At 37.5% G+C, this 72,089-nt stretch overlaps 1 protein-coding gene and 1 non-coding gene across 2 annotated transcripts; one reads left to right on the top strand and one right to left on the bottom strand.

Moving 5' to 3' along the window:
• Positions 1-40,350: 40,350 nt before the first annotated feature.
• On the bottom strand, positions 40,351-40,934 carry LOC145050914 (uncharacterized). Its single transcript, XM_078999095.1, has 2 exons — positions 40,673-40,934; positions 40,351-40,622 (listed from the first exon to the last, which is right to left on the bottom strand). Exons 1-2 carry the CDS (start codon positions 40,932-40,934, stop codon positions 40,351-40,353), a joined length of 534 nt encoding a protein of 177 aa, XP_078855221.1.
• A 1,119-nt stretch (positions 40,935-42,053) lies between these two features.
• Positions 42,054-42,160, top strand: LOC145056107 (small nucleolar RNA R71). Its single transcript, XR_013685643.1, has one exon. It is a non-coding gene; the product is annotated as a small nucleolar RNA R71 (small nucleolar RNA).
• Positions 42,161-72,089: the final 29,929 nt, after the last annotated feature.

Raw genomic sequence — 72,089 nt, 5'->3', positions numbered from 1 at the left:
TAGGCCACAAAATACGCGTCCCCAACCCGTTGCTACTTGGCGAGTAGGACAACCAACTCGTCGAGTAGACCACAAAATCAAAGAAATTCATATTTAAACAATACCTGAGAATCGATGCATTACAATTCTCCCCCACTTGAACTAGACTTCGCCCTCGAAGTCTGCTGGAATAAACAACGTTGGGTAATGCTCTCGCATTTCCGCCTCCGGCTCCCATGTCGACTCGGATCCCCTCCAATGTTCCCACTGCACTTTCACCAATGGTATTTCTTTGTTCCGCAAGATATTCTTCTTCCCAATGTTGTAAAACTCGCCGAGTTGTCCGATTACTCCTCCGAGTCCTCGCTACTCGCCCCCTTGCCGAGGCGAGTTGTAGAATCCCGAGTACTCCCTGATCGGCCCCTTATTAAACTGAGCGGTATTGTAAAACCCGGTCAACTCGGTTATTAATATGTATAATATACTTAATGATTTATTATTGAACACACATACATGTGATTATTACTACATATATATCTTAAATTTTCAACAATTATTCACGAAGTGAGACCGTTATGCGTTTTTTTGTTTTTGTGTATTCATATGTATCTAATTTTGTTATATATTTCAATCAACTTTTGATTTTAACTTATGATTTTAACATATATAATTTTCCTAAAAATATTTCTACATGAATTACCGAATCCGAGTACTCCCCGAGTACTCGCTACTCGGTAGTCGGTCGAACAGGTACCGAATAACAAGTTTTACAACCTTGCTTCTTCCTTTGCAAGATGGCTATTAAGATAAGATAATCACCTCAAAAGATGGATTTTGAAGATCCTTTGTGAAAACTAAAATTTGCCCCCTTTAAATTAGAAGATGAGTTAAATTATGAAAATGAGAGTACAAATAGGTGGCTAAAACTGTAACCTGGAGTTATGATTTAAATGAAGTTGAATTAAATGCATCCCATGTTCAAAAAATTATCAACAAATAGGCTTGAAAATAGGTACATCGGAGGTAGATGCGATGCTTCTACCAGTTGAGCTAAAGAACTTTTATGTTTATAATTGCAGAAAATGATGTATATGAACTAATGCCAAAAAAATGAGAATTTGAGGGTGGCCCTGGGGCCACCCTGGCTCTCATGTGGCTACGCCCATGTATATGTGTGTGTGTCTATATATATATATATATATATATATATATATATATATATATATATATATATATATATATATGTGTGTGTGTGTGTGTGTGTGTGTGTGTGTGTGAATAAAAGTTTTTTTTTCCTACTTGTCACATTCTCATTCAATTTGTCAAATGTCATTTTATGGTTACTTTGGATTAATTTTTTTTCTTTATGTCATTTTATGAGTTTTCATGTTTTATTAAATTCAATTTTAATATAATAATTGCAATAAATGTAGTAATAAATTGATATCAATTTCATTAATGAACTTACATTTTAATTTTAAAATTCCCAAAATTAAAATTTTATTAGTTTATTTTATTTATTTATTTAAGTAATTTGTTTAAATTTAAAAGATAAAAAACATTTTCATTTTAATAATTCCATTATTTTTCTTATTTTCTTTTCAATTCAAAATTCTCAAATATTTTGACTTTTATATTTATTTATTTTTTTAAATTAACCCATATAATATATAAGTCTCACAACTAGTATATATATATATATATATATATATATATATATATATATATATATATATATATATATATATATATATATATATATATATGCTACGATACAAACATGTTATTTAAAATTATGTACTGTTACCTGCCAAAATTCCATAATTAGTACAGTATTACTATTGCCAACCAATCAAATTGGCTACCATACATATTGGCTACCAACTTCATTGGTTCGGTTGTTGGTATGATCATAATTGGTTTTTATTTACACATATTTGGCAACCCTACTTTTGACCCGTGATATTTACCCTTTTTTGGAAACACCAAGAATATCTCAAATAACCAAGATATCATATATTGTCACGAGATTTTGATAATAAGTTCAATTAAATTTCGCCACTTATTTATTATATTTTATGGTCGAGATTTATCATCAGAATTCTTATGATAGAAATTATGATATTCTAGTTTTTATTTGATCACGCAGAGCAATATTTTATTATTTCATTCATCTATTTGAACATCAGACAAGACTTTTTATATCAAATATTTTACAGTCTATTTTTAGCGCATTAACTATTAAATATTCAAACATAAAAAAAAAATAATAATAATGTCGACCAGATAACTTATTTACTATATTTGAATTATATTGAAACTTTTTGTGTAAACGTTAAAGTTAACGTTTATATTTTAGTGCATTTTTATAATGTTAATTTTTTTATTTATTTATTTTTATAATAGTTTTTTTAATTATATTTATTATATATTTTTTTAATTAATAATTATGTTATAAAACTATATTTTGATTAAAAAAAGTATAATAATAATAATACAAAATTATTTTCTTGTTGAACTATTATATGCTCTAATGAATGATTATCAGGGGGGGACATGTTTAAACTTAAAAAAGTGATCTTTTGTGTTTTTTTTTAATGTTACGCTATAGAAAATATATTAATTCAATGCGAAATAGACATTATTGGGCCCACAGGTTACACAGCTGACAGATGTAGACAGCCCGTCACTTTGTAGGCATGTCGTTTGATAGTGATCAGCAGTGGCCCAAAGCAAGACTTGGCCCACTTCTATCCCAATGGGCCTCTTATGTCCTCTATTGATTTGATGCCAATATTTATGAACCATTTAAGATTCTTAGGTTATATTTATAAGCAATTGGTGAACTACAATATGATTATCGAAATTTTTTATTTTAAAATAGTGATACAACAGTACTACTATTTTAGATCAACTTCATACTCAATGAAAGAAAGCTAAAGCTATAAAACAGAAGGAATTGAAATCTGAAGGAATTATAATATGTCAAGGGATTTGTTGGGAGTTTGGTTGGAAAAATATTGAATGCAATCCAAGAAACTAAAATTATATAAATGTAAAACTTAATTTATTTTTTAAATACTGCTTTTAAAATAATTAAATTTTTTATTTATCATCTATTTAATTATAAGTATAATGAGGGTATTTTGGGTTTTAAATAAAGATTTATCATAATGCAAGTATGCAACCGTGCACTTAAAGAGTTAAGTGTGATTATCAAAACCGTTTTCAATAGAATATTTTACATAACTCACAATATTTATATATGGAGCTATGTATTACGTTTGTTTATCTATGTGTTGTATAAATGGAAACTAGCAACATTGATCCAAAATGGGTTTGGCTCGTAAGAATGGTCTAATAGTTTCGTTTTGTTGCAAGTTTAGTCCAAAATTTTTAAAACTTTTTATAATGACAGATTTGCCCTTAATATTTTCCCTTTTTTAATTTTTTTATAACAAAAATCAAATAAAGAAAAAGAAAAAAAGATAATCTCTCTCTCTCTCTCTCTCTCTCTCTCACCAGTTTATAGAACGCCACCACCCTCAGTCCCTCCCCCAACCTTCACTCCCAATGGGAATCCTAAACACCACTGTCGAAAAAAGATAAACGACACCAAATCGAAGCTTTGGCAGTGAAACCCTAACCCTAAAAGTTTTCAAGCAACGGTATATAGATCGAAACTAAGGTTTCTAGCGACGGCGGCCTCTGAAAACCCTAAGATTTCAGGAAACGAGAATAACGGTAACCTGTGAAAACCATAGGGTATCCTTCTTTCCATCTTCAAACTCGATTGAAGCTCACCTTAGGGTCATTTGACCGAGCTAGGAGGTTCGATAGACGATGGAGACAGTTACAAACGGTGGTGAAGAGGGGTGGCAGTCGGTGTTTCCAGTGGCCTTTCCTCTGTTGCAGTGGCCTCGTTAGGGTCTGTAATGGCGTCGAGAGGCAGTAATAGACCAAGGAAACGATAGGGGTTTCCGGCGGTTTGGTCGTCATCGTTGTGTTTTGGTCTGTAAAGACGAAGCTCGTCGATTCTCAGGAGGCGGCGGATCCGAAACCCCCATTTACAAACCCTTGTTTCGTAACCGGAGTAACAATTAGGGTTCTCCCCTCTTACACTTAGAAGCTCGTCTGAAAACCATTTGATCTTGTTGAGATACAGATTAATGGGGGTCGGAAATGAAGATTAGAGTTAGGGTTTCTTTTTTCTACATATCATTAAGAGGAGGAATACAATGAAGATGTGGGGGCGACAATGAAGAGAGAGAGAGAGAGAGAGAGAGCGATTTTATTGTTGTTTTATTTTTAATTGTTTTTTAATTGTTGTAATAAAAGAAAATTGGAAAATAAAATAATAAGGGGCAAATTCGTCATTATAAAAAAGTTCATAGGAAATTGGACTAAACTCGCAATAAAACGAAACTATTGGACCAACTTTGCAAGCCAAACCCATTTTGAACCAAAGTAGCTAGTTTTAACATACCACAGGGACTATTCTTGCAATTTTGTCAAAAATATATATTCATTTCTTAATAGAAAATCTTTACAACAAAGCTCCATCCTGAAATCCTTGGATACATGGGGGAAAGAGGGTGGTATCACGAAGTTAGTTCAAAATATGTTAGACAACCCTGAGGTTGGAGCTATGAGACAGGGTGGAGGTATCCTTCAGAAGGAGGCTACATCAAGTAACACCAACATCAGACAGTGCCTCCGAAAGGTTACAGATGGTCATTTTACCGCAGCAGTGAAAGTGTTATGCTCATCGGGTGTTGCACCATATAATTGTGATACTATTAAAGCTTTGGAGGACAAACACCCTTTCAGACCACCCCCATCCATGTCGAGCCCTATAATTTCTGAACCTCCCCTTGTAGCAGACTTTGATTGTGTATTTAGTTGCATCAAATCCTTCCCTAAAGGAACTTCTTGCGGGAGAGATGGCTTGAGGGCTCAACACTTGCTAGACGCCCTTTGTGGAGAAGGGTCTGCTATTGCCACAAATCTCATACATGCTATCACTTCAGTTGTTAATTTATGGTTAGCGGGAAGATGTCCAACCATTTTGGCAGAGTTTGTTGCATCCGCTCCTCTCACGCCTCTTCTTAAACCTGACAACAGGATCCGTCCGATTGCAGTAGGCACTATATGGAGACGTCTGGTTTCCAAGGTTGCCATGAAAGGTGTGGGTAAAGAAATGGCCAAGTACCTTAATGATTTTCAGTTCGGGGTTGGTGTATTTGGTGGTGCTAAGGCTGTGTTACACAGTGCCAATAGGGTGTTGAGTGAACACCATGCTGATGGGTCTCTTGTAATGCTGACTGTGGATTTTTCGAATGCCTTTAACTTGGTTGATCGTTCAACATTGCTCTACGAGGTTAAAAAGATGTGCCCTTCCATTTCTTTGTGGGTGGATTTCTTGTACGGTCAAGCAGCGAGACTTTATATCGGAGACCAACATATATGGTCTGCCACTGGGATGTAGCAAGGTGACCCCTTGGGCCCTCTTCTTTTTGCCCTTGTTTTGCACCCGCTTGTGCACAAGATTAGAGACAATTGTAAGCTCCTTCTCCATGCTTGGTACCTAGATGATGGGACTGTCATTGGGGATTCAGAGGAGGTGGCTAGAGTGCTGAACATAATTCGGTTGCATGGTCCAGGTTTGGGTCTTGAGTTGAACATCAAGAAAACAGAGATTTTTTGGCCCTCATGTGATGGTAGGAGGCTTCGTGCTGATTTATTCCCTACGGAGATAGGGAGACCTTCTTTGGGGGTGAAACTCCTTGGGGGTGCTGTTAGCAGAGACGCGGGGTTTATTAGCAGGTTGGCCATGAAGAGAGCGGTCAATGCTGTTGATTTGATGGGCCTTCTTCCACAACTATGTGACCCGCAGAGTGAGCTCCTTTTGCTTCGATCGTGTATGGGCATTGCAAAACTTTTCTTTGGTTTAAGGACATGTCAGCCGATACACATAGAAGAGGCAGCGTTATTCTTTGACAAGGGACTGCGCAGGTCTATCGAGGATATGGTGGTATGTGGAGGCACCTTCTTTGGAGACATTCAGTGGCGCTTGGCTTCCTTACCTATTCATTTCGATGGTTTGGGTTTGTAATCGGCCTACGAGGTTTCCTCCTACGCATTTGTAGCCTCGAGGGCCCAATCTTGGGCATTACAAGACCACATCTTACGTGACAGTGGCATATGTGGTATGGACTCGGATTACCTGTGTGCTATGACTCGTCTCCGTGATATGATTCCGGGATTTGACTGTAGCGGTTTCACTAATAAGGACACCGCCCCCTCCCCTAAATCCCCAAAAGCTTTGGCGTGTGCCCTTTTTAGCAAAATCGTCCAAGATATGGAAGTCAACTTCGACATGACTGTCAGACAGAAAGCAGTCTTTGAGTGTCTGCAGGCGCCTCATGCTCAGGATTTTCTGCTAACTACCCCTATTGATGGTCTTGGCCAGCATATGTCTCATGTGGAGTACCGAACTATCCGTCGTTACCGCCTCATGATTCCCATATTCCCAATTGACAAGATATGCCCAGTCTGTCACAAGGCATGTTTGGATACCTTTGGGGAACACGCGGTTCATTGTTGAGAGCTCCCTGGTTTCAGGTATAGACATGATGTGGTTCGAGATGTTCTCTTTGATTCTTGTCGGCGTGCTGGTATTTTGTGATGAAAGAAGCGCCAGTGAACTTTTTGACGGACCTGCAGGATGGCAGGTCCACACTTAGACCGGCTGACATTTTGGTCTTTGGATGGATAGGAGGGAAGCATGCGTGCGTGGATCTTACTGGTGTCTCTCCTCTCGTTGGTTTGGGGAGCGGAGGTTTCGCAGCTGGGCATGCCGCTTTGAAAGCCGCTGCGTGCAAAGTGGTAAAGCACGAGAATGCATGTAGAGAAAATCAACATGTGTTTGTTCCTTTTGCATTCGATACATTTGGTTTTCTCGCACCAGAGGCGGTAGAGCTCCTTAATAGAGTCCAACGGGTCATGCATTCTAATGTCATATCTCCTAGATCCACAAATGTTGTTTTCAAAAGCATTGGTTTTGTCATCCAAAAAGGGCTAGCGGCGCAGCTTGTTGCCCGTTTGCCTTCAATCGATATGTATTGAACTTTCGTATGAAAATAGTTAGTTGTTTTTTAAGAGAAAAAAAATTCTTAATCAGTAGGACTTTAACATGAGTATTTTTTCTTGTTCTAAATTCAATGCTTTAATCTTACAAAAGTTATGGTTTTCTTTAAGTTGTGTGTTCTCATTTAGCTAAGAGCTCCTTTAATATACCTCTTAATTAACATACAAAATGACGAACCTATTAAATTCTTAACCCATCACATATTTTTGAAAGGTTAAATAACTATGTTTAGAGAAATTATAAATTTAGGCATTTTTCTTAAAAGGAAACTAAGTCATATACGATTTTAAGAGTTGATATGTGAAGGTACAAGTGTTTAAAGCGTATGTGTATTATATGTTGTACGTTCGCAAATGGACAAGGTCCATCTGCGACCACCTGCGATTTGGGCTTTTCCAGAATATAAATTCCTACTTTTTTTTGGAACCCCCATTTTTATTGTTTTTTCTTTGGGAAAAATCTCTCAAATAGCTTTGCATCACAAATCAAGTTCTAACTATACAAAAAACATCTTGTGAAAGATACTTATACAACCTGAAGATGCATCAAAAATCATTTTTATAACATAAATCATATTTATACAATTGTCTAACATATTTATTTTATTCCAAGTATCTTGAAGATCATCGAAGGTGAACTCCCACAAGTAACTACCCTATGGATTCGTCAAACGTATCATTTGCGTAGTAAAAATTAATAAAGAAAATCACCACCACAAAATCGCAGATAAAGAGAAAATTGCAGATGAACTTACTTTATTTGCAAACGTGTGGAAGGGAGAGGTATTTATACCCGAAAAAACCATAAAAAAATTAACTGTGAACGCAGAAGTCAACAGTGCACGACTATGCTTTACAATGTTGTGCCTTCGCATATCAACAGTCAAAATTGCAGATGGCTCTAATCCATCTGTGATTTTGATGGCTATTTTTGTAATGTTGGATTTTTTGGCTTTATTTTGCAAAGAGATTAAGTAAAATGACTAAATTTATAATTTTCTATTATGTCTATCGGAGGCAAGCAATGTGGATTAATGATTTGTTGATCATATAGGGGACAATAAATTTTTTGGAAACGAAAAATATATTAAAAGACCTCATGACTGGCAAGGAACCAGACGGGGGAGAATAAAAAGCAAGGCTACAAGTATAGGTTACGAGCAAAGAAAATGAAAACAACATCAATCCGTCCATCTACAGTTATTATTTTTCCCCTTATGTTTATACCATGTGTAAACCAATGGAATTACATCATCTGCCACTATAGTAGAAGATTGTACCACCTTGTTATAAACTTTCTCATTTCTCGCCTTGTATGTTCGTCAAACAAATCCACAAAAGATAGCTAAGAAAATCTTGTGTTTTTTGGGCAATTTCCCCAACCTACAACAAAGTTTAGAAAGTCAACCACAATCATGAATTGTCTCCGTGAAATCCCACACCATTGGAGAATCCAATCCAATGTTGTTTTTACAACCACACACCTAATAAGAATAATAAGAACATGGTCCACTACTAGTCAGACTAATGTGGATTCCAATTTTTAGCAACGTCTCTGAGACATGAATTCTTCCAAGCCTAGCTCTCCATATGAAGCATGACACATTTAGAGAGACAATTTTTGACCAGAAAACTGATTCTCCGCCCATCACCATTGTTTTTACATCAACTTCATACTCCACCTTATCGATCTTTTTTGGTTTCTGCAACTTTGTTGGATATGTATTGTTTCATGCTTCTTGATATCAACTTATTTTATTTTTGGTTCATTGTTTGGAATTTCTTTCATTGCGGTTATGAAAAAGTGAAAGAATTGGCTCCCAAAAAGATTTTATTCGAGTATACTTGAGATGTTTGTGGACAACAAAGAAAAAAAGACATTATTTTATTATCTACTTAGTTATTAGGTTGGAGAGTGTGATGCCATTATTACCACACTTTTTCTTTGCCCAATAGGCGCCACCTCACCGTCACTTAATTTTTACCACAAAATCAAAATTTATTGCCACACACTAGGTGTAATTACCATGACAAACATATTAACTTTCTAAATTTTATAAAAAAAATCATTTTAATTAAAAAAACTTAGATTTTATTACTTTTATATATATATATATATATATATATATATATATATATATATATATATATATATATATATATATATATATATATAACATGACATTGAAAAACTCCTAAAAACTTAGAAAATAAAAATAACTTGAAATTTTAAAGCCTACAACATAAAAAAAACACACAAAAAACAATTAAAAGAACTAATTAACATAACATTTTCTAAGGTCGACTTTGATTGTCAAAACAATTTGAAGCTCCTCCCCGGTTAGGTGACTTGTGTCTCGCGATAGTATTTTCATGTCACTATCTCTTTGTTTCCTACAATCTCTTTCGGAAGCAATTTGCAAAATTTTGTCAATTCTTTCATTTATACCATTCACCTCGTCCTCCATCACTTTCAATGCATCTGAATCTACCGCTTTGCCTTTGTCTTTGCGTTTTGCTTCGTCTCTTCCCATTAGTCGGGATGGTGGTGTAACTTGAACAGTTTCATCATCGTTGAGGTCGATTCCAATATGAGCATCCGATGTTATGTATTCAGATTCAAATGTTCTTGAGCGTTTTGAACCACTAACGATATGCTCATCGGATATTTTGCTCTTTTTCAAATTTTGGTTATCTTTCACATAATTCCAAAACTCAATAAACTTGAAAGCATTCTTGTTTTCTTTTTGGTACACTCTTAGAGATTTCTGTAAATCACATCATCATTTTCTCCACTTTGCAATTGACGTTTCATGTTGTTATACAAATCATTAAACAACATGACTTCCTTGTTTGTCTTCTCCTATTTGGAATACACTTGGTCTTTTGAATGATACTCTCCTAGCTTCAATCCTTTGTGGAACCTTTTTGTAACTCACCTTCAAAAATGGTCATGTTTTTTTGTCTTTTCCAACTTTCATGTAACAGCCCATATTTTCTACACATACATCTATAGGGACATATGAGAGTTTTCTAACAAATGCATAATTCTATGAAAATTAAAACACTTTACATCCCAAGTTTAATCATAGGTTGACAATAAAATCTTTTTATTATTGAAGAAACATGGAAAATACAAAGAAATAAAAATTATTCTTCTATTCTAACTCTTTGTGCTCCTATCTTCTCACATACCACAGTTGTTACATGAAGCTTCAAAACATGAGACACATTTACTACATCAGATCATAGGTCTAGTTTCATGTTATCATACTTTATTTGTCTTATTTCCCATACTTTTCAATCTAATCTCTTCATCTTTATCTTTCTCTACCTTCACATACTCTACATTTTGTCATATTATGTCATACTCTACTCTATTCTCCATCTTTTTCATCTCATCGATCTTTTACTCTATCTTCTACTCTTATTCTCTAATATTTTCTCTTCATCTCATACTCTTTCTTAGACTCTTCTCAGGCTTATCTCATACTCTTTCTTAATCTCTTCTCAAGCTCATCTTATACTCCATACATACTTTATTTTCTCTTTCTTTATCTCTATCATACTATTCTTTTTTACATTTCTTTTTCTTGTCCCTTACTCTTATCACATCTCATACTCTGTCTATTCTTCTCATAATTCATGCATTTTCTTCTCATATTATTACTTTTCTCTTCACAGATCTCTTACTCTTAGCATTAGGGGTGTTCATGGTCCGATTTTTTCGGTTTTTATGTCAAGCGGAAGCCAAACCGTTACTAATGATTTTTGTCAATCGAAAACTGAAGTTGAACCATTGAAAATTAAAGCCGAACCAAAATGAATCGTTACTAAAGGTTTAATTATGATTTGGTTTCATGGTTTGGGCTTTATATGACCATTTGAATTGAACATTTTCTATAAAAAAATGTCAAACGATGGATAGGCTTCACTCACAACACACAGATTGGGCAACTACTTTTGTTTATAAGACTCAAGATGATGAATATATAAGTTAAGTGAGTTTTAAAAGTTTATTTTACATATATTGGTGGTTGTCGAGGCCAATAAAATTAATAACCCTAAATCTAACACACAAAATAGTGTATAATGGTAAAGGGGTCGAATCCACAGAGATTGGTTCAGTTTTACAACTCTATGAAAATCTCTTTGGAAAAATGCTTGTAAAATGATAATAAAAGTAAAGATGGGGGTTTTGGTCTTTTGAAATACTTGAAATAAAACTAGAGTTAGACTAAGATTTAAATAGACAATTCAACAAAAGCAAGAGTTTGATTCAAAATCAATGAAGGGAAGTTCGTTGATTTTTGGAATACACCACATGGATTTCTTAATTAACTTATCATTAGACAAAATGGAACAACACTTGTGATTTAATTTAACTTGGCTATAGCAATTCATAAGCACAAATCACCTCAACTCTTCTTTATTATTAAAATGGTTAGAGGAGCTCAAAACACATTTTCTTAATCAAAGTCACAAAACCAATGAAGCATGTAATTTTATGAAAGTCAATTAGCATTAAGTTTTAAGAGTCACCTAGTCCAAAAGATAATCAAATGCTTACATTATCGTTATGGAGGAAACATTTTCATGGTTTAAATAAAATGAAAACAAACATATAAACCATTTGTTTCTTACTAATTTGAGGGTCTATTACTTAACCAAAATATTAGCCAACAAAATAAACATTCATCTACCCAAGCTCATGATCAAAGATAAATAAACATAAGAAGATGTTTGAATAGAAAACATTCCCATAAATTTCAAACACAAGATAATATGAAGTCTTCAAAACAACTAATCATCCATGGGTTAAACCATAATCAACCAAACATAAATCTAGCCTAGCATGGCCAAGATTAAAGAAATACAAAGTATTTTAGAGATACCAAACATTGTTTAAGATTGAAAGATGAAAGAAATCCACCAAGCTTTAATTCTTCCTAGAGAGCAAAATGTCTTATATCCTCCAAGACTTATCCATTCTTTTTCTTCAAAACTCTAGTAAAAAGTGGTCAAAACTCGGATGCAAAAGTTACCCAAAAGGATCCCACCAACTTTACCCAAATAGAGCCTTAATGCAAAAATTCGGGTCCTTCATAGCGCAATCCACGCATACTGTGGATCCACACAGACTACATGGGTACTGCTGAATAGGCTATTTGGAAAATTTAATTGGCCTTCTAGATTGATCCTTTGATTCTTGGTCCAGCCCATATGTATAAGTTCTTGATAGCCCAATTGTGTCTTCGTAAGTCTCTCAAGATGGCCCACTGCTTCCTTGATCTACTATGGCTCAAAATCCTCTTCACATCATCATCATTCTTCATATAAAATTAAGACAAACTTGATCCTTTGATTATGTTGACAACAAGCTCAATCGCATCACTTCAAGTCCACAAGCAAACTGCAAGCTTCCAAAGGTCCCGTACTCCTTCCATTCCTCCATGTCGAATAGTCTTCGGTAAATCCTGCAATTAAGCTCAGAAGACTAGAAAGTACCTGATAAAGGTGAAAAATAACAAAAAGAGAAAATATGCATGAAGATTAACTAAAATGAGATGGATTGAACTAAAATAAACGAGGAAAAGAAGTAATAAAATGAAGCTATCATATATATATATATATATATATATATATATATATATATATATATATATATATCCTGCGGTCTGGTATGGTTTTATACGACTTGAAATTTTGGAAACTGTAAGCCAAACCGTTCATTATGGTTTCGAAAGTTTGAAGCTAAATCCAAACAGTAACGAAAAATACAAATCGGAAAATCAAACAGATGCCAGGTTTGGCCAGTTTCATGGTTTCAAACCGAACTCTGAAGACCCCTACTTAACATGCATGTCTCGTTATTTGTTTACTCTTCACCTGTCTATTCTAAAATCTAATGCCTTAACATTCTATTTTCATATAGACCTATAATCTCACATCATACTATACTCTCATCTATCCTCTAAGGGAAACAACATCCTGCTAACATTATCGAGTACACTCATTCGGACTTACTCCCATCTCATATGATCCTTTGTGGATTCTTAATTGCTCTTATTCTCTTGAATCTTACATGGATTCCTTGCTCTTAATCCCTCACAAATATTATCTAAGTTCTTAAAAGAACTCTCTTGTCTTGTTCCGCTCATGGAACCTTTTCTCTATCTTTTTAACCATAAACAATCTCATTCCTGCAGGAATCATCTTTCTACATCACCAAATGGACCATACTCTTATTCTCATAGGAACCATACTCTCTATTCCCGAAGGAATCATACTCTTTATTTTTTAAGGAACCTCTATCTTATACCCGAAGGAACCATCTTTCTACTATCCTCTAACTCTTTTATGTGACTCATCACATAACACATCTCCTATGGATATTCTTGTTGGATTGGGTGTCTAAGCGCATAACTATAATTTGTATGTACTTGAACCGATAATAGCATGGTCCATTTGGGTTGTGACACTCTGGAGCAATTTGATAGGATGAATATTTGAGGAAGTGGTTATTGTGATTTATTAATATATGATAAACATAATATATTAATTGAGAAATCACATTATTTAATTAGTATTGGTCAAGAATTAATTTGGAATTAATTCAATGATCAAAAGAAACTAATTAAAGTTACGGGGACTGATTAGGTAAATCAGTAATACTTATAGTTGGACCCATGATCCATGTTGACTAGGGTTGGACTAAACCTACATGAAAGTCCATGAAAGGTTTATCCTAAAAGGCCTATGTAATATTGATATTGCCATATTTATACATGTTTTTGGGCAATATTTACTTATATTTTTATTAATATTTTGGTTATTTGCATTGAATAATGATACTTATAAGCTTTAATTGTACTTTGCAACCAAATAGAAGCATTCCTGAAGAATAGGGACTAAAAATGACAAATCATGGAACTTTGGAGGCATGGAGAGTAAAAGAGAAGGAAACCCACGTAATCAATTACATTCACAACGTGAGGCTTTTAGATTCACGACGTGAGTGAGACTATTTCAGAAGATAAACATCGCGGAGGAGAAATCCTTGTAGAACACGGATATCTACTGTATTCACGTCGTGAGACATACTCATTCACGACGTGAGAGCGAATTTCATAATAACTATATATTCTCTTGAACATTACGACTTGGGAGACTTTTGGCTAACTTGGAGGGTTCTTGGAGACGAAATTCAGAGGGAGAAGAGGTATGGAATTGGCTTTCAACACCAAGGAAGAAGGAAAAGTTTATTATTAGCTTTATAGTTTGGTACATTTAGCAAGCTTTTAAATATGACTTGTGCTTGTTTATTTGCTAGGATGTCCTGCTAAATCTAGTTGCTTTTGTTAGCTAAATGAAGCTGGAACTCATGGTTTTAATACTTTAGCATTGATTTACTTGTTGGTTATGACTTGTGTTTGATTGATTGAACCTAACATGTTGATTTAATATTTGATTGCTTTAAATACTTGTTATGTGTAGTTAGTGAATATGAATCTGCATGAATTTGAATACCTAATAATTCAGTGAACACTAGTTTATTAGAGCTAAGATCAAACCAATCTTAGATAAGTAATTGAACTATTGAATTAAGTTGTGCTAGAGAACTCATATTATGACCGTAAGTGTGTTTCTCAAATCAATCTTACATGGCTCAAATTCCATTTAATAATTGATTCTATGTTAACTATTGTGTGACCATACATAGATTTACATGAATTAATTAATGTTAGTAAATTTAGAACTGAATTGCTAATACTATCTTAATTGGTAACCAACAGTATTTGTCATAACTAGTTTATAAATCGTTGAGGAAAAGTGGATTCGAACTAATAGAAGTGTTTATTTATCGATTGAATTTGTGTTGAAGAACTAAGTTTCTCTAAACTTCCAAAATTAGATAAAACCCCTTCCTTTATTATAAATTAGGTTAATTTAATAGTAGGTAGATTAATTAGTTAAAACTGTTCCATGTGATCGACACCCGACTTACCAAAAATATTCTATAATTTGACTAGGTACACTGCCTAGGTGCAATTTAGTTAGTTAAGTTAGTTAGGTTATAAATATAAAATTAGGTGTAGCTATTTGCACGCATCAAATATGAAGAGTCATGGTAAATTAGGGTTTGCATGGTTGTAATCCTAAGCTATAAAAGAAGTCCCTAACACCCTAAAATCACCCCCCATGCATGCTAAAGTAGAAGCTATCCGATTTGAGCTCCCAAACCTCTCTCTCAAGTTCATTCTATTATTCTTGGTTTGTTGTAAGACATTTGAGGCATCACACTTGAGGTGTTGGGCTCCTAAAGGTCAAATACAAGCAAGCTACTACACAAGGTAATCTTCTAACTGTTTTTATGATTTAAATGTTACCTTGTGGTGGTTGTCGAGGCCAACACAAATAATAACCCTAAATATTACACACTAAAATAGTGTATAGTGGTAAAGGGATCGAATCCACGGAGATTGGTTCAATTTATAACTCTATGAAAAATCTCTTTGTAAAAATACTTGTAAAATGACAATAAAAATAAAATGGGGGGTTTTGGTGTTTTGAAATACTTGAAACAAACTAGAATTAACTATGATTTAAATAGACAAATGCAACAAAAATAAGAGTTTGATGTAAAATCAATGAGGGAAAGATGGTTGACTTAAAGTTTCCTCACTTTGACTTTTGATGAACATATCATTAGAATCCAATGGTGCAATACTTTGATTTAAATCCTTAATTTGGCTATAGTAATCCAAGGAGCTTGAGATTACCTAGACTTTTCTTAATTGTTGAAATGGCTAGAGAAGCTCACAACAATTTCCTTAGTCAAAGTCACTAATTCCAAATAGCATTTAATTAGTGAAAGTCAACTAGCATTAAGAACCAAAAAGTCACCAAATCCAAGAGGGGTCAAATGCTTTCACCACCATGTTGGAGGAAATGTTTTTATGATTGTGTGAAGCAAAAACAACACAAAAATCATTTGTTGCTTGCTAATTTGAGGATCCTTTACTTAATCAAGAAATTAGCCAACTAATCACCACAAACACATTTAAACTCATGAACTAAAACATACAAGTAGTGATAAGATGTTAAAACACAAAACATTCCCATAAAGATTTAAGAACATGTTCATGGATTCTTCAACATTCAACAAAAGTTCAAAGGATTAACCAAAAGTCAACCAAGATTAGTTTAGCCAAGCATGGCTAAACCCAAAGAAACAAAGTTAGAGAAAATTGTACCAAACATTAAGCAAGAATCAAGAGGTAAAAATATGATGTTCTTCAAATGTTCTTGGCCTTCAAAAGTCTTCAAAACTCCAGAGAGAATCTCCAAAAATCGGATGTCCAAGAGTCTCCAAAAGATGGGCACCAACCTTCCTCAAATAGCTCAAAAGAAGAATTTCCGAAACTGCCCCTGCAGAGCCTTGCGCGACCCGCGTGCTGTTGCGCGGGTGGGTTGCGCGGGTGGTCCCTGGATGTAACATCTTTGAGGTTTTGGGCCTCCATAGCTTAGCCCACTTAGCCCAGATCGAATCCAATCACCTCCTAGCCCATTTTCTTCAAGTTTTTCTTCATTTTAAGCCCAATTTGACCTCTCCAAATCCTCCAAAGCTCGTGCACTCTCCCGATTAACAATCTATGCAAGCTTGAATAAACTCCCGTATCTTGCAAATTTAAAGTCTATTTCTCTCCAAGCCTTCAAATAACCATCAAGCTCGCTCCATGCATCATCTCCACAATCACCAAGCCTAACATCATTTTTGTCTACCAAATCTCATCGCTTCCCATACGTCCCGAACACTCCAGCTCCGCTAGACCCGAAAATCTGCAATTATGCGCACAAGATTCGAAAGTACCTGAAATAGTCATAAAATAACAAAAGGGAAAATATGCATGGAAATTATCTAAATTATGAATGAAATATGCTAAAATAAACTATAAAAAGAAGTAAACAAAACTAACTATCAAATCACCCCAAGCTTAAACCTTACTTGTCCTCAAGTAAGACAAGACTAAAATGAACTTGGGATGAACTATCCTAGAGAAAATAAAAAGAATGGATAGAGCCGCAGAACCTGATCACCGTTAGTCAACATGGTCAGAATTGATCTTGCTATTACCTCAGGAATTTTTCATCCGATGACAATGGTACCATAAACCATAGCCAGGACAACTCCTTTAGGTGAGTAAGGAGGGATGAGCAGTCGTAGCCTCAATGGAACATGCATACAATGAAGAATATCTGTAGTAGGGAGAAAGCAGCTGGATGGGCTCGGGTGGAGCTCTTCTTTAAATGTACACTCTGATCTCACGTTTGCCGGTTTCTCTCATGTGTAACTAGGTTTAATCGCTCGGGCACCGTTGTAGGAATCGGATCACTTGGTGTTGGCCCAAACCTCCCGTAGTATCTGACTCGACAGTCTCCCTAACATCACCAATTTGCGAAAAACAACTCGATCTATATACAATAAAACATACCTAAATAAATGAATATCAAACGCCGGGTGACCAAAATGTTGGAAGATTTAGTTCAATAATTGAACCGGTCACCCTTCTCAGATTTCTGCAGCTGGGAATTTGCCTGCCCCCCTTTTTTTTTGTTTTTTTTTTGTTTTTTGTTTTTTTTGTTATACTTGAAGGTAATGTAATAACAACCCTTTGACTCAAAATTTGGTTCCTAAAGTGTGTAAGTGGAACCGAAAGGGTAGTAATATAATCCGAATGGTCTAAGCGAGAAAATGACCATGTGTGGAGCATAAAGATATAATGTAAGCTCCTCTTCAAATTTGTGAATTTTTATTTCAAAAATAATGAAAATGTCCACATGCGGACTAAAAGACTTCTCCAAAATCCTAAGAAAATCGCAAAAAGATATGGTGATGTAAAGAGACCGGATATGGATTCTACTCGGGGACAAGCACTAGTGCTTCATCCTAACGGTTCAAACATGATCAAGTGTGATCCTCTCGGCGGTAGTGACTGCAAGGCTAAGAAATCCATTGCTATAGTATATCCTACAGTCATTAGTATTGTATGCATAATTCTTCATGAAAACTACCTGTCCATGATCACTTACCCCTTTAAGCTACCAGCATCTGATCCCAAGTATGAGATCCCAAACTGTAGCTAATGGTCCCCGTTCGATGGGTGAGATAACAACAAGATCCTGGACCAATAATGATACAATAACTGTGAACCTATTCCATGGCATCCAGGGGTGAGAATAAACAGACAACAAAAATGCATGAATGTTAATGCCTAAGCTAAATGTTATGCAAAAATATAAAAGGTGAAAAAGAAAAAATAAATTTTTTTTTGGATTTTAAAAAAAATGAATGAAAATTAGCTTAAATCTAAAATGTTATGCAACCTAATTAAAAATGCATGAAAAAAAATATAAAAGGAAAATGAAATGCCCCACCCCAAGCTTAAGAACAAGCATTGTCCTCAATGCTTAAGGTAAGGGCAAAAATGACCTAAATCGGAGGATTGGATGACGGGAGATGTTTGTGGCGGTGGTTTCGTGAAATTACGACCAGTAGAACTCCGACAATCTTGAATTTTCCGGCAAGGTGGGTGCTGGAAGGTTATATGAGAGGAATGGAGTGGGAGGTCAGATGATTAAATGAAGAAGAAGGGAAGCTGAACATTTTAATCTATGGGTCAAAAAGGGTCAATTTCGGTCAATGTTGGTCAAGAAAAGTCAAAAGGTCAACTCATTAAAACCTTTGGTCAACACCTGGTCAAATAATAGCCAAAAATAGCCCAAATTGCCTAGCACAGTGCGCGGGTCGCGCAGAGTAGCACGCGGGTCGCGCAGACCTTGCAGTTAAGTCTTGGGCCAATGTCGCTTCATCACACCTGGCCGCGCAACCCACCCGCGCAACAGCACGCGGGTCGCGCAACCCGCTGATGCTGATCTTCATTTTCGCTTCATTTTTCTTCGGTTTTCACCCGTTCTTGCTTCGGACAGCCCCAAACACCTAGAAACTCTTGATTTCTTCAAAAACAACTCTTTTAAATCCCAAAAATATCTTCCAAACTCATTTATTCAAATTAAAAACACAAAAACACAATGCTTTCCAAAAATGCCATTCTTTAACGTCTTTGGCGTGACGCCTCCAAACTTCACTTTAACACTTTGGGGCGTCCAAATGGACGACATCTTGGACATTTGAATCAAAAACTTCATTGAATGGCTTCAATCGATGTCCATTAACCTTGTAAATTTTCCCCGTGTCGACATTTTTTAATTTCCACACCTCCATTGAGACTCTTTTCTTGTATTTGACTTTCTTTTTACGGGAGAACTATATCGGACTCAAACCTTTGATAATAGCAATCATCCAACCATATTCTTTCTTGTACTTGTTCATTAAGGTGACCAACTCTTCCTTCTTTGACATGGTTTTTGAGTAGGTGACCGGTTGGGCGTCTTCTTTCTTGTGATACGTATCCTTTGAAGAGTCCGACAAATTTATCGCTTCCATCTCTTGTGGTTGGTCTACCAATGGAGTTAGTTTCTTAATGCTAGTGGGCGGCTCAACCTCTCTTTCATTAACCCATATCACTTCCTCTATAGTTTCATTGTCAGCTTTTTCAATTTCTTCTTCTTCTTTAACAACCTCTTCCACTTCTACTTCTTCTTCCTCTTCTTCATATAACACTCTTGGGCCATCACAAATTTTCTCATCATTCAAAGGAATGGAACATGCGCTATGCGATGGGCTCTTTTCAGATGGTATTTTTTCTTGAGCTTCCATTATACTAATTGATTGAGCAATTTGTGTTATTTGTTGCTCTAAGCTTTTGAGGCTAGCTTGAGTTGTTTCCTGGAAAATTTGGGTAGAAGTGGCAATGCTTTTCACAATGTCCTCTAAGGATATGCTTGGCGTTTCAGTTTGTTGAGGAGGGTAAGGATAGGGTTCTTGGAACAGTGGAGTTGGTTGGTATTGGTTATTTCCCCATGTTTGGTATGGGTTTTGGTAATGGTTATTTTCCCAAACTTGGTTGTTGTCCCACCATTGATCATGTTGAGGCTGATCATAACTCCATTGGTTTGACCAGTAGTACCTTCCTTTCTCTTGCACTTCTTCCCATTCTCCTTGTAAATATGGACACATGTCGGAATGATGTCCATTTTGGGCGCAAAAATCATGAAGAAGAGGTGTGGGTTGTACACTTTGGTTACTTTCAATTATCATAACTAACTGAGCTAGCTCAGAAAGTTGGTCTTCGGTGCAAGGAGTGTTCATTTCCGAACCATACTTCTTTTTTTTTTATTTCGGGATTTTAAATTTGAGTACCTGCACAATGAGATCTAGGCATAGAGAAACAAATTGATTAAAAATAAACCAATCCCCGGCAACGGCGCCAAAAATTTGGTGGTTGTCGAGGCCAACACAAATAATAACCCTAAATATTACACACTAAAATAGTGTATAGTGGTAAAGGGATCGAATCCACGGAGATTGGTTCAATTTATAACTCTATGAAAAATCTCTTTGTAAAAATACTTGTAAAATGACAATAAAAATAAAATGGGGGGTTTTGGTGTTTTGAAATACTTGAAACAAACTAGAATTAACTATGATTTAAATAGACAAATGCAACAAAAATAAGAGTTTGATGTAAAATCAATGAGGGAAAGATGGTTGACTTAAAGTTTCCTCACTTTGACTTTTGATGAACATATCATTAGAATCCAATGGTGCAATACTTTGATTTAAATCCTTAATTTGGCTATAGTAATCCAAGGAGCTTGAGATTACCTAGACTTTTCTTAATTGTTGAAATGGCTAGAGAAGCTCACAACAATTTCCTTAGTCAAAGTCACTAATTCCAAATAGCATGTAATTAGTGAAAGTCAACTAGCATTAAGAACCAAAAAGTCACCAAATCCAAGAGGGGTCAAATGCTTTCACCACCATGTTGGAGGAAATGTTTTTATGATTGTGTGAAGCAAAAACAACACAAAAATCATTTGTTGCTTGCTAATTTGAGGATCCTTTACTTAATCAAGAAATTAGCCAACTAATCACCACAAACACATTTAAACTCATGAACTAAAACATACAAGTAGTGATAAGATGTTAAAACACAAAACATTCCCATAAAGATTTAAGAACATGTTCATGGATTCTTCAACATTCAACAAAAGTTCAAAGGATTAACCAAAAGTCAACCAAGATTAGTTTAGCCAAGCATGGCTAAACCCAAAGAAACAAAGTTAGAGAAAATTGTACCAAACATTAAGCAAGAATCAAGAGGTAAAAATATGATGTTCTTCAAATGTTCTTGGCCTTCAAAAGTCTTCAAAACTCCAGAGAGAATCTCCAAAAATCGGATGTCCAAGAGTCTCCAAAAGATGGGCACCAACCTTCCTCAAATAGCTCAAAAGAAGAATTTCCGAAACTGCCCCTGCAGAGCCTTGCGCGACCCGCGTGCTGTTGCGCGGGTGGGTTGCGCGGGTGGTCCCTGGATGTAACATCTTTGAGGTTTTGGGCCTCCATAGCTTAGCCCACTTAGCCCAGATCGAATCCAATCACCTCCTAGCCCATTTTCTTCAAGTTTTTCTTCATTTTAAGCCCAATTTGACCTCTCCAAATCCTCCAAAGCTCGTGCACTCTCCCGATTAACAATCTATGCAAGCTTGAATAAACTCCCGTATCTTGCAAATTTAAAGTCTATTTCTCTCCAAGCCTTCAAATAACCATCAAGCTCGCTCCATGCATCATCTCCACAATCACCAAGCCTAACATCATTTTTGTCTACCAAATCTCATCGCTTCCCATACGTCCCGAACACTCCAGCTCCGCTAGACCCGAAAATCTGCAATTATGCGCACAAGATTCGAAAGTACCTGAAATAGTCATAAAATAACAAAAGGGAAAATATGCATGGAAATTATCTAAATTATGAATGAAATATGCTAAAATAAACTATAAAAAGAAGTAAACAAAACTAACTATCACCTTGCATGCTAGTTTAGGCTTTATGCTTTGGAAAAAGAATGTTGCATGTATAATTAGAGAAAACTATGATCCAAAGCATTAGGCTTGTATGTGCACCATAGGAACGTTAGAGTACATAAAACCATCAGTGGTATCAGAGCCATGGGTGTTTTCTATTATATTGATGCAAATGTTTGATTTTCAAAGTTGGAAAAATGACATTTCTGGACACTGCCTGATTAACTAGACGAGTCCCTAGATGAACTCGACGATTTTGATCGTTTTTGTCTTGAACTCGACGAGTTGGATCATCTGATGGCACGATTTTCGTGTTTTTTTGCCTGTATTAGATTAGGATCATTACCACAAATTGTTTTGGTTCATAAAATTTGATTTTACTACTATGGTAATGTTTATCCCCATCCAAAAACATGAAGTTTGTCAAATTTGAAGATAATTACTTGATTTTGTGAAAAACTAATTATTTGTAAAATTGGAAGTTATCTTGTAATGTGAATCAAATTAGTTCAAAATGGTAAATGATGAATTATATGATAATTGGATTTGTTAAATTTGAGCTACATGTTTCTTGAAAAGTTCCATAACTTGTCCTCAAGTTATGGAATATGAAAAGACCTTATTTATGAAACAATTAACTCTTGTAAGTTATAGAATTCAAGAGGTCTTGAAAGGTTTCATAGCTTGTCCTCAAGTTTGGAATTTGAAAGGTCTCATTCATGGAGATTAAAAATCCATAAGTTATGGAAATCAAAAGTTTCTTGACAAGTTACAAAACTTGCCCTCAAGTTTTTGAACTTGAAGAGTCTCATTTATGAAACTTTCATTCCAAACCCTAGAATTTTAAAAGTTTAAAATTCAACCCTTATATATATATATATATATATATATATATATATATATATATATGTATAAGACAAGTCAGTCTTACCGTTAGTATGCCTCATTCACGAAGTCGATCTATAAGGGGGGTATAAGGATACTGTCTATAAAATGGTGGTTTAATGGGTGTCCACTCTCACCCACTACTTCATTGACTGGTGGGAGACTGTTGGATATAGTGTCTAAGTCCATAACTATATTTGGTATGTACTTGACCCGACCCGGCATGGTCCATTTGGGTTGCACTTCACTCGAACAATTTATGGATAATCTTTTGAGAATAGTACAAGTTATGATTTATTAATATATTATAAGTTCTAATATATTAATATAAGATCATATTATTTAATTAGTATTGATCTATAATTAATCTAGGATTAATTTAGAGATCAAAGATATTACTAATTAAATATGGGCTTCTATATTTATATAGTGTGGGCTAATGCTTATTTGGAATGGGCTAGGCTTGCATGGAAAGTCCATGGATACTCCATGGAGCTTTAACCCATGGATCTCATGGAAATGAAGAGACATGGGTATTAGGGTTTACATGGATGTAACCCTAATCTACCACACTATATAAAGGAGGCTTTGGTTCTTGAAATCACACTAGTTGAAGTGAGTAAAGCAAGAGGGCCGATTTCAAGATAGCAGTGACTATTCTCTCAAAGTTCGAAGTTTGTGGTGATTTGTGATTTCCATTTGAGGCATCCACACTATTGGTGCTAGGCTCTAAAACTCCAAGGAATCAACTACAACTACAAGGTAAGTATTTCTACTAGATTTATTTGATTCAAGTTCCCCATGCCATGCTAGTTAGGATATGAACCTTGGAAAATTAATTATTTGCATGTATCTTAGACAAACATAGATCCAAGGTTTATTAGGGTTGCATGTACACTTAGGAAGTGTTAGAATGCTCAAAACCCAACAGAGGGTCGTTAGTCGAACCGATAGGATAGGACATTAATCTTCATTAATAAGTATAATGATATTATAAAGTAACTAAACTTTTATAAATGTCAATCATAGTTACTTTAGGAAAAAATGTGAAAATGGTGCTATTCCATGAAACTGCACTTTGCACCTTGTTAAGTCGTTAGTGGAGCATGTGTGGTTAACCGACACACTAATTTAGCACTGACAATGTGTGGCAAAGGGTAGCTTGATGATAATCATGGATCAATGGAGCGTGTGTGGTTAACTGGCACATTGATTAGGTGATTTGTAACATTAAGTTTACCAAGCTAATTTGCATGGTTATTCACACCTTGTTTGTGATCCTCGGTATCCCAGTCACAAACTTGAAGGGCATAATCGAGATTTAAACATGTCATTGAAAAGTGCAATGAATCTCAAAAGAATCTAGGAATTTCAATTTATTTAAAAATTATAATAATCCGTTTCGTTTTTTATAGTGGAAATTGGTAAATTGTCATTTACCTACCTTCAAATATTTTACAATTGGATTACGACATCCCTCTTCCTAATTGTAAAATATTGTGTTGGGTCCTAGCCTTAATATTTCATTTGGGTGCTATATTAAGGATCCTTATCTAATCTAAATTTTGTCTTTCTTTCAGATGTCTTCCAACACTGCCTCAAACTCAAATGCTTCTTGCTCTTTCTCCCTCACAAAATTATGTAGGCGGGTCATTTTTGATGGATCGAACTTCAATGATTGCATTTGAAACATCCGAATGGCCATTCGCTACGAGGACAAAGAATATGTTCTCGACCAGTGTCAGCACCCGCTCCTGCGACTCTTTGGATCACTGACGGCCGCTAGGGTCGGGCAGATGCGCTTGCGGTGAAGAGGAGGGCTTTCCAGCAGACGATAGAGGAGGCGCGTGCAACTCCCGATGTTGTAACGGGTATGTATCTTCTCCTTGTGAACATTATTTTTGCTCTGGTATTATTTGATTCGAGGGCTACCCGATCTTTTGTGTCGCTTGCGCTTAGCAACAAATTTGTTGGAGCTACTGGGATTGTACTCTGCAGTTGTTCAGTGAGCGGTATCTGGTTAATCTGGTTCCCATTCCTCTGCATGGGAACAAGGTCATCGTGGGCATTGATTATTTGAGCTATAATAGGGTAGTGATTGACCGTGAGCAGCAGCTAGTTTGGATTCGGACCCCAAGTGGGGGAGACTTGGTGATTTAGGCTGAAAGACCGCAACGTGGGTTGGTTTTGTGTTTTGCAGCGAGGGCCAGACATTGTCTTCATTATGGTTGCTCGGGTTTTGTCGCCTATGTCATGAATACTCGGGAAAAGGGTAAGGCGATAGTGGAGGATGTGCTGATCATACGGGATTATCCGGATGTGTTCCCGGAGGATTTGCCAGGGGTACCTCCAAAGAGACAGGTGGAGTTTAGGATTGATTTGGTTCCAGGTGCGGCTCTGATAGCCAAAGCACCATATCGGCTGGCTCCTCGCAAGATGCAAGAGTCGTCTACACAACTGCAGGAGATGTTAGACAAGGGATTCATTAGGTTGATCAGTTTGCCTTGGGGTGCCCCGATTCTGTTTGTGAAATAGAAGGACGGGTCTCATCGAATGTGTATCGACTACCGGGAGTTGAATAAGGTAACGGTGAAGAAACGGTATCACCTTCCGAGGATGGATGATCTTTTCAACCAGCTTTAGGGTTCATCTTGGTTCTCCAAGATTGATCTACGATCGGGTTATCATCAGATGCGGGTCCGAGATGAGGATGTGCAGAAGACAACTTTCCAAACTCTATATGGTCATTATGAGTTTGTGGTGATACCATTTGGGCTCACCAATGCTCCTGCCGCGTTCATGGATCTCATGAAATGGATGTGCAGACCGATGCTGGATCAGTCAGTGATAGTCTATATTGATGATATCTTGGTCTATTCCAAGACTCGGGAGCAGCATGAGGAGTACTTTAGGAAAGTGTTTGAGACATTAAGGCGGGAGATACTTTCTGCAAAGTTCTCCAAGTGCTATTTCTGGTTGCACGAGGTATAGTTTCTATGGCACCTTGTCAACTAGAAGAGTATTCTGGTCTATCCGGCCAAGGTAGAGGCCATGATGCAGAGGGAGGTTCAGAGGTCTCCATCTGAGATTCGGAGTTTTCTTGGTATGGCGGGTTACTATCGGAGATTCATCCAAGATTTCTCCAAGATCGTTGTTCCATTTACCTGACTGACCAAGAATTCGGTAACATTTTGCTGGAGGCATGAGCAGCAGGCAACTTTTGAGACTCTCAGACAACGGTTGTTTGAGGCGCCGATTCTGAACCTACCCGAGGGTGTTGATGATTTTGTGGTTTATTGTGATACCTCGATCACGGGTTTGGGTGCAGTGTTGAAGCAGCGGGGTCGAGTGATCGCTTACATGTAACGACCAAAAATTTCAACCAATTTAAAATTTTCGAAAACAACCCGATTCCATTAAAGTTATTACAAAAAGGTTTTCAATACAATTTATTTTAAGTATTCCCAGAATCTCATCACAATATAAACACGAGGAGCGGTACGATCACGCCTTCGCCTTGCCACGGTCTCCTGAAGAACCTGAAAAACATTAAACCACAACTGTAAGCCCGAAAGCTTAGTGAGATATCCCCAAAATACCAACCACATATACCATACACGCATAACATGCCATAACATATCCACTCACAGAACAGCCATGCACTTCGGGTCTACTGTGGGACTGGTCCGCCGCACCGGCCAACAGTCCACCTGGTCCACCCTCCGAGTCTAGCCATATACCTCGAGTCTACAGTGTGATTGGTCCGCCCGCACCGGGCCTTCAATCCAACTGGTCCACTCTCCGAATCTAACCACATACATCGAGTATGTAGTGTGATTGGTCCGCCCGTACCGAGCCTTCAATCCACCTGGTCCACTCTCTGAGTCTACATTATGATTGGTCCTCCCGCACCGGGCCTTCAGTCGGCCTGGTCCACTCTCCGAGCCTCGGCACGTCTGGTCTGCCCTCTTGGGGCCTACAGCCTATCCAGACCGCTCGCTGGGCCTTCGGGACAACCGGTCCGCCCTGGGTGTCTTGGCCTACAGCACAAAGCAGGACCCGCCTCAACCCAACTCCAGTTCAAACAACCATGTGCACATAAACATACAATCATATAGCAATTCACAATCAACAAGCAGATCAAACAGATCACATAACATATCATCATCCTAACCAGGATACCGACCTAACCGGTCACTAGCATAACATCACCCTACATATCAGGGAACCGACCTTAACAAGGTCTCTAACATATATCATCCTAACTACCAGGATGCTAACATATCAAAGCAATAACATAACAACAAATACCCGGATCTCAATTCGATAAAGGGCCGGCCTTGGTGCCTTAGACCCTGTTGATATAGTGATGATAACTCACCTCGAAACTGCCGACTGAACAGATAACCCAAGCTGCTCCGATCACTGATACGGTCTCCACCACTGGACAACTACCAAGGCACTGAACTCAAAACAATATTCAACAATTACCAAAATGCCCCTGGAATCAACTGGTCAACCCTTGGTCAAATACAAGGTCAAAGTCAACCCCTGACTGACTCTACTCGCCGATTCAACCCGATGACTCGCCGAGTCCCCATGCTCAGAATTCCCCCAATCCGCGACTCAACTCGCCGAGTCACCCCGAGACTCGCTGAGTCCAACAACTCTGAGTCCACTCACACACAACTCATCGAGTCATCTCTTGACTCACTGATTCACGGCTCAACCAAAAAAGATTGGGACTCTTCGACAAGACTCGCCGAGTCCAAAAACAGACTCGTCGAGTCTAAGGCTATGTTCAACCTACTCGCTGAGTTGTTCTTCCTACTCGTCGAGTTCCAGGCCATCTTCATCCAACTCGCCGAGTCCCAGCCTATCTTCAATCAACTCGCCGAGTCCACCCATGTGACTCGCCAAGTACCACCGGGTCTGAATCCATACAGAGGCTTTCCAAGCCATGCAGATGATCCAAACCATAGATCTACCCTTTCTAAGGCCATCCATCACGTAAAGTGGCAAACTTTACGTGAATCCAAGGAGATTTAGGCACTTAACACTCTAGGGCTAGGGTTTGGGACAAGATAGCTCCTTCAATCACTCATAAACTGGGACTTTTATGCATTCTAGCCCTTCTCCATCCTTGATCTAAGGTAGCAACCTCAGATCTAACCTCTAAACTCCAATACACCAAAAGATATGATCTCTAACACCCCAAAAATGATGAATCTAGAAAATAGCAGCTCAAACAATGAAATAATACCTCAAAAGGAAGCTCCAAGAGAAGATGAATCTGGATCCTTGCAAAGCCCTTTGATCCAAGTCTCTTCTCCTTCAAGATTTCTTCAACAACCACTTCTCCAAGCTCCAATTCACTCAACAATGGGGTTTCCTCACGAAATTAGGGCTTTTGGAACTCAAGGGGTGATAAGGAGGCTGGGGAGGAGACATAATGTTCTTTATATAGGGCTCAACCTTCAGATTTAGGGTTTTCTCCACTCAGCACCAACTCGTCGAGTCCACCCATGCTACTCGCCGAGTTAGTCGTTTAACACGCGACTAGAGTCGCGACCCTACTCGCCGAGTCCACTCGTGGACTCGCCGAGTCGTTCCTTCCCATTTTACTCTTTTAGCCCTTCAACTTTACTCTTGCTATTCCGGGATGTTACATTACACTTCGAGGCAGTTGAAGCCTCATGAGGCGAACTACTCGACGCACGATTTGGAGTTGGGGGGCCATTATTTTCTCCCTCAATATTTGACGACATTACTTCGATGAGGTTCGTTGTAATATTTACATGGACCACAAGAGCCTGAGGTATTTGATGGATCAGTCGAACATGAATATGAGGTAGCATTGTTGGTTGGATGTGGTGAAGGATTATGATTGCGAGATCCTATATCACCCAGGGATAGCCAATATGGTGGCCCATGCTCTCAGCCGCAAGGTGGTTGCAGCTCCGATCAGAGATATATGCTTGAGGATGACAGTAATTACTCCATTGTTGGAGCGGATCCGGGAGCCTCGGGTCGAGGCTATGAAGGAAGAGCATCAGAAGAGTGAGCGTATTTTGGGTTAGGTGGCTTCCTTCGATTTTGATAGTCATGGATTGTTGAACCTGCATCGGAGGGTCTAGGTTCCCTATTAGGGTCGTGTACGCCATGTGCTGATGGAAGAGGCCCACAAGTCGAGGTTCTCCATTCATCCCAGGGATACGAAGATGTATAGGGATCTCCATCTTGACTATTGTGGCCCTGTATGAAGCGGGATGTAGCATGGTACGTGGAATGTTGCTTGACTTGCAAGAAAGTCAAGGCCAAACATCAGCGACCTCATGGAAATATGCAACTGTTGGAGATTCCCGTATGGAAATGGGAAGACATTACCATGGATTTTATCATGAAGCTTCCCTGGACCGCGCACATAGTGGATTCTATTTGGATCAACATGGACCAATTGACCAAGAGCACACATTTCATCCCGATCCAGGAGAGTATTTCTGCAGAGAAGTTGGCCGAGATTTATGTTTGGGAGGTGGTGTCACGTCATGGGGGGCCGGTATCGGTCGTTTCAGATAGGGATGTCCACTTTACTTCTAGATTTTGGAAGCGGTTTCATGACGCGGTGGACACTCATCTCTGAATCAGTACGGCATTTCATCCACAGACCGATGGTCAGAGTGAGCAGACCATTTAGGCTCTTGAGGACATGCTACAAGCGTGCGCGTTGGATTTCGGTGGAAGTTGGAATACCTATGTTCCGCTGGTGGAATTTTCATAGAATAACAGTTATCACGCCAGCATCGATCAACCTCTTTTTGAGATGATCTATGGGAGGAAGTGTAGGACCCTTATTTTTTGGGGAGAGGTCGGTCAGCGAGTTATGGGGAGTACGGAGGTGGTGCTCAAGACCACAGAGATGATTCGGCAGGTTCAGAGCAGGCTCCAGACAGCTCAGAGTCGGTAGCAGAGCTATGCCGACATGCACCAGTCAGACTTGGAGTTCCAGGTGAGAGATATGGTTCTCCTGAAGGTGTCACCATGGAAATGTGTCATCCGGCTCAGGAAGTGGGATAAGCTGGGCCCTAGGTATATTGGTCCCTTCAGGGTTTTGGCTCGAGTGGGTTTGGTAGCTTATCGTCTCGACATTCCAGCCGAGCTCAGGCAGATTCATAGCACTTTTCATGTCGCTCAGCTGCGGAAGTGTTTAGTGGATGATTTCGCAGTTGTACCTTTGAAGGATATTCAGGTGGATGACCGCCTGAATTACATTGAGAGACTGGTGCCAATTTTAGATCGGAGGACGAAAACATTGAGGAACAAGGTTGTGGAGCTGGTAAAGGTGCAGTAGCTGCACCACAAGGGGTCTGAGTGGACATGGAAGCCTGAGGAGGAAATGAGGGAGCATTATCCCAAGTTGTTTGAGACAGCGGACTTCGAGGACGAAGTCTAACGCAAGTGGGGGAGAATTGTAACGCCTGATGGTTCCAAGGTATTATTTAAATATTTTATCATTTATTTATATGTCTAATAATTCAAGTTTTGTGGGCTTAGTAGAATTGGGCTTTATTGAGTGGGCTTTGTTGAGGCCGTACGTTGGGTGTAAGCCTGGTGTACGCGGGTCGTAAGTGGATCATTAAGGAATGCGTTGGCATGCATGTACGCTTAGCGTACGAAGTGGTACGCGCACCGTACATGGTCAGGACCAAAAAACCTAATTTTTAGGTTACAAACCCTATATAATGTCATTAAGTCCCAAGTGTTAGCCTCCTTATCAGCCTCTTATGTCCAGAAACCCTACAATCGAGTCATATTTTCCATTGTTGAGTGTGTGATCTTTTGGAAAGCTTTTGGTGTTCATATTTGTGTATTTTGAAGGAGGTTAAGAAGCTAGAAGTTGCTTAGCCTTAAGAAGAGGTCTTGGATTTAGAAAATCTACCTTATTTGCCAAGCTTTTGAGATATCAAGTTCTCATCTTGCTTGCTAGATGCTTAGATCCCTTTTTGGGTTAGATTGTATGTTTTAACCATATTTTGGATGGATGTTCGGATAAGGATGTCTCAAATGCTTACTGCTTCATATTTAAGGTCTTCATGGACTCCTTTGGCATAAAGGTGCTAACTTTACGCAGTTTAAGGGCTTCATGCATCCATTAAGTCCTTTTTGAGCTTTAGTGTAACATCCATAAAATTCGAGCCAATTTAAAACTTTTTAAATCATATAAACCATTCAGTTATTACAATTTGTTTTCAAAATAGTTTAAACATCAGAGTTCCCAAAAATCATAATCATCAATCAAGGATGTGTACGGTCACGCCTTCGCCTTCTCGCGATCATCCGCTGAACCTGAAACAATAAACTGAAACTTTAAGCCCGAAAGCTTAGTGAGTTACCCCAAAATATCCATACCCACGACAATACACATATAACCATAAACAGCATACTATGGGTCCAGTTAACCATCGGGTTGGAATACCCCAGGCCCACAACCATCAGGTTGGAATGCCCACATACTATGAGTCCAATCATCCTCGGGATGGAATACTCACGGACCACAACCAACAGGTTGGAATGCCCAGGTCTATTGGCTTTCGCACAAATCAGATAAGCCTTAACCGCTAAAGACCATGTGCACATATATCAGATAATAGTCTATAGACAGAAAAACCGATCTAGTAGGTCATAACAGCATAACAACATCCTATCTACCAGGATACTGATCCAGCGGATCATAGCAACATATAACATCCTGTCTACCAAGATACTGATCTAACGGATCATAACAACATATATCATCCTATCTATTAGGATACCGATCAAACAGATCATAACATCATGCAACATCCTATCTACCAGGATACCGATCTAACAGATCATACTAGCATATCACATAATACCATCCTATAACGAGGACACCGACCTAACCAGGTCACTACGCATAAACATAACCTCATCCTAACTACCAGGATGCAAACCAGTAAACATATCATGCCATAACTGGATACAATCCAATAAGGGCCGCCCTTGGCGCCTTAGACCCTGTTGATATAGTGAGGATAACTCACCTCGCACTGTCGATCTGAACTAAAGAATCAAACTCCTGAATCGTTGCCTCACCAAAATCCTAAAAAACTGATCTCTAAACTCCCAAAGTTATCAATACCAAAATATCACATAGTTCAACATAATAATCCTCCTTAGGGTAAAATGACCATTTACCCCCCCCCCCCTATACCAACTTGGTCCATATCTAAGGCTCAAAATCATAATATAAAAAGCCCAACACTGGATGGTCTTCCCAAACCCACTAGTGACCCACTAATGGCCTAATTTGCTACTTTGGGCCCAATCCCCTTAATGGGCCTTACCCTAAGCTCAAACATATTCTTGGCCCATAACAACTGACTCCTGATGGCCCATCAAAGCCCAAATACCCAAGCATGTAAATCATGGCCCAATAACACAAAGTCCATACTGAAAGATTACGGGGGGCGTACATCTACGTACGCTAAGTGTACAGGCTAGAAAGTGTATACGCTGGGCATACCTACACGTACGCTCATCGTAAATCCCCTGTTAAGTCCTTTTCCCATTAAGAGCTTAATACTCCACTTCAGAAGTTGTAATCACAGATCCTGATCCTTTTCCACGTCTTAATCCATAAAGTCACTGACTTGGTGACTTTACTTGGCCTAAACAAGCCCAAACTCCAAAAATGATGCATTACTTCCATGAAGAGGGCTAGATCTCATGCATGAACCCATTAAGACATTCAAGATGGAGACTTTACTGCTTATGGGACCCTTTTAGCTCTGAGGGTGGCAACCCTAAGCTTAAAAACGAGATTTCATCATAAAGATCCATTCTTGGGACCAAAATGACTCCAAAACCAAACTACACTAGATCTAAGTATTCTTAGGTAAAGTTATGAACTTTATACCTCCAAAGAGTTCCAAATGATGATGCTATTCCAGATCTATGAGCTCCAACTTCCCAAGTTCCTCCTTGCCAACTTCTTCTTTTCCTCTTCCAAGCTTACACCACCAAAAATGAGCTTCTTGAAGTCAAAATCACCCAAAGATGAAGAAGTGATGCGTTTTAGGGTTTCTCTATGGTTGTGGTGGCTGATAAGGAGGCTAGGGTTTGAGCCATAATGTTCTTTATATAGTAGTTAGCCCGAAAATTAGGGTTTTGGGTCTCTAAGAGTACGCTGGGCGTACTTCTAGTTCGTTAGGCATACTCCTCCTACACCCGCGATCATTTAAACTTTTATGTTGGGCGTACCACAGCCTATGCTGGGCGTACTTTCCCAGTTGCCAACTTTTCATGCTTGGTCCTTTCTTGCCACTTCCTTCCAACCCAAAGGCCAAAAAGTGACATAATTCAAATCCAAGGGATGAATATGAAGCTACTTGAAAAATGGGATGTTACAACTCTCCCCCACTTAAATTCGATTTCGTCCTCGAAATCATTCTTACCATCCCTGGCAACCAGACATCCCGAGGGCACCTCATACCCATGACATCCGATGATTTCTAAAGGAGACTAAATCCAATGGAAATCTTTTCGTTCCAGAGAAGACGAATCCATAAACCCATGCCACACACAACTTTACTCTGCCTAAACCTGCATTCTGGAAACCTGAATTTGGTCTGGCTCCCTGACAGACCACTCATACTAACCATCGCTAGTTCTCGTCCCAACACTACTAACGGACTATTCAACCCTGTAATCCTAAGGCTCCTACCCGAAAATAGAACCATGGATCATTTTCTACCGCACCCCTGAGCCTATGAGTTACCATCAGCCCACACCGGGTATCTTGGCCTACTGCATAGAGCAGGACCGCCACAGCCTGATCAAGCACAACATGCCACCTAATAGACCATCCGGATAAGATGTCCACATAATCAATCCACTAATAAACACGAACACTCATGCCTAGCCCAATCAGCCTCGTACTGGAATACCAGGCATGCCTATGATGGGTCTAGTCATCCCTAGGATGGAATACCCTCGTATCTCACACATGTTTGACCCAATCAACCCTCGGACTGGAATACCAAACATATCAGGTCCAATCAATCATAGGTTCCGGTCATCCTCAGGATGGAATACCCTAGATTGGAATACCTCTATGACAATAACTCGGTCTACTCACAACTTGAGTTCCAAGGATCTATCCTTGTGTCTCATCCACCATCCTCTGATTCGTCACAACCAAGTGCAACTCCTCCGAATATCAATAATACATCCAATCTGAACGTGCTCCTACAAGAGACATAACCAACACAATCTCTCTGCCCACAACCTATGACTAGAATACCCTTACATGGTCCTCAGCGTAGGTCTGGATTGCCTCTAAGCCCACATCACGAGTCTAGTATCCCCTCTTTGGCCCTCAGCTCATGACTGGGATGCTCCCGATAACCTATTGACATTGTTGTCGTCCCTTCATTTGTTCAGCACTTCCATCCTGGAGGTACTCACATCCTCCTATACTATCCACTTGTAGAACAAGTTGCTATCCCATAACACAAATCATGTGTCGCCATAGACGACCAGGAGAAAGATCTAACCCGGTTTCCAGAACTCAAATGATAAGACATTCCAAACCCAAACCTACCTAAAGCTGATGAATAACCATTCGGATCTACTCCCAGTCCCCAACTGGAGTATTACCCGATCCAAGAAGATTAATCCTTTGAGACACTCCGAGCTGATGAGATCACTAAGATCCTCAGTACTACATCCGATCTATAATAACAACTTCTTATCCAACCAAAATACACCGGAGTCTTCAACCTACTCCATCAACATGTTTAATACTTAGGGACAGACCTTCTGATTGCTATAGCATAGCAACATACTCAATACTCGAACATAGGTCTACAAACAAATACAGAGTCTTCAACATAACTAGACCGCCTCACCAGGCCTTTAGTCTATCTAGACCACTATCAGAACCTTCAGCACGTCTGCACCGTTATCTGAGCCTTCGGCCTGACTGATATGCCCCACTGGCCTTCAGTCTATCCAGATCGCTCTAAACTGCCGAGCATCTCCCTGGACCACCCCTCCTGGCGATCTTTCCCATGCAGACTGTTCTCACCCACTTAGGGTTCGAAACTCTTGATCCAATCAGTGGACTCTAACCCCAGCCCAACCCTAGGCCTCATGTCAATTGATCACCCTCTCGGAAATTCGTGTTCTGTTCCCTAACCCGTGTATCTACCACATACACTAAATAACCAGCACACCCATGCTGAAAGTGCTGCCGAGCCCTAGCAGCTAACAAAACCTTCAATCTATCAATCCAAAAATCCTCAGAGTCAAGCACACCCTTGACCGAATACTCGAACTGAACTCAAATCATGACCAGAACTCCAACCTGGATTCCCCAAATTCTGTTATCAACCATCGAGAAGATGTGATACACATGCTGGGGAGTTTTACCGAACTCCCAACTCCTACAATCCTCAAACCAAACAACCACTTGGGTTGTCTTCCTTCTTGACAATGATGCGATACTTATCCCATTTTCAACACCGCTCCTGCTTCTGTATCCCGGGACGATTCTCCCCCACTTATATTCGACTAAGTCTTCACAATACATGGAAATTGGAGAATTCCCAACCCTTCTCACTTCCCAACGATCGATCCGATGACAAACAACTCTTCTCGAATTGATCATACACTTCTAATAACCAGATGAACACTTCCTGAAACCCAGTGAAACCGACAGTCACTAACTCTTGAATGACCCTACACTCATATCCTAAAGACCAAAAGATAAATGCTCCAACTAATACCTCGACGACGAACCACTTCCCTTGGCACTTTCGTTCGTCAATCACCAACGGTTGCTGAAACCACCGAATCCTGACAATGATGGATAACCATTTTGTGGGACCCTATCCGTAGACCTCCCACATAATACTCCTTTTCCCAAAGGTGCTCCAAACAATTTTCCCGCTCTCGGGCTCTAGAATCATTCTATTCAGGGTTCGCACCCTGACTCACTTACCCGCTCAAACGTTCCACAGTTGAACTGCAACAACTGAAGCAACCTCTGCCCTAACCCGGGCTACGAACTACTTCCCAAGACCTAGTCTACAATCCCAAACGTGCAATAGGTCGCCTAATCAATCCTTACCGCCAGTCAGGGATTTTTGGCTATGATGTAGATCCCAAATGTTAATTAGCTTTTATTTAGCAATTGATAGCTCGGGGAGCTGTAGGACCAGCAGTCAGGGATCATTCGTTTCATTCATATTTTCGAGGTAAGTTTTCCTCACCGGGTTTAGAGTGTCTAAGGCACCAAGGCCGACCCTTGATGATTATCTTGATATACTTGTTGTCTATGTGATACTAGTATGTGCTTGTATATGTATGCTTATTGGGCGGGGCCCGTATTCTGAGTGTGGGCGGTGCCCATATCTCATTGGGCGGGGCCCGTATCTCATTGGGCGGGGCCCGTTATGCGAGTGTGGTCGGGACCTGTATCTCTTTGGGCGGGGCCCGTTATGTGATATGTTTTGGTATGTGATATCTTGGAGAACTCACTAAGCTTTGTACCTACAGATTTTAGTTTATGTTTCAGGTACTTCCAGTTCCAAGGCAAGAGCTCGAGTTAACTACATTGAACACACCATTGGGATTCCATATTTCATATTTACTCTGATTTTGATAACATTTGATGCATTGGTTTTGTTTAGATGTATCGATGATATTTGAAAATACTATTTTATCTATTATGAAAACAAAAAATTTGGGACCATATTTTTTGATGTTACACCCCTGGATGGATTGAGAAATTTAAGTTATATGCCTCCTCCAGAACTGTTTGTCTCACCTCACAAGTAGTCAGAACCTAAACTCTATCGCACTGAGTTAACAACTCACGACTACCTCTGAAAAATAAAGGAATCTGACCTCTGATTCGCTTGGCTTTCCAATTCCTTTTTTAATCCCTTCACCTGAGCCTTTTTTATCAATACAACAAAGGTGAAGTAACAATCATCCTCAAAAAAATATCCCTGATAGGAGCACCCACTGCCTTGCAGCTCAGCAGGGGCGAATACCTTTAAGGGCCAGAGGGGGCCATGGCCTCCCCGCTTTTCAGCCTACTTATACTTGTTTATACATAGACTTAAATTATTTATTACATATTAAAAAAATAAAGCTTTGGAGAGACTTAAAATGAACAGGACACCAAAAAAATAAAAACAAGAAGTTTTGTGAATAACTAAAAATCCTAATATGAAGGAATCGGATACACCAAAAATAAATTCTGAAATTTTAAACTATCTGATAACCATAAAAGAAAAAAAAGAGAGAGAACTAAAAAGTCTCAAAAGAAGGTAACTAAAGCGCCGCTGCTCTCTTCCTCTCCGTCAATGTCGATTTCTTCCCCGATATCGTCATCATATGTGAGCTCCGGTCTCTACGACTCAGATATGTACCGGTTTTTGTTAACCTTTGCAGCCTCACTTACTTGTAAGTCCACAATACATACTTGTTTTTATGCGAATATTAATAAGCACTAGTTAATCCTACAAACGTGACTAATTATTTCATAAGGTAGTATATAATGTTGAAGATAGTATAGCACACTAGGCAGGTATCGTAAACAGGGAACAGTGTTTTAGCTAATTTTTACCTACTGCTAATTAATTACTAATTAAATGGAAAAAGGTTTTTTCTCTAGTTTTCCTGGTGTTTGTCGAGGCCAACAAAATAAATACCCTAAATATTACACACTAAAATAATGTATAGTGGTAAAGGGATCGTATCCACGAAGATTTGCCCAATTTTATAACTCTATGAGAATCTCTTTGTAAAAATACTTATAAAATGACAATAAATTAAAAATGGGGGGGGGGGGTGATCTTTCGAAATACTTGAAATAAAATAGAATTAAACTAAGATTTAAATAGACAATTTCAACAAAAATAAGGGTTTGATGTAAAATCAATAAGGGAAAGATGGTTAACTAAATGTTTCCTCACTTTGACTTTTTGATGAACATATCATTAGAATCCAATGGTGCAATACTTGTTTTAAATCAATAATTTGGCTATAATAATCCAAGAAGCTTGAGATTACCTAGACTTTTCTTAGTTATTAAAATGGTCAGAGAAGCTCATAACAATTTCCTTAGTCAAAGTCACAATTTCCATTAAGCATGTAATTAGTGAAAATCAACTAGCATTAAGAACCAAAAAGTCACCAAATCCAAGAGGAGCCAAATGCTTTAATTACCATATTGGAGAAAATGTTTTTATAATTGTGTTAAACAAAACTAACACAAAAATCATTTGTTTCTTGCTAATTTAAGGATCTTTTACTGAACACATATCTTCTTTCCCAAACACATATCTTCTTATTATTCCATCGTCGTAACTTCGAAAGAGGTATGACTCATCCCAAAAGTAATACTTGACTTCAGAAAATAGTTTCTTCTTTTGTTGACGTGTCAATTCTTTTGGAAGATAATTACTTGCTAAATAGTTAGATATCTATTCATACCAAGGTACTTCTCCTGCTATAACCATAAGATATTCCTCGGGAAAATTATCTCCAATCTTGTTTTCTTCCAATTCTTCCAAATTATAAGTGATCGGCAGCCACGTTCTCCATTCCTTTTTTATCTCTAATTTCAATGTCAAATTCTTGTAAAAGCAATACCCAACGTATCAATTTTGGTTTGCCATCTTGTTTAGCAAAAAAGATACTTAAGGGAAGAATGGTAGGTAAAAACAATTGTCTTGGACAAAACTAAATATGGGTAGAATTTATCAAAAGCATAAACCACCGCGAGCAGCTCCTTCTCTATAGTAGTGTAGTTTTCTTGAGTCGGGTTTAAAGTTTTGCTTGCATAATAAATAGGTTGAAAATGGTTGTCAACCCTTTGTCCCAAAACAGCTCCCACTACATATTCACTAGCATCACAAATCAGCTCAAAAGGAAGACTCCAATTTGGGGCTATCATAATAGGGATACTAGTCAACTTATCCTTCAATAACTGAAAGGCTTCATGACATTGCTTAGAAATTTCAAGCGTGGCATCCTTCAAAAAAAGTTGAGTCAATGGCCTTGTGATCTTCGAAAAATCCTTGATGAATCGGCGGTAAAATCTCGCATGGCCTAGAAAGCTCTTCACCCCTTTTACATTAGTTGGAGGTGGTAATTTAGATATTGTGTCAACTTTCGCTCGATCTACCTCTATCCCCAATTTTGAGACTTTGTGTCCCAACGCAATTCCTTCCTTTACCATGAAGTGGCACTTCTCCCAATTTAGGACTAGGTCGGTCTTTTCACATCTTGCTAGCATTAGGTCTAAATTGGACAAACAATCTTCAAAAGAGGACCCAAAAACCGAGAAGTCATCCATAAAAACCTCCATAAATTTCTCGATCATGTCATGGAAGATAGCCATCATGCACCTTTGGAAAGTAACTGGTGCGTTGAATAACCCAAATGGCATGCGTCGATTTGCAAAAGTCCCACTTAGGCAAGTGAAAGTGGTCTTTTCTTGGTCTTGTGGGTCAATTGGGATTTGAAAATACCCCGAAAACCATCTAGAAAACAATAGTAAAGATGATCGAATAGCCTCTCGAGCATTTAATTGATAAATGGTAAAGGAAAGTGATCTTTGCATGTAACATCATTACGCTTCCAATAGTCGATGCAAACGCGCCACCTGGTTACCGTTCTTGTGGGGATTAACTTATTGTCTTCGGTGGTAACCACCGTCATTCCTCCTTTCTTTGGCACTATGTGTACCGGACTACCCATGGGCTATCAGAAATTGAATATATGATGTCGGCATCTAAAATTTTTAACACTTCTTTTTTCACCACTTCTTGCATATTTGGGTTGGGCCTTCTTTGACGTTGTACTATGGACTTAGCTCCTTCTAGATTGATCTTATTTGAACAGTAGGCAGGACTAATTCCCTTGATGTCGGTTATCTTCCATGTTATGGCGCCTTGTCTTTTCTTTAAAACTTCAACTAGGCTTTCTTTTTCATGTTTGGTTAGATCGGATGCTATAATAAATGGCTTTTGTTGTCCTTCTTCCAAAAATGCATACTCCAGATGTTCGGGCAAAATCTTCAGCTCATTTTTTTGGCTTTTCTCCAGTTACCAAGACGTGGGCCTTCTTCCATGTCATGTTGTCGCAACTTTTAATGTCAGATCGTGGAAAAATTGAGGGCTACGACTTGTTGCCTGTGCCACATCGTGTTGCTTCTTCTGTTTCCTTTTTCAATTCATTGTACTCGCTTTCCTCTAATAGCTTCTCTAATTCTTGTATATCAAGTTCGGCATCAAAGTTACCTTCTCCTAGCACCATATATCCCTCGATCTCTTTTTTTTCCACCCTCCTAACTCTTTTTCAAGTACATCATCAATAACATCAATTGAGAAAGCCATGTCATCACTTATTCTTGAATGTTGAATTGCTCTATTCACTCCAAAAGTGACGACTTCTTCTCCAACTCGAAGAGTGATTTTGGACTCTCTAATATCCACCAAGGCCCGGGCGATGCTCAAGAAAGGCCTTCCAATGATGATTGGGACTTGTTCATCTTCCTCCATGTCTAAAACAATGAAATCTACGGGAAAAAAAACTTGTCAACTTTTACTAGTAAGTTTTCATAGATACCTCTTGGAAAGGTCATGGTCTTGTTGGCTAAATGGATTACCATGCAGATTGGTCTTGGTTCGGGGAGATCGAGCTTCTTAAAGAACGAGTAGGGCATCAAATTAACACTTGCTCCCGAGTCGGCTAGCGCATGACTCGTTGCTAGGTTCCCGAATTCGCATGGTAAAATTATGCTTCCTGGATCACCCATCTTCTTTGGTAACATGTTTAGCATTGCAGCAGAGCAAGTTTCATTTAGCACCACCTTGGATAATCCTTCCATTTTCTTGTGGTTTGTTAAGAGGTCCTTGAGAAACTTGGCATATTTTGGCATCTCGGCTAAGGCCTCAAGGAATGGAATGTTGATTTCAAGAGACTTTATATGATCTAAGAACTTTCGATTATCTTCAGCATTCTTCTCATTGCTCTACTTGGAAAAGGTAATGGTGGGCGGTATGGCTTAACGGGTTCATCAGTTTTCTTTTCAGACTCTTGCCACAACGTGGCATCTATACCACGTCGTGTTGATTGTTCAGTTTCCTTGGTTTGACTTTCTTCTCTAATTTCTCTCTCCTCATCCGGGTTGCTTCTGTCGATGGGAGTCAAAAGAGTAATTATTTTCCAGCTTCTTGTTGTTACAACTTGGATTTGGGCTCCTCTCGGGTTTTGTTCGGTATTTCCTGGAAGTCCTCTCGGTGACCTTTCATTTATTTTCTTAGCTAGTTCCCTAAGTTGTTTTTCAGTGTTCAAGATGGAAGCTTGTTGATTTCTTAGTAGATTTTGCCTCTCCCTCATCATATTTTGTTGTTCTCTAACTCCTGCTTCTGTTTCCATGTGCCTTTTTATGGATGCCACAGCAAAACGAGAAAGCATTGACTCGAAATCGGGCTTCTTTTCTGGAACTGGTTCCTCTCGTCAGTAAAAGCCTCTTCCTCCTTGTTCATATTTTTATTCCTTGGATTTCTTGTACTCATCATAAGGTAACCACTTCTTCTTGGGCTTTCTCCAATCTTCATCTAATCAATCACCACTCGAGTAGAAAGCTTCAACCTTTTGGTTTCCATACTGATCAAGATCATAGTCCTTAGTCAAATGTCACATGTTACAGTTTTCGCACCTAACTCTTATTGCATGGATTGTTTGATCCATCTTTTTCATCCTCCTATCCATGTTTTGCAATATTGCTGAAACTGCCGACATGTCTTCCAAAGCAACATTCGCCGATCCCCTTGTTACATCATTCCTCGGGTTATGGTACTCTCCAGAGTGTTTAGAGAATTCTTCAATGAGTTCCTTGATTTCCACAAGATTTTTCTTGGTTAAAGGGCCTTGAGAATCAAGGAGTTGCCTAGTTGTGACATTCAACCCATCATAAAATTTAGAAACCTCTTGTTGCACATTGAGATCATTTTGGGGGAAATTCCGAAGTAGACCATTGTAGCGCTCCCATGCTTCAAACAGCGACTCCCCCATTTGTTTTTCAAAATTAGCAATGATCTTTTTGAGCTTAGCAATCTTGGATGGTGGACAAAATTGTTCCAAAAACTCCTCACGCATCTTTGCCCATGTTGTGATCGCGCCTGGTGGAAGTGCCTTTAGCCAATCCTTTGTAGCTCCCTTAAAAGTGATAGGGAGCATCCTCAACAACACCGTTTCACGTGGAACATTTGGAATGTTAAAGTAGTCGGCGATGTCGTTGACTTCATCAAGATGCTTATAAGCGTCTTCATGATCCTTTTCGGTGAAAGGAATCTCCTTAAGTGCAGCTAGGATGTGCCCCTCGAGTTCAAATGTGGCAGTGGCTAGTATGGTGGGTTGTACAATGTAACGCCCGTAGATCTGGGCTAGTCAATTTAGAGATAATAGGGGTCGAAAATGAATTTTTGACAAAATATTATTTAGAATAAATAATCTTAACCAAGTTGTAGAATATGTCTCAAGGGTTCCGTACATATAAAGAATGCCGAAGTCCGAGTTATAACAAAGAAGTTATGGCTCGTCGAAGTTTTTCGGCAAAACCGGCACGGCAATGGGAGACGTAAATAGTGAATTTACGTTGGAGGAATTTTTAGCCTTGGTGATCTAAACCGAAGTTGTAGTATACATTAAATCGAGAACATCCATAAAAAGAACGCCCAAATCTGACTTCGTATGAGGAAGTTATGATTTTTCTAAGATTCGGCTTAGCAGTAAACGACCCGAAACTCGAATTTTAGTTCAAGCAGTTTTTGGCTTAAGCAACCTAAATGAGAGTTGAAGATCTCATTAATAGGAACTCAACGGTAAAAATATAGACAAAAACGGAGTCTGTATGAAGGAGTTACGAATTCTTCGCGGTCATTTAATAGTCTAAACGCCTCCTACTGTTAACTTTGAGATTGGTCGAGAATTAGCTGACGGAGTCTAAATGAAAGTTGTAGATCTTGATTTTACCTATGCATTGAAAAAAAGAATGTCGAAAACGTAGCTTGTATGCGAGAGTTATGATTTTTCTAAGTTTGAAGGCTGATATGCGATAGGGGTGACGTGGCACCACCAGAAGGCTACCACATGGCCCAACTCGGCGAGTAGGTCCTCCTACTCGGCGAGTCCATCAGGATTTCACACTATAAATAGATGTGTCGGGTTCCATTCATTCTCACACCTTTCCTCTTCCACTTTCTCTCTCTAAACTCTCTCTCTAGCTCCCCTTAAGCCCCCTAAATTCCAGGTAAACCCCCTAGCACCCGAAAGAAGCCCCGAGGCTCCCGTAGTCCCGAGAAAAGAGCCTTTTGGCTCGGAAACGTTGCTCCAGCGAAGCCCGGTTTTCGAGAAAACCCGCTGTAAGTGAGCTAAGCCTAACCTATCTTTAGTATAACTTATGTTGCAATATAGTGATGTTATTTAGGACCTTAAAATAATTATTTGGGATATTATTATGAGTTATATAGGGTGTTGTTTAACGCTTGTATAATAATAATAATAATAATAATAATAATAATAATAATAATAATAATAATAGCTAGACTATTAATTAGTCACAGTTAACGTTAGACTAAACTCTAGTGGTAATGATAGTAGGTTTTGTCGAGTAAAATTATTTTTAAGAGTAACGAAGTGCTGTCCGAGTGCCGAGTCACCACCTAATCAAGTGAGTGCATAGTTACTTTCATCTTACAGATAGATATGAAGTATTTTATATAAATTACGTGCTATGTGTGCATATTATCTGAATACTTGCTGTCTATGCTGGATGAATGATTTTATACATGTTTTAAATGATTTAAACTGTATATGTATTTTATATCTACGATAATGTTGGGGTAAAACATGGGTAGATGTAATAGATGGAATATAAGTTGGATGATGAGTTGAGAGGTGTTATAGACCACGAGGTGAGGGTGAGAGGTGGACGATGTGAGAAGCCTTTTCCCAAACGATGGCCTCGTCATTCAGCAGAGTATGGATGACAACCACGGACTATTCTAGACAGTCCAGTGGAACACTAGCAGGCTCGCAACCTGTAGGTGTTGTGAACGATGTGTTCACCCAGTGTACTCTAAACCTAGGTGATCAAGCAGACTTGATGCCTAAACCCTGGTGATCATGCATAATTGATGCCTAAACCCCGATGATCATGCAGAATTGATACCTAAACCTTGGTGATCATGCAAACTTGATGCCTAAACCCTGGCGACTATGCAGACTTAGTGCCCGTTGTGTAAACCGTGGCAACGTTCGTGCTGATTCCTTAGGACGATCCTTAGGAATGAGTGAACGAGAAATAGCTGATTCTTAGGGTAGATCCTTAAGAATAAAAGAAGATAATGGGGTTGGGTAATTGGGTTGATTGCTTGATTGTTTAAAAATAATAATTATATTATTGTGGGTTGAAAACCCTATGTACTCACCAGGTTTCCCAACCTGACCCACTCAGTTTATTTATATCACAGGTGTCGATATGAAGTGACATTACACTGAGAGATTAAGGAGATATAGATCACTAGTGTAAATGAATGTAAGTTCTGTTTATGCTTATGTCTGTATTGACGATGACATCCCAAACGTTTTAAAATGAATAAAATACGTTTCTTCGAAAATGTTTTGATAACGTATTTATCGTGTTTTCTGGGAACAAATTCCGCAACATTTTTATGAAAAGAAGTACTCTGATTTTTAACAAAGCATAAACAAAATCGGTCTTTTTTGGCCGTGGAAAATGGGGATGTCACATACAAGGCCCGGTCTAGTGTCATCACGAACTTTCTTCTTCTATGCCTCCATGGAAATGTCAGCAATGTCTGCCATGGTGTTATCGGGTTCGCTGTCTTGCTCGCTTTCTTCTTCAGATCATTTCCGCTTCCTTCCTTTTCTGTTTCATACTCGGTATCCTCCTTCGTTGGATTGCTCTTAGTGTCTCCGTCCTTCAGTGTTTTGCTGGATTCTCCCACTTGCTTTCGCTTCTTCTTGCCAAAGACCGATTTGAGATTCTTAAAAGGTGACTTCTTTGGGGTTGCAGATTCTCCTACGGTTTTATCCTTGTTTCTCCTAAGAGCTGATTCCGGGTCTTTAAGTGGTGGGATAAAAGGTGTATTTGATCCACGGGTCATAAACGTACTGCAAATAAACAATTAAACACGTAAAAAGAACAAAAACTAAAATAAAGTTCTACTGTTACGAAGCCACGATGTGGTGGAAATTACCACGGCGTGGTGAGTCAAAAAGAAGAAAACCTAAACAAAAATTAAAAGTAACTAAACATCAAAATTCCTAATAAAATAGCATATTTAAAGTAACTATAACTGAACCGTTCACCGACAACGGCGCCAAAAACTTGATGCGAAAATTAATAAGTACTAGTTAATCCTACTAACGTGTCTAATTCTTTCCTAAGACAGTGTACCTTGTTGAAGATAGTATAGCACACTAGGCAGGTATCAAACACAGGGAACGATGTTTTAGCTAATTTTTATCTACTACTAATTAATTACTAATAAAATGGAAAAGGGTTTTTTCTAGTTTTGCAAGACTAGAAAATTGATTTACCAAATTAACTAATTATTAACTAATTAATGCTAATACTAAAACTAAGCAAGGAACACGAAGATTAACCAAGGTAATTAAGATACTTTCGTTTAGCTTCAGATTTATTTGTTATTGTTGTTGATTTATGGAAGTGCAATGGATTATAGTTTAATTGGTTACCGATTCCTATAATGACCACATTCGCATTCACTCCTTTAATCATTTAGCAAACAAGCTCATTCATACGGTGATCAGGCGGACAAATTAACAAGTTTGCTAGTGTTCGGTTCGATTTGATTAGACTTATAATTAATTGATCAAATTGGTCGTTTGAATCAATTATATATATGATTTGTCGTCATATCACTACTAGAAAAAAGGCCTTTTACGACGCTCATTGCACGTCGTAAAACGCTCAGACGACGCACAAATGCGCGTCAAGGAAGGCCATGTCATAACGAGAGACGACACGCATTTATGACGTGCATTTATGACACGCAAGGCGTATCATTAAAACCCCTGTCAAGAAAGGCCATGTCATAAACAAAGATGACACACATTTTTGCGTATCATAAATTTAAATATTAAAAAAATTATATATTTGTTAATTTTTAAATTAAATTTGCATTTAATGTCTCATAATAGAAATAAAATACCATATACAAAAAATACAATCTATTGCATAAAATTTAATGTCATACAAAATATCATATACAAAAAATACAATCTATTGCATAATATTTTCTTACAAATTTGACATTTTTCTGTTTCCGTACTTTGACAATTTGTGTTGCTGCTGATTCCGGAGCCAAGAGATTTCTCATGTACAACAAGGCCAGTTCCAGTTCCTTCCAATCCTACACAAAGTATCACATCCAATTAGGAAGTAAATATAAGCATATCTTGCAGGGGGTAAAATGGTAATTTCTGTAATTTTATAACCACACACAAATTACCAGGCAAATACATAAGAATAGGAGAATCTTTTAGAGGCCTGTTACAGGCAACAGGGCAAAACCACCTAAGTGGACCACCATCACTACTAGTTAAACGAATCAAATCCATGGCTATTTTAGTGTAATCTTTCATGGTTTGTGTCCCATAACCATCATCCCACAAAGGTTCCAGCTTCTCAGGGGAATTTAGGGTACTATTTTTTACTCCATTTTCATAAGATGCTAGTGCTACAATTGTATTCTTTCTGTTAACACAAGAAGCTCCATTGATCTTGACTATACTCCTAACAAGAACACATGAAAGCATCCTTTATTATCCCTACAAGGAACAAGAATACATGAACTCATAGTGTTTTGCTTGGAGGGATAATAATTCTCTCATGTCCTTTTGTTCCATGTATATTTAATAGAGTAGATCTGATCATTAGATATGACCAGATTAATGTTAATAGTTAAGGAACTTATCTCTACAAGGACCAATTTGTATTTCTTTAAATGGAGGTAAAATTATACAAGGGTTTTTTTTTCTTTAGCATCAAATTTGACCTAATCGAGCATTACCCAGAGTAAAAGAAGTAATACTTATGAGAGTGAGATAGAAAAATTAGGGTCGAATTTAGGAACCCTAAATTATCGGCTCAAATTGATAACTGGGAGGTAAGATCTGTGTCTTACGTAGTGGATCAAATTGATGTGTGTTTTGGTGTAAATTAGCATACTTTCTCTTCATGATTCCTTTTTCACAAGCCCAAGCAAAACTTTGAGAATTTGTCTACCTGGAATTTATAACTGAAATTAGCATCAGCTGATGAGATCTACAATTTTAGGCATTTACCCATACAAAGACATTGTCATGTGTATAGATGTTGGCTATACATATGGCAATTATAATTTACATAAATATAACATCAAGGTAATCATTTTTTTTATTAATATCACTCTGTCTGTAGTTGTAGCTCAGAATTCGACCATTAAGCATCATTGTTTCCAGCAAAATAATGGTCAGTTACCAATTTCGTTGCAGAAAAGGAGACATCATTCCGTGATTGAGATATACCTCTAGCAGCAAATCAAAATTTAATGAAAGGAAAGCTTATATCACTATCTGAAGATCCATTTCACCATGAATACCATGTCACCATGACAGGTAATCATGTCTTTCTTTAGATAAATTTGCAATTGTCAACATAACTTTGTACATCTATAAACTTATGCCTACTCTTGTGAACAAGGGGAACAGGATTTACACGTCATAATTTATGTGGTGCATGGGTGGCAAGAATAAACAAAAGAAACAATTTGCATCATAGTCCCAAAATTTGTAGTACTTTCCTAATGTAAAAGATTAAAAGACAAATGAAACAAGCCTAATTCCATCTTCTTTTTCTAATATTAATTATATAAGGGGAAGAGATTATTTCTTCTTTCCTACTCCTTTAAAAAGTGTGTTATCATTTTTTGTCCTTGGTCAATTTGGGAAAAAAAAGGAAAATTTTTAACATCGCATGTTAGACTGATTCTAAGATGCAAAAAAGATATTCTTGTCTTTTAGAGTAAGAAGAAAAGGTGAAGTAGTTGTTGCTGTATTTACATAAAAAAGAAAAAAGAATAAAACAAGTAAAACTTTTGCTCAAGTATGTAACTTCCAACAAAAAGATATTATGTTTCATCAAAACAGAATGTATTTTTCTTTCCCCTTTTTCCTTTGGCATATGAAATCTGGATCTTTCTTCTTTTACTCGAAATTAACACTTAACAACTACACACACAATATCCATATTTTCCTTTAGGGAAGATACGTACAAGGAAATGCATTAGTCAATAAAAACAAAACCACCAAAAACAAACTTCACCTAATCAATAAGAACAGAGAAACAAATCAGAAAATCAGATCATGCCAAGTTGGACTGTCATCAAACCACTGATACACATAATTAGAAAACTTACAGACTACACAATTGGTGCAAAAAGAAAGACAAGCCAATTGCTGCGAAGTCTCTTCTACAAGTCCAACTATTTCCAAGAAAACACAAGTTTGGGTTTAATTAAACATGAAAATCGGCCGTTTAAGATTGGTATGTGTAACAATGCTGCTGTATAAACATCACAGTCCGGTGAAGCATTGAATGAACAAAGATGGATAAGAACGGATGTTAATTCCTTTTGGAAAACGACATATAACAAAACTAATTCCTGCAAGAAAGGAACCGATTGCTACTAATTCACGTCCACAACTCCAACAATATTCCAGGAACAAAAAGACGAATCAAAATGAACTAAACAAGAAGCGTTAACAAAAGCAGTGATTGGACGACAGCGAATAGAAATCAATGGCTATTGCAATTGAAAAACTAACAGATGGCACATTTAGTATTGACACACTAATTCCTGCTGGAAACAAAAGCAATTGCTACACTATCATTCAACAACTCCACAATCTTCCACTAAAACACACACAGTCCAGTCAGATCAAACCTGAAAACCGGCGTTTAAGATACGCAGGTGCGACGATGATGACGAACGAACAAAGCACATAAGAATCAGTGGTGATTCCTATTGAGAAGCTGTTAGATACCACAATTAGTATTGACACACTAATTCCTAACCTTCTGTGTTGTGGAAAAAGCCAATCCAACCAAACCTATTATCCTACCAACCTTTTTCTCAACTACAGCCTTCAACTTAGCATCAAACTGAAACCAAACTCATTTTATACATTAACCAATTATAAAACACTTCATATCAATATCTGAAATTTTTAACTAATGACAAAAATAACCTTGTCAATGCAACGATCAACATCCAAACAAACATTATCATGCACATGAATCAAATACACAAAAAATAATATCAAAAGAATGCAACATGCAGCCAAAAACAGGGTGGCATAGATAATTAGATTGTTACCTATAGTAATGTCACATTATGACCCAAGAACTTCAGATATATATGACAATACTTACAGGTTTGATTTGAGATTTCTAAAAATTAAGCAAACAGATTCTTAAACCATATTCTAGTTAAATCATATTTCATCAATTTTATAGCCTTTGTGAAAGTAAAATTTCACAAAGTAAATACAAATCATATATTTGGGAATGATTTGGATCACAAAACAGAATGAAAAAAAATGATTAACAAAGTTAGATAGGTTTTCTATAACCTTGAAACTCTCAGTACAAAACCAAGAATGAAATTTGTCTACAAATAATAAAATCAAACCTGGTCTAATAGAGGTATAAAGGTCTTGATGAGGTCGTAAACTTTATCCTTTACTGCCAACATGGATCAAAAAACAGTGAAAGATAAGCGTATCAGATGGAGTGTCAGCGTGGGTAAATGTTGATTCAAGCCCTAGAAATTACACCAAAAGGGTGGGGGAGAGGGAGGGGGAAACGATTTTCAATGTAACATAGAGGAGGTTGCTTCGAGCCCTAGAAATCACAAGAGATCGAGAACATTGAAGAAGCTAAGGGGGTGTTTGAGAGTGATGTGTGTTCTTGTTCTGGATGTGTAGCAGAGATGGCATCATGCTTGAAGTGGGGATGTCGATTGACGTTTCAGAGTAAAATCAGAGATTGGAGAGCCCAAGAGGAGAGAATGAGAACCCCAGAGTAAAATCACAAAAGTGTGGAGTGTGAATGAGTTTTTAGGGTTCAATGGTAGTGACGATGGCTTAGGGTTTGCAGAGAGAAAGGGGAGAGAATGAAGGGAGAGGGAGAGATGGTGGTGTGGGGGTCTTCGGGAGGAGGAGAGGATTGGTTGCTTTGAAGAGAGATATGAAGTCGAGACGATAAGACAAGATTGACCCATCTGGTAACAAACGGACTCGGGAAGATGAACAAAATGACCCGAGATTGACCCATTTGGTAACAACGCTATTGACGTCATTCCTTCCATTTTCGACTGTTCATCCTCCACTTCCTCTACTGCTACTTCTTCACCATCTTCTACTTTTTCTGTATGTTACATCAAAACAGAGGTAAAATTATACAAGGGTTTTTTCTTTAGCATCAAATTTGACCTAATTGAGCATTACCCAGAGTAAAAGAAGTAATACTTACGAGAGTGAGATAGAAAAAATTAGGTTCGAATTTAGGAACCCTAAATCATCGGTTCAAATTGATAACTGGGAGGTAAGAACCCTAAATCCTCAGCTCATTACGGTCGAATTAAGAGTGTAATAACTTTTTGGAATCGAGAATTAGGTTTTTGGTGGAGGTGATGGATCGACGAATTGAGGAAGCTGTGGATGAAGACCAAGGCCCTAATTCGAAGAGGCGGGGAATTTTGGGATGAATAGGCGGGGATTAATTTTTTGGATTTCATTTTTCCCCCTAAAAACGCGTGTTTCCTAAAAAAAATATAAAGCGACACAGTTACACGACGCCCATTTATGATAGGTGCCCTCCGTATTTTTTTTCGGACACTAATTTTAGGGCACGCAAAAATGCGTGCCCACTATCCTTCAAATTTTGGAAAACTGACATTAATTTTTAAGGCACGCACAAATGCACGTCCTCTATCAGTGTGTGTCATTAATTGCGCGTCGTAAAAGGCTATTTTTCTAGTAGTGTATATTAGCTCCTACACTTTTTTACCCACTTTCCTACTTAACCCTAGGTTTAGTTCAAAACTCTAGTCCTATAATTTTGGTCACAATATTATAAGATTCAAATTTAATTAAGAAAGATGGTCATGCAAACTTAATTAAATTCAACAATAAGTAAAGAGAAGTAATTATCAAAAGTATGTGAGGTTCTTTAATAAGCTAGATCAACAAATAACCAATATAAACTAAATTCAATCCATAACTCAACTCATAATTTGGCAAATAATCCTAGGCTAAACAAAATTCATGAGATTTAGCTCATTATTTCAGTAAGTAAAGATATAAAAATGAAATTCAATAGCATAGTCATGATTAAACTAAAGAGAAATTCGTAATGAGAAGTATTATTGCCTTGATGTCTTCAATTCCCCAGCTTCAATAAGCATCTTGACTTCCAAGCCTTAGTTCTGCACTTTGGTCTTCGAAATTTGTCAGAAACTTCAGCCAAAAGTCTCCCATTCGTAGAAGAATGAGTTGTATTTATATTTTTCCCGAAATCAGAGCACCACGACGTGGTGAGGCCACCACGATGTGGTCTTCATGTTTATCCCGTCTTCCACAAGTCTTTGAAATCAATCGGGAATCTTCAAGTCACCACATCGTGTTAGGACCACCATGACGTGTTAGGTGTATTTTTTTCTTCATTTTTAAGCATTGGTTCAAACTCCTAGCTTCCGGCATCTAGCTTCCAGCTTCCTTTTTGCTCCAAGCATATCTTTTATCCCTACAACACAATTCATAACAAATTAAGTACCTTTTGTTCTATTAAGGGTATAAAAGTAATTAAAAGTATTAAGATATGATGTATAATTATGTGTATAGATATGCACATATCATGTTCCTTCTCGTTGGCTGCTTTAGGTTTTTTTTGTTGTATAGCGATGTTAAGGTGAGTCAAAGAGTACAACATATTGAGTGTGTATCTATATATGAATTGATTTTTCTATTAAACAAAAGAAAAATACTTGTGTCTCTGCATCCTATATTAGCTTTTGACTTTTTCTTTGGATAGGTTTGTGATAAGTGGAAATATTGTTTATATTTTTTTTAGAAATATAAGATAGTAAAATGTATTTAGTAAAACATGTATAAACCATTTTGTTATGTTCACTTTTTTTTTAATTTCTATCTTGTGTTGTTGTTTAATGTATACATGATTTAAGGAGATTATAAAAATATATTAGAAAACCGATTAGAAAAAAAATTATGAGGGTATTTTTTTCAATAAGAAAACACTAAAAAATTAATTAAGATTTGTAAACCTAATTGTCGATTATTAATTCAACTAGACTCAAAAATCTAGTTTGTAATTGCTAGAAATCAATTAATAAACAAAAAAGTATAAGGGATTTATGACATGTTACAATTGAAATAAAATTAAAATTGTTTATACTATTTTGTTTTGTAGTTTTGGTCCTGGCCCCCCTTACTTTAGTGCTTGTGTTCCGCCCATGCGGCTCAAAGCATCGACCAACATTGGCCTTCCCAAAGTGGCACATGATCTCGCAATCATAGTCCTTTACCACATCCAACCATCTCCGATGCCGCATATTCAGATTTGACTGATCCATGAGATACCTCAAACTTTTGTGGTCGGTGTAGATAGTACGCATAACCCCATACACATAATGCCTCCAAATCTTGAGGGAAAAAAACACAGCCCCTAACTCCAAATCATGTGTAGGGTAATTCGCCTCAAGAGGCTTCAAATGCCTTGAAGCATAAGAAATCACGTGTCCCCTCCGCATAAGAACAACTTCCAAACCTAAAATAGAGGCGTCACAATAAACCACAAAATCATCCACACCCTCAGGAAGCGCGAGAATCGAGGCCTCACACAATCTCTGCCCCAGAGTCTCAAAAGCCAACTGTTGATCAGGCCCCCACCGAAAAGTCACATTCTTCTTTGTCAAGCGGGTCAAAGGAACTGCAATCTTAGAGAAATCGTAGATAAATCATCGATAATACCCCGCGAGACCTAGAAAGCTCTGAATCTCATAGGGGATCCGTGGGACCTCCCATCACATCATGGCCGGGTCGACCAATATACTCCTCTGGTTGACGATGTACACCAAGAAATACATCGCTCGCAACCAAAACTCACATTTAGAGAATTTGACATATAGCCTCTCCCTCCTCAAGGTCTTCAACACCTCTCGCAAGTTTTACTAGTGTTGCTCCTTTGTCTTGGAGTAGACCAAAATATCATCTATGAATACTATCACAGACCGATCCAGCATTGGCCTGCAAACCTGGTTCATGAGATCCATGAATATTTTTGGTGCATTGGTGAGCCTGAAAAACATCCCCACAAACTCGTAATGACCCTAACGAGTCCTGAAGGTTTTCTTCTATACATCATCATCCTTGACCCTTATCTGATGGTCCCCGATCGTAAATCAATCTTGGAAAACCAAGATGCACCATGGAGCTGGTCAAATAAATCTCCAATCCTTGGGAGTTTGTAATGGTTCTTCATCATTAGCTTATTCAATTCTCGGTAGTCAATGCATATCATGTATGAACCATCCTTATTTTTCACGAACATGATTGGTGCTCCCCACGAAGAACTTCTTGGTAGAATAAAACCCTTGTCTAGCAGCTCCTGAATCTGTATAGACAACAACTCCTGCATCTCTGGTGGTATTAAGCGATAAGGTGCCTTGGCTATTGGGGCCGCACCAGGAACCAAATTAATTTGGAACTCGACTTTCCTAATAGGAGGCACTCTTGATAACTTCTCAGGAAACACATTGGGGAAATATTGAACAATGGGCATCTCACTCAACGTTGTTGTTGCCTCCACCCGAGTATCCACCACATATTCCGAAATTCCCGAACAACCCTGCTGAAGATATCTCCTGCCCCCCCCCCCCAGATGAACAGAAAGTCGACTCATGTGAAGCTCCCTCGTCCGGAATAACAAGTTCTCCCCCACTTGGGGTTCGAAATCTCACTAGATGGAGCTCGCAGTCAATCATTTCCCCATTGGGGACCAACCAATCCATCCCGATAATAACATTCAATCCACGCAGAGGAATTGGTATTAAATCAATAGAGTATCTCTCACTAAATAGATTTAGGACACACCCATGATGAACCCTCAAAGCACTCACAATATGGTCATCTGTAATCTTGAACTCCAATGGGTAATCCAGAGTCCTGGGAGAATCACAAAACTTCTTGCTAAGCGCAATAGATACAACAGATCGGGTAGGACCCAAATCAAACATAACATGAGCACTCATACCATTAACCAAAAAGGTCCCTATTCCAGATCACATATAATCATCAGCATAAATAAGGAAAGCAATAAAAAATAAGAGTAAGTCACATACAAGTAACCACATCCGCTGCTGCACGAGCCTCATTGGTGGTCAACTGAAATGCCCTGTTCTTCTGCACAGGAGCCTTCACCTTGCCCTGGCGGCCATTAGTAATCCTCAAGGTGGTTGGCGCAGGCGTCACCACTACTACCCCTTACAATCTAGAACAATAGCCTTTTTATGGTCGGTCTGACTGTAATGAAATCAAATCAGAGCACCCATGGGGCAGTTCCTACTCATGTGGCCCGACTGACCACAACCAAAACATACTGATCCCGACAATCGACACGCCCCACCATGCAGCTTGCCACACTTACCGCAACGGCTCCAGCCCTGCTGGCCTTTGGTACGTGAATCGGAAGCCTTAGGCCTCTTAACCTGGCCCATCGCCGTCTGTACTTGCTCCGGCTTCCGCTTCGTCCGAATATCCAATTTGATCTGCCGTTTATGTGCCTTCTCAATCATATCATTCAGGGTCTTGCACCTTGAAAATCTCACAAACTCCCAGATATCCTCTCTCAACATATCATGGTATCTCGTCTTCTTCATCTCCTATTCTGCAACATACTTCAGAACCAACAGAGCCCTCTCTCGAAACTTGGAAATGATCTACGCCACAGTCTTAGTAGTTTGGTGAAGGTCATTGAACTCCCTCGTCGGGTGTTGCACCTTGATAGTTGAACTCCCTCTGAAACCTCGCAACAAAATCCTCTTTGGTCATAACTACCACTGTCGCTGACCCTACTGCTCGGCCAACCTCATCCCACTAATCTCGTGTTCGGTCCCTCAGCAGGCAGGATGCAAATCCAACATTTTCCCCTCAAGTAAAAATCCCGTCCAATGAGCATTCTCAATGTCAGCGATCCAACATCGGCTAGCGATGGGGTCCTTAGACCCAAAGAAGTCAGGAGCTCCACAGGACTTGAACTCCCAAAATGAGGGTGTTCGAGCTCCTATCTGTCCCGTAGCAATATCCACTCGAAAGGACATGAGCCTCTTATCCATCAGCTCCACACTCCCCTCCTTGATGGTACCGAACATCACAGGAGTATCATCCAAGATACCACGAGTAACCTCAACCGCAATAAACTCGTGCAGCCTCTTATCAATTGGTTATGTGCCGAAGCCAGAACCTGAACCAAATCCAGAACCTCCTTGAGTATTCATCACCATACTCAAACTGAACCACAAACATATAAATGATCAACATATGACTCGAGGTAATTCCTACTATATAGGTCTCCTTAGAGTCTCTAGGTCGGTTTTTTTCTTGGGGTACAAATCATGTGCTTCCAGTAATACGGGCCCATACTACCTTTCACACCTATTTGTACCCTCCTCAAGAGTCGTACTGATTCCTCTAAGTCACACCACTAGAACCATACACCATTCCTATGCTAACATCATACATATCCTACACTTTCCTATGAATCCTCAACTTCCACAACTTGTAGTACCGAGAACCTCAATCAACACTGTTGGTTGCCTTATGCATGCAAGTTATACACAAAATGGAATCACTTAGACTGTCAAATGATGACTCCACCCTAAGTCCATAACCAAACAAGGAACATGAAATGAGGTCAAATCAATCATTCTAGGGCTATATGATCCTAGTCATATACAACTTTGAAAGCATACACTTGGCAATTAACTGAGTCGATATCAATTCCAAGTAATACATAACTTCAAATTCCCTTAAGCTATAAGGCATCACACAAATAAGGTAATTCTATTATATGATTCCTGCAGATATCCTTAGCCCTACTCTAGCATGCAATTTTCATATCAAGCATACTAATCATAATACATGGGTATGGATGATTTGGGAACCACTTACTTGAGCTCGGATGATTGCACACATTGCACCCCTTTTTACTTAGTAAAAATCTTTTTAGAAATTCAATTTCGTTTCCCTTTAAAAAGATTATCATTCCTCAGTTTGAGTTCTGACACACTAGAAAGTGTGCCTGAATCTCTCAAACCAAGGCTATGATACCAACTTGTAACAACCCAAAAACAGTGATAATTTTTTTTCATCGAAAGACTAACAATTTCATTCATTAATTGTTTCAAAAACCATCACCAAACATAATATCAAAAATATCATAGTACAATTATTCAAAATGCAGAAATCATGAGGTGAGGATGTTGTGCCATGACGTCGGGCCCTTCCCATTAGAATCAGAGGTACCTGAAACCATAAACATAAACTGTAAGCATAAAGCTTAGTGAGTTCCCCAAAGTACCACATATCAATCATATAACTGGGCTTAACCCTGGGTATATTCCAACCCAATATCCATATACGGGCCCAACCATGGGGCCCCGCATTGGGGTGTATTTCAACCTGATCAACACATATGGGCCCCGTCCCTGGGGCCTTGCCCTGAGGTACCTTTCAACCCAATCATACAATAGTAAGCCCTGCCCTGGTGTCTATTTCAAACCAAATATACGATAGTGGGCCTTGCCCTAGGGTTTATTTCAACCCATCATATGAACTCATACAAGCCACATAACAACTATCATCCTAAATAACACAATAACGAGCCGACATTGGTGCCTTCAACCCATGTATACAGTGAGAAGCCTCACCTTACAGACAAATGAGAAACTGAAACAACATGTTGCTCTGAAATCAACTCTACCAGTTACCTTTATAAATACAGTGACCGTAACTCATAATACATATCAAAAATACACAAAATACCCTAGGCCAGACTTTGGTCAAAATCCAGCTTAAAGTCAAAAGTCAACATTCAACCCATCTAGTCGTCACGTCATGGCCGCAAACCGCCAACATAGACGAGTCTTGACCAAGTCACCATGTCGTGGCGACCTGAACCACGCCTTGGTGATGCTTTTGGACAACTTAAACCATGAAGTCCTTTTCCTTTAACTAAAAAAACTCCAAGGCTCAGATCTAGTCCTTCCTATGGCCTTGATGGGTAAACTTTCCAACTTTATCCCTCAAACCCTTCCATAAGCCAAAATCCCAACCCCAATCACTAATGGTAACTTAATGCATCAAAATTCTCATTAAGCACCAAATCCTTAGATTTGCACCTCCAAAGTTTCCAGAAAGGTTTCACACTCCAAAGTGACCTTAAAAATTATGGCTTTATGGACTTGCATGACCAACACATGCCTTTTCCATTTTAGGTCAAAAATAGTGGTTTAATGACTAAAATCCCATGCGTGACATCAAAAATTGATTATAATTTAGATCCAAGACACTAAATGCTCATTTTAACCGAGATCCCATTACTTAAGTCTATCAAAATCATGGAAAAGGGGACAAAAAAAGAGATCTAGCAACATGGCAAGAAAAGGTTGAGTCTTGGGCACTCACCAAGATCCAAAAGATAAGCTTAGCTGAAGATATGATGTTTGCCAAGTAACCACCTCACAAAGAGCTTCTTTCTCCTTCTAAAATCACCAATAAGCACCAGGAATGAGCTCACAACTTCAATGGAGGCTAGGCTTAAGGTTTCTGAGGTTGGGAGGAAGATGGAGGCTGAAACCCTAGCCTTAATGTTCCTTATATAGGGTCCAAGACCCGAAAGTTAGGGTTTTCACTAAAAAGCACATGCCACTTCGTGGTGCATCAAGACCACGTTGTGGCAGGTCATTAAGAACGCACTATGTATCCTTGACTAAATTTATAAACATTCCACAATCTAAGCCTTTAGATTTGAAATGAAGCAAAATATTCTCTCCCTTAATTATAGCAAAACAACTATTCAACCCTTACAACTTTGCAAAGTATGACTCTTGTTTTCTATAATTAATACTGCTAACTTGCAATACTTGCCTTAATAATCATACAATCATAACATTTATGCTCCCACTATCACGATGATTATTATAAACATAACACTTACGCTCCCACTAGCTTTGACATGTATTCAGAAACCAGCTTAACTTCTAGAAAAACAATACTTATTGAATTTCTTAAGTTCATGTTTCTAATACCTAATGCTTTGATAATCTTTTATCAAGGCTTCTTGAACTTATACACCTTTGTTTTAGATAGCTCATATGTGTGTCTAAACAATTCAGACTAACTGCCAAATCTCACAATTCGAATCATGTAAAGGGATACCGTAACCATAATCGAATTCGAGAATTCAATTTTCACAATCACTATCTTTCTTAAAATCTCTCTTAGTGAAAACATTTCCTCACAGTCATTTCCATGAAGGAGGGAATCTTATGACACTTAGATTTTAATGGTGTATGTGTTCCTATCCATATGAATTTGTCAAAACTAAAGTTTACGACAAATTCAAACTCATATGGACCAAACTTTCTTGTTCTTGATTTCTTGCCTTATGGTAGCACAACTGCCCACCACGTCTTCCAAATAGTTAAGCAGTACACCCTTTCCTATCAATGTACTTTTCATTGATCAAGGTCCTTGCCTTTTATGCATTCAAATGAGAACTCATAGTACTCACATGCATAATTAATTCAATTGGAACAGCACGGAAACAAGATAATGTCAACACGATACGTTGTAAACATCTACTCGTGTGCTAGTGATGATTGATAAGGTTTATTCTTGATTTGTTCCTGAAAACTTTCAAGACCATTAAGACTCCCACTGACTCCTTGACATATAAGATTCTTTTGTCAATAAACATTTCTTGACAACCAAATATTCAAGAGTTAGTGCAGCTTTTATCAAGACAAAACATTTCATAAAATTGGTCCTAGTTGGTCTTTGTCTTATTCAAGTCATCACAACTTACCAATTTCAAATGTTCAAGAATAAGAAAACCTTTTTCCAAATTCTACATTTGATGAATGTTATAAACCTTCTTAAGACTTGTCACTCAATATTACAATCTTAACTCTAAGACTTGTTTTGGAATGAAGTATGATTGACTTCTTGATCTAACCATTTGTTCAATTCTTGATTCCTCTTCTTAGACATGCAATTGTACTAAGATTTACTTAGAGGATCAATTGAAATATGGTTCTTAATCATTAAGTTATATCATAAAGCATAAAAGGTACTCTCCCTTCTTCTTAGAATAGAGAAACTTTTATCTTTCTGCCTGCTTGATTCTTCTTATTCGTTCTGCTAATGATTTAAACCCTTTTTAATCAATTCAGAATTACACTTAATCTTATAAGTATAATCATATTTACTAATCCTTTAGTAAATCATGATGAATATCTTTGTTATTCTTGTGGTGGACTTGATCAGCACACAACTTTGTGTACTCGATCTCCTAGTCCTTCACTTGACACTTTGTCAACGAATTAGTCTAATTTCCAAATATGAAATTTCTCATTCATCGTGCAACCAAGTTGCATGATTCCAAGTTTCTGTCCAATTGAACCTTGGGTGATGAGAAACTCTCCATATTTGGTAAATTCTTGACATTTCCACAAACAACATAATTGAGAATCACATCCACTCGTTGTTGAAATATACGAACATCAATTTTTCATAACGATTTCATTGCAAGGAAATAAATAAATAAATGAGTCAAACAAAAATTTATTTTATTCATAAAAGCAGCGGAAAACATTTGTCCTTACAATGCAAAATCAACTGAAAAACTATGTAGTCAAATATTCCTAATTCTATCATAACTTTCTAAGCTCAAAATCTAATCTTCAAGTCCATGCGATCGAGATCCATTTCTTTGTGATTAGACTCATCTTGCTTTTCCATTAAGATTCCTCTCTTTCTCACTGATCCTGCAAAACATTCAAATGAAATCTTATCACATCATGTATTAAGAATCAACGAATAGGAACTTAATGGAGTTGGATAGTGGATTTTACCTGAAGCACAACCATACTTTTTGACTCTCCCATCTTCTGGACTCTTCAGGCTCTTAGGGAAGACTTGTATCCAATTCCCTTTCTCTTGGCAGCAAACGCAGGTCGATTCACCTAGAACGTCCTCAGAAGCATGGTTGGTTGACTTTCCCAACAAATATGCTCCATTGTTTTGCCAAATCATTTCTGATTCAGCAGCAATGAGCATGTAAGTTAGGTCATTGAGGTTTGCATCATGATCCATCATATAATACTTTTTTTTGAACTCATTATATGATTCAGGGAGTGACTGTAGAACCCAGCCTATAGCCAACTCATCAGGGAATGACGCACCCAACATTATCAACCTATCGATGTGTGATTTCATTCCTAGAACGTGGGCACACACGGGTTTACCATCTTCATGTTTCATTTCCAATAGGGCTTTAGTGACATTGAACCTTTCAATTCTTCGATCTTGTGGGTTAGGGAGAATAATTTGAGGAGGAGGAGGAAGTGAAGCATGATTTCTTGTTCCTCGATCGAATCGTGGAATATCATCTTCATGTTGAAAGTTTGTTCCACGGGATTTGGGAAAACCATAGTTGTCGTAATTTGACATCTACAAAACGGGAGAAAAATAAATTCAAGTTAGTTGATAGATTGAGTCCTTAATAAATCACCCAAATGAGATATTAAGGCTAGGACCCAATCACAATACGCTACAACCTAGAAAAGGGATGTCGTAATCTAGTTGCAGAATATTTGAAGGTAAGTGAATGACGATTCACTAATTTCCACCATTAAAAAACGAAAAAGAAATTTAAGTTTTAAAATCTATGAAAACTCCTAGATCCTTTGAGATTCATTGAACATTTCAATGGCATGTTTAAATCTCGATATGCCCCTCTAGTTTGTGACTGGGATGCCGAGGATCACAAAGCGGGTGTGAATAACCATGCAAACTTACATGATGCCCTCACATGTTACAGTCACCTATTTGATGTGCTGGTAAACCACACACGCTCCACCGAACTATGACAAACATTGAGTCACCCTTTGCTACCTTTGCTTAGAACCATTTAGTGTGCCGGTAAACCACACACGCTCCACTAACTTCTTCGCAAGGGCACAAAGTGTAATTTCATGGAATTGCATCAATTCACTTTTGCCTAAGTAACTAAGATTGGGAATTTGTAAAACATTTAGTTACTTTTGTACTTCATTATACTTATAATGGAAGGTTTTTTTTCCTATCCTACTCGTTCGGCTAACGACCCTCCACTAGTCAAGAGTGCGGTGGGTAAGAGTGGATACCCATTCAATCGCCATTTTATAGGCAATTTCCTTAAACACCCCTTATAGACTAGCTTCGTGAATGAGGCCTACTAACGGTAAGACTGACTTTTACTCATACATATATATAATGTTTGACTTTTAATATTATATATAGTATAGGGTGTATTTTACACTTTTAAAATATTATGTGGTCAAATTTAACAATTATACTTTTAATTCAATTAAATTGTAAACCAAAAATTTTATGGATTTATTAAACCTCTTTTAATTATACACCTTAATTAATTAATAAAACCATAAGGGTGTGATTTGAACTTTTCAAAACAATACTAGGATTTTAGAATTTAACATTCCTAAATTAAACTTTTAATCAACTTTTAAATTCCAAAACTTGAGGGCAAGTTTTGAAACATTTCAAAACATTAGGGTTTAGAATTTAACTATACATTAAAATTAAACTTTTAATCAAAATTTAAATTCCAAAACTTGAGGGCAAGTTTTGAAACCTTTTCAAAACATTAAGGTTTCAACTATTTAAATTTTAAAACAAAACTTTTAAGTTCAAATTTAAACTATAAAACTTAAAGGGGAAAATTGAAACTTTTCATACATGATAATTAAAATCTAAATTACAAATAATCAAATTTTATCTAATAAAACAAAAAATTATCTAAATTTTGACAATTATCTTCTATTTAGGTAAGGATAATCACCAAATATTGATAAAATTCGGATTTTATAACAAAAATATGTTTATGGTAATTATCCAAAGCTAAAACAGGAAGAAAATCACGAATATTAGCAGTCAGACGATTTGACTCGTGGAGTCTGGACCTGGACTCGTCGAGTACAGCAGACTCGGCAAGTGCACCAAGTGACTCGGCGAGTCAAACACTCAGAATAAAAAATTTTCGGTTTTCAGTGTTGATTTCGATCAAATATGCATCAATACAATAGAAACCAATCAAGGCTCTGATACCACTGATGGGTTTTAGCCATAAGAACATCCTATGTGCTCATACAAACCCTAATGCTTGGATCTAGGTTTCTCTATTGTACATGCAAGTTATCCAAGACTATAAACCCTAGATCTAGCATATGATAACATATAAATAAGGGTTTAGATCATAACTTGATTGTTATATTGCAATAACAATCACAATTCCTTCTTGTAATGACTTTAGAAAGCTTAGAGTCACAAATGTCACTCCTCTAATGGTTCACAAACACCAAGAGCAAAAGGATGAAGAGGAGAAGAGAAGGAGGCTGCCCAAAACGTGTGGAAACCCTAGAAGAAGTCTTGTGTACACGTTTTTGGGGCATAAGGGTTCCTTAAATAGTGAGGCTATTAGGGTTATCTAACAAGGAAACCCTAATTTGGATGCTTAAGCCCTAAGCAACCCATGGGCTCCTTCCTTAAAGGCCGAGGGACGATTTCTAATGGGTCTCCCCATAGAATTCGTCCACTCCTTTAATATGGAGTCCATTAGCTCAATATTCAACTATCATACAATTGACAGTTCTAGTCCCTTAATTTAATTAATGTCTTTTAGCCACAAACTTAATTCTTGACTAATATTAATTAAACAATATGATTTATCCTTTAATATATTATTCTCATAATATATTAATAAATCACATTTAATCCTTTCTCTCCATAATTCATCCTATCAAGTTGCTTTGGTGAAGGCAACCCAAAAGGACCATGCACCATCGGGTCAAGTACATACCAAAATAGTTATGGACTTAGACACTAATCCAACAGTGGACACCCCTTTTAAAATAAATACAAGAAAGTTGATGCGTACTGTCACACCCCCAAACCAAGGATGGCGGAAACGTCCAGGGGTGGAGGACTTCATGTTCAGTATCACAACAATATGTATAATAGTGCTCAAAGTAAATACAACCATCATAAATATAATTGAAAAAGTTACACCAAAGTATTTGTTTACATGTTTCAAAATCAATTACAATATGATGACAAAAATAAATTGTTGACGGTTTAACGTCCCATCCTCAAAGCGCTGAAGTTTTCCTGTTTCACTGATTCCATGAGAATACAAGTAGTTTTGAAAAGTGTCAACAATTAAGTTGGTGAGTTCATAAGACTTTTGTTTGGAGTAGAAACCGTTTTCCTCTTTTAAAATCGATAGAGTTTGATCTCCAGAAAATCCAATATTTTCTTAATTAAGTGTATACAGAATAATCCTATATGATGCGTTGATGTATTCTAGATTTACCCGTAGATTCCCCCTATAATTGTCCAGCATATATAAGTTATATAAGATTTAGGTTAGATAAAACGTCGAATATAATGGGTCCGCCCTAGGTCCACAACCAAACAAGGAACATGAGATGAGGCGGGCACCACCAATTCCAAGCCAATCCAGACTAAATTCTTGTATGACTCAAGCATATACGCTCAACGATTATAGTTGAAGTCTAACCATACGAAAATCTATTGTGAATATAACCTATACATATCATAGTTCACCGGGGAGTAATAGGGATTAGGGAACCTGAACTATGCATATGAATAGCTTATCAAAAGTGGTGGTGATGGTGAGTGTAACCTATACATATCATAGTTCACCGGGGAGTGATAGGGATTAGTGAACCTGAACTATGCATATGAATAGCTTATCAAAAGTGGTGGTGATGGTGAGTGTAACCTATACATATCATAGTTCACCGGGGAGTGATAGAGATTAGGGAACCTGAACTATGCATATGAATAGCTTATCAAAGGTGGTGGTGATGGTGAGTGTAACCTATACATATCATAGTTCACCGGGGAGTGATAGGGATTAGTGAACCTGAACTATGCATATGAATAGCTTATCAAAAGTGGTGGTGATGGTGAGTGTAACCTATACATATCATAGTTCACCGGGGAGTGATAGGGATTAGGGAACCTGAACTATGCATATGAATAGCTTATCAAAGTGGTGATGATGGTGAGTTCCTTTCTTGTAATTAAGTTCCTAGGGTAGATGAAACATAAACTGTACCTATTATAGTTTATTACTTTGTTTGTAATATGTATTTACCATAACTATACCGATTATAACTAACGCGTTCGTTTGTGGGGGGGTATAATGGCTTAACTATACTTATTATAGATTATCTTAATCATCCATAGCGGCAATAACTCTTTTGTAAGTGTAAGACCTTTAATATTGTGTTTGTTATATGAATAACCCTAAACTATACCTATTATAGTTTATCGATTGATTTCGTGGGAAATGAGCATAGGCCTTATTTGTCATAATTTATCAATGTTTATATTTTAATGGATATAGCCTCGTAATATCGTATATATACATATGTGTCATACTTGTGAAGGTGTAAATCCATTTGTTTTCTGATGTATGTCTATGTAAGAATACAAAATTTGTCATATATTGCAACTACACATAATCACATAACGATGTATACCTTGCTCAACATGTTACAAGGTGAAATGAAATTTATTGTGTTTTTCTGTTAATAACATTTTCTGTAACTGTTATTGGAAAAATTGTAGAAAAATCATAAAATGTCCAAATCAGGTTCTGTAACTTCTGAGAGTTTGTAAAATGAGTCTAGTTTGTTCATAATTTTTATTATAATTTTTAATGACCTCTAACTTGGGTGAAAAGGTCCATAATCACAGACTGGTCCGGATTGATGTTTGAAATGATAGGCAGTTTTGTAAAAATCACTATAAATTGTAGAAAAATCGTATGGAGATGTGCAAGTAGTCATTTTAAAGCTAAGAAGTGGAACTACATGCACCTAAAACAGTTTTGAAAACAAAAATATTTAGGATGTCCAAAACAGTCCGTGAATGGAGTGAAACTTTTCTGATGAAAGCTGTTAGAAAAATGTAGTTATGTTCTAAGTATTTTAACTTGTATTCCCCCCTAAAAACTTGAGAAAACATGAAAATGTAGGGGTATGAACTCACCTTAAGTGTTTTCAGTAGGTAAGTGTTGAAGAAGAGAAGTGTTCAACCCAAGAACACTTGAAGAATCACTTGAAGATTCGAAGCTCTAACACAAGTATATTGGAGTTTGTGTAAGATATCCATGATTTGAGTGGAAATCATTGAGATAAACATAAAGAGAATGGATTATGCTTACCAAATGTGGAGGAAAGACTCAAGATCAGCCCTTGAATCTCGAATTTCTAGAGAGAGAAAGTGAGAGAGAAAAGAGTTTGATCTTCTTGTGAAATGAGAGCAAATGAGAGAAAATGAGGAGAGAGGATGATTATCCAGCTCTCAAAAACGTGGGGATGGCTTGTGAGGGAGGTAAAAGGTACAAGGTATGGTGGAAAGGAGTGTGGGTGATCATGGAGTGGGTATGGGGGTTGCTTGCGTCATAAAATAAGGTAAAGTCAACACTCTACCTTTGTACTTTACCTACTCTTATTTGGATAAGGTTTTATCCTTAAAATGTGATTAAATCATTAATTCAGGGGTCTTATAATTTAAAATAAAGTTTTAGGTGAAAATCCCATGTTAAAATAATTAAAAACGGGCTTAAAACGCAAAATTACTTGAAAACGGGTGAAAAATGAACTTTCCAGCGAGACCCTTCGGATCTCGGCCGAGGTTCGGTCAGGGGAGGTGCTAGTCTCGGAAGCGAAGGCGCGAGCCAGGAGAAGGAGCGAAGGCGGGGTTCGTCCGAAGGCTCGGTCCGATGAGGAGTCAGATGCGAAAGTCAGGGGGTTCGGTCCGAAGTGAGGCTAGAACCGAAGGGACTGTTGTGAACAGTAATGAACAGTACTTTCGGTTCGGATTTTCCCTTCTATGCGAGGTTCGGTTCGGACCTTCCTTCTTTGCGTGGTTCGGTTCGGATGAACAGTAGTCTCGGTTCGGCTCATCAGTCAACACCTCGGTTCGGATAATGAACAGTACTCTCGGTTCGGACCCTCATGAATAGTGCTTTCGATTCGGTTCATGAATAGTACTTTCGGTTCGGAAGGTTCGTTTCCTTAAGTCCGTTTTTCGCGTAGACTTCCGTTCTTGGGCTATTTTCGCCAAATTCGGGGGTCGGAATGCCCCGAGTGATTATAGAAAGTTGGGGAGAGATTTCGAGAGAGATTTGAGAGAGATTTCACATACTTAGAGAGATTTGGGAGAGATTTGACATTCTTGCAGAGATTTCACATACAAAGAGATATGTGGGAGAGATTTCACATACTTAGAGAGATTTGGGAGAGATTTGACATTCTTGGAGAGATTTCACATACAAAGAGATATGTGGGAGAGATTTCACATACTTAGAGAGATTTGGGAGAGATTTGACATTCTTGGAGAGATTTCACATACTTAGAGAGATTTGGGAGAGATTTGACATTCTTGGAGAGATTTCACATACTTAGAGAGATTTGGGAGAGATTTGACATTCTTGGAGAGATTTCACATACAAAGAGATATGTGGGAGAGATTTCACATACTTAGAGAGATTTGGGAGAGATTTGACATTCTTGGAGAGATTTCACATACAAAGAGATATGTGGGAGAGATTTCTCATACTTAGAGAGATTTGGGAGAGATTTGACATAAGAAGAGATAGAGTGAAAACGATTGAGAGAGGTTTCATGGGTGTCCTTTTTGAGTGTCCGGCTACGCACTGCAAGGTCCGTAAATCCTGTTACGCCTTGTTTAAGGATCTTGCATACTCCCGATGAGTATGCGACATTGTTTTATCGGTTTGGCTCGCTACGTACCTCAGTTTTAGGTTAAGGAGATCTAGGTGTACGCACTTTTTGATTTTAGGATCCCTCGTTAGAATAAAGAGTCGCTTAGGAGTTTCTTATCATAAGCTCTAGCACTTACGGCAAGATGAGTGGATCGGTTTGACTTGTTGACTTTCGCTGACTTTGACTTGACTGAAAATTGACGGTTGTCACACGTACCTAGATCAGATGTTACCATAAATGAATCTAGTAGTCATATATGTTAATTTCGAGGAATCTACCCCTCCCAAATTATGACCATGCATTTTTGGAGGTCTACTTAAGATCATGATATTCTTATGAGGTCAAATTGTTATAATTTAAAGGGTTATGACCATGCTTCTTTTTTCTGGAGTCGAGCTTGAGAGAGAGACACACTTCAGAGATTATTTATTGTTTTGGTTTTGGAGGTAATGTATATTTGTAGTTTGAGTTGATGTCTTTGATAACCAGACATTCCTAGTTTTATATGAGCATTTACTGGAATTTTTAAATGTTTTAGATTCTTGTATTTTCTGCTGCCACAAACAGAATTAAAATCTGATTTTAAAAAGTACATTGTTATTTCTATACATGCTCTACGAGGGCTTGAGTGTTTCATAGTGGTCCAAATCATATTAGTCATTGTTCCAAGAAACAACATATCATTGCCTCCTCATGTGCTCATATAGAATATTGTGTGCTAACTTTAATCTAATGGTTGAGATTGAGTGAATTAGTTTGTTGACAAAAGAGTTGTGCTTCCTAGTGTTACGTCCATCAACATTGTTGTGTGACAATATCGATACCACATATCCTGCATCAAATCTCATTTTATATAGATGTACAAAACATATTAAGATTGATGTCTATTTTCTCTTACATAGTCTTGTCTCAAGCTCTACATGTTTGCCATGTTCCTACGTCATCACAACAAAGGGGTTGCCCACTTCTTGATTTCAAATCTTACGTTCGTAGATGTCAATGCATAAAAGTTAAAGGTGATCTAGAGTCAACTTGTAAAGTTAATGGCAATGAAAGAGAGTCAATAACCTTCGTTTTTTTCCCCTTTTTTAAAGTTATTACTAAAACAAAATCTCTACACTCATATTCTCTCTTGTTCTTCCTTAAGCATTCCTACGGTAGGGAGGGGGTGTACATGGACCCTCATTCACGTGCATAGCACACGGTGTGAGACCCACAACAAGTGGGCGACCTTAAACTCATTAACCACAAATAATGTGGTCCTCTTATCTACTATAGTGTACCACCATTCTTCTGTACCTAATCATTTCCCATTTTTTACATTTCACTCCTTAAATTTATTTCAAAAACCAAATTTATGTCCATTTCTCTTTATTCTCTACAAATTAGGAAACCATAGCATATCGAGTAGACAGATGTAACTTAATATTAGGGGTGATGAAATGGACGGATCGAAACGAGTTGAATACTGAATCAAGCAATAAATTTGTAGTACAAGTTAGGTTAGTTGGGTTTGCGTCCATGTTTTTGTATTTTTATTTAAGATTAATATGTTCAATATAGGCACATAAAGTATAATATTATAATGAAAATCAAAATTTATGAAAAACGGTTTAGCTTTTATACGTATCGGAATACACTCTGGATCTAGAAGTATTTGACCTATTTGACCTATCATTTTTTAGCTAAAATTTCTAATTGTATTTGTTTGACCTCTTAGATATGTATATAACAAAAATCAGTCCATTTATAGATGAGTCGAAAATGTAATAATGCAATAGTCAAAAGTATTTTATGAATAAAAAAGTATTAAACTTTTAAAAGCTAAAATAAGTCAATAAACTCCAAGTACGTACGAATTTTTGTCCAACATTGATATCAAAGTTCAAAAAAAGTCAACAGGAATGTGATGAAATCTAAGTGTTGAAGAAATGAATGGTTTGAAATGCAAGAAACTAAAAAATATAGGGACTCTAGTGCAGTTAGAGTAACACTATCCCGTCTTGGATGACCTCATGCATGTAAAACTAAAACGTTAATCCAAAACAAAGAAATAAAAAAATAAATAAAGAAATAAAGAGTGGTTAGTGGCTAAAGAAAACAAAAACAAATATAAACAATAATATGAAAGCAAAGAGAGGTAACGATAAACAAATAAACATTATACGAACACACAAATATTTGGAGGCAACAAGTAAAACTAAAACATGGCAAGCAATAAAACATGATGCAACTACTAGTAAAATACACAATGAAAATAAAGAGGAGAACAAATTACCGAGCAACAAACACAAACAATAAAAGGGAGTCTTAGTACCTTTCATATTTATATTTTCAAAGGCGGAAGCAAGATTTCATAATAGAGGTGACACAAGAAATTTAAGTAGTGATACGATAGTAAAAAAAATCGATTTTTTTACACTGCGTACAAACAAGTCAGGCATTGTATGTGTCAATACGAACACCCATACAAAACCACCCGTGTAAACTTTTACACCAATCCATTACCCATATACTCAATATTATCCTATAAGAGACCACACCTTCGGTATAGAGCTAATTCATTCAAGTATAACTTCATGATATCTTCACACTTCAAACATCTTTTCCTCATTGCAACATTAACAATGATTTTCTCCACTCTCCTAACGGTGGATGTTGGTGGTTTCCTAAGGACATGTCTAAACCATGAATCTTCATTCCCTCAATTTCTTAATAATTGATGTCACTCCCACCAAATTTCTGAATGTCGAGTTTGGAACTCTGTCCAACAGAGTATGCCACAAATACACCGTAACATTATGATTTCTATTCTTATAATCTTTTTAATTACCCAGTATTATAATTGATACAACAAAGTATCGTTGCAGAGCTTTTCTTTTAGTTTTCAACGATATCCTTTTGTCACAGTGTACTCCGGTTCATATTAGATTGTAATTAATGATGATTTTAAATGATCTGAAAATTTCAACGATTTGTCAAGCTTTTATGACTCGTGATCTCAAGCATTTTAAGGGAATAAGATATAAAACTATATCATGAAATTGATTAAAAAAAAAGCTCAAAGCTCGATGAGAGTTTTTATTGTATAGAATATAGACAATGACAAAAATATAACAAAAGTTAATGTATAATGAGTGAAGTGCCTAAGTACTTTGAAAGTAATGTTTTAAAAACCAATTTTTCAGTTGAACTGGTATGGTGACCGGTTCTCAGTTCAACCGTCGGGCAACCGCATTCTATAATTTTCATATTTTTTTCTATTTTCATATATATATATATATATATATATATATATATATATATATATATATATATATATATATATATAGAGAGAGAGAGAGAGTTGGGTTCAAATGTTTTTACTATCTATTGTGTGCTTGTAGGATTGATTCTGGACCAATCATTTTAGTTATTTTAAGAAAGTAATTAATACATATTAAATACTGAAGTTCTAATTAATGCTCATTATATCTTTAACATCTAATATGCATTAATTATTTTCTTAAAATAACTAAAATGATTGGATCAATCTTACATGTACACAATAGATAGTTAGAATAATATAACCTAACCCTATATATATATATATATATATATATATATATATATATATATATATATATATATATCATGAATTTGATGTTTACAAGTTCAAACATTAAAAATACACATAAAAACAAGTTTTAGATCAATCCAAATATATTAAAATAACACATAACCATAAGCTACATCAATCAATATACGTCAGAAAGAAAATAAAATATAATACTAAAACAAAATATAGTTTTAAATGAATACAAACACATCAAAAAAATTTATAACATTCACCATATATTTTTATTTAGAAAAAACTAAATAGATTTTGAAAAAAATCACCAAACGCAAATGATTATTTTCCATGCGTTTTATTCGGTTTAACCGGTTTATTTAGACCAATACAATTGGGTTCAATCGTTAAAAATCGGTGGTAGTTGAATCGTCACCTCTCTCGGTTTTCGGTCCAACCGGTTCGACCTGCTGGTTTAAATCGGTTCGACCTGCTGGTTCAAATCGGTTTTTAAAACATTGTTTGAAAGTGATGGATCCCAACAAACCAAGAAAGGTTATCAATTTAAGCGAAAAACATTCAAAATCAAAGTTGTTACGTTCTTATTAGTTTGAAAAGTGTAAAATTACCTGCTTCTTTAAGTGGTGTCTCGAGGTATGTTTCGAAGGGCTTAATGCAAGATTTAGGAACTAAAATTAAAATCAAATAATAACAAAGAGTTGATTAAAGTCAAAGGTAGTTGGCCATTTTATATATAGCTTAAAAGTCAATTCCGTTTGCAATTTCTTAATTTGATTATTTTAGTTTCTAATACGAAAATTTAGAATGAAATCAGATCTGTTTACATATTACCTAATTCTTACAGCATTAAATTGCAAGTGTGGCGATACATAACATTAACATGATCCGACAAAAATATACAATATGAAATGAAATTATGATGAAATTATAGTTTGAGTTCCTATTTATGTGAAATGTAACATGGTGTAATGTTGTATCGTATCCGTGTTCAAATTCAACATGAAATTGACAGGATATTAATTATATGTTTATCGTTTTTATAATTAATTATGAACAATGTCACATTTGGTTATTTAACTTATCATTTTTTTGTTCATTTTGTCATTTAATTCATTCTACGTTTTAAAATGTCATGGACTTTTTTAATTTTTGTCAAAATCATCGTTATGACATACAACAAGTTTTCTTTTTTGTT

This window comes from Lactuca serriola, chromosome 5, assembly GCF_051521515.1.
Source record: "Lactuca serriola cultivar US96UC23 chromosome 5, Lser_US96UC23_V15, whole genome shotgun sequence".
Taxonomy (NCBI): Eukaryota; Viridiplantae; Streptophyta; class Magnoliopsida; order Asterales; family Asteraceae; genus Lactuca; species Lactuca serriola.
This window is presented reverse-complemented; position numbering and strand designations above follow the sequence as displayed.

What these genes read in the sequence shown, in the direction of transcription:
- LOC145050914 (XM_078999095.1), bottom strand. Translation starts at nt 40,934, where the DNA reads ATGGAAGGATTATCCAAGGTGGTGCTAAATGAAACTTGCTCTGCTGCA. An exon ending in GACCATGACCTTTCCAAGAG is followed by an intron (nt 40,623 to 40,672) that starts GTATCTATGAAA and finishes TTTTTCCCGTAG; the next exon opens with ATTTCATTGTTTTAGACATG.